At 35.3% G+C, this 69012-nt stretch overlaps 8 protein-coding genes and 1 non-coding gene across 14 annotated transcripts in view; 7 read left to right on the forward strand and 2 right to left on the reverse strand.

Moving 5' to 3' along the window:
- LOC9326929 (ABC transporter C family member 1) overlaps positions 1-4394 on the forward strand; it is a 10623-nt gene extending 6229 nt beyond the window's left edge. For both annotated transcript variants that reach the window (XM_021010763.1, XM_021010764.1), the window contains 10 exons: positions 8-106; positions 296-448; positions 642-1024; positions 1269-1449; positions 1654-1977; positions 2217-2973; positions 3079-3200; positions 3269-3514; positions 3620-4046; positions 4130-4394. In XM_021010763.1, the coding sequence (XP_020866422.1) occupies positions 8-106; positions 296-448; positions 642-1024; positions 1269-1449; positions 1654-1977; positions 2217-2973; positions 3079-3200; positions 3269-3514; positions 3620-4046; positions 4130-4227 (2790 nt within the window). In that variant the 3' untranslated portion in view covers positions 4228-4394. The remainder of the gene's footprint in view (positions 1-7; positions 107-295; positions 449-641; positions 1025-1268; positions 1450-1653; positions 1978-2216; positions 2974-3078; positions 3201-3268; positions 3515-3619; positions 4047-4129) is intronic.
- An 866-nt stretch (positions 4395-5260) lies between these two features.
- Positions 5261-14008, forward strand: LOC9326930 (ABC transporter C family member 12). 2 transcript variants are annotated; one of them, XM_002890822.2, is made up of 28 exons: positions 5261-5452; positions 5802-6165; positions 6296-6474; positions 6607-6646; positions 6787-6943; positions 7101-7215; positions 7318-7398; positions 7508-7532; positions 7691-7747; positions 8100-8165; positions 8300-8374; positions 8466-8573; positions 8652-8786; positions 8871-8977; positions 9081-9174; positions 9309-9476; positions 9581-9721; positions 9837-10037; positions 10163-10261; positions 10349-10501; positions 10656-11029; positions 11204-11384; positions 11464-11787; positions 11885-12641; positions 12723-12844; positions 12968-13213; positions 13326-13638; positions 13747-14008. In XM_002890822.2, exons 2-27 carry the CDS (start codon positions 5833-5835, stop codon positions 13473-13475), a joined length of 4488 nt encoding a protein of 1495 aa, XP_002890868.1. In that variant the 5' UTR covers positions 5261-5452; positions 5802-5832; the 3' UTR covers positions 13476-13638; positions 13747-14008. The 2 variants fall into 2 exon arrangements, with proteins under 2 accessions (XP_002890868.1, XP_020869834.1); XM_021014175.1 differs by lacking the exons at positions 5261-5452; positions 5802-6165; positions 6296-6474 and having other exon boundaries at positions 6787-6947.
- Positions 14009-19212: 5204 nt separating this feature from the next.
- On the forward strand, positions 19213-27477 carry LOC9329679 (ABC transporter C family member 11). Of its 3 annotated transcripts, XM_002890823.2 has the most exons (27): positions 19213-19373; positions 19685-20048; positions 20164-20342; positions 20492-20531; positions 20637-20793; positions 20884-20998; positions 21116-21196; positions 21304-21328; positions 21541-21597; positions 21800-21865; positions 22053-22127; positions 22215-22322; positions 22430-22564; positions 22670-22776; positions 22881-22974; positions 23140-23307; positions 23430-23570; positions 23686-23886; positions 24016-24114; positions 24201-24353; positions 24526-24884; positions 25037-25217; positions 25297-25620; positions 25743-26499; positions 26569-26690; positions 26784-27029; positions 27131-27477. In XM_002890823.2, exons 2-27 carry the CDS (start codon positions 19716-19718, stop codon positions 27278-27280), a joined length of 4473 nt encoding a protein of 1490 aa, XP_002890869.1. In that variant the 5' UTR covers positions 19213-19373; positions 19685-19715; the 3' UTR covers positions 27281-27477. The 3 variants fall into 3 exon arrangements, with proteins under 3 accessions (XP_002890869.1, XP_020869835.1, XP_020869836.1); XM_021014176.1 differs by lacking the exon at positions 21800-21865; XM_021014177.1 differs by lacking the exons at positions 19213-19373; positions 19685-20048; positions 20164-20342; positions 20492-20531 and having other exon boundaries at positions 20664-20793; positions 20897-20998.
- Positions 27478-27762: 285 nt separating this feature from the next.
- On the forward strand, positions 27763-27835 carry TRNAE-CUC. The gene has a single exon. It is a non-coding gene; the product is annotated as a tRNA-Glu (tRNA).
- Positions 27836-31248: 3413 nt separating this feature from the next.
- LOC9326932 (BTB/POZ domain-containing protein At1g30440) lies at positions 31249-34546 on the forward strand. Its single transcript, XM_002890824.2, has 4 exons — positions 31249-31759; positions 31938-32007; positions 32428-33669; positions 33759-34546. Exons 1-4 carry the CDS (start codon positions 31701-31703, stop codon positions 34380-34382), a joined length of 1995 nt encoding a protein of 664 aa, XP_002890870.1. The 5' UTR covers positions 31249-31700; the 3' UTR covers positions 34383-34546.
- Positions 34547-35196: 650 nt separating this feature from the next.
- Positions 35197-41958, forward strand: LOC9326933 (cation-chloride cotransporter 1). Of its 2 annotated transcripts, XR_002329178.1 has the most exons (14): positions 35197-35520; positions 36092-36229; positions 36576-36654; positions 37167-37258; positions 37337-37451; positions 37640-37740; positions 37900-37961; positions 38368-38595; positions 38693-38807; positions 38941-39135; positions 39478-39878; positions 40055-40216; positions 40397-41526; positions 41674-41957. XR_002329178.1 is itself a non-coding variant. In XM_021011251.1 (13 exons), exons 1-13 carry the CDS (start codon positions 35357-35359, stop codon positions 41473-41475), a joined length of 2931 nt encoding a protein of 976 aa, XP_020866910.1. In that variant the 5' UTR covers positions 35197-35356; the 3' UTR covers positions 41476-41958. The 2 variants fall into 2 exon arrangements, 1 of the variants encoding a protein (XP_020866910.1); XM_021011251.1 differs by having other exon boundaries at positions 40397-41958.
- A 1262-nt stretch (positions 41959-43220) lies between these two features.
- On the reverse strand, positions 43221-44385 carry LOC110224390 (F-box protein At1g30790-like). Its single transcript, XM_021010432.1, has 2 exons — positions 44065-44385; positions 43221-44000 (listed from the first exon to the last, which is right to left on the reverse strand). The coding sequence occupies exons 1-2, from the start codon at positions 44383-44385 to the stop codon at positions 43221-43223; spliced, it is 1101 nt and encodes a 366-aa protein (XP_020866091.1).
- A 680-nt stretch (positions 44386-45065) lies between these two features.
- LOC9326934 (30-kDa cleavage and polyadenylation specificity factor 30) lies at positions 45066-49285 on the reverse strand. Its single transcript, XM_002893572.2, has 7 exons — positions 48843-49285; positions 48337-48684; positions 47161-47323; positions 46875-46985; positions 46607-46675; positions 46216-46302; positions 45066-45999 (listed from the first exon to the last, which is right to left on the reverse strand). The coding sequence occupies exons 1-7, from the start codon at positions 49205-49207 to the stop codon at positions 45247-45249; spliced, it is 1896 nt and encodes a 631-aa protein (XP_002893618.1). The 5' UTR covers positions 49208-49285; the 3' UTR covers positions 45066-45246.
- A 2350-nt stretch (positions 49286-51635) lies between these two features.
- LOC110225378 lies at positions 51636-52825 on the forward strand. The gene is made up of 2 exons (XM_021014958.1): positions 51636-51811; positions 52223-52825. The coding sequence occupies exons 1-2, from the start codon at positions 51742-51744 to the stop codon at positions 52501-52503; spliced, it is 351 nt and encodes a 116-aa protein (XP_020870617.1). The 5' UTR covers positions 51636-51741; the 3' UTR covers positions 52504-52825.
- Positions 52826-69012: the final 16187 nt, after the last annotated feature.

The following is a 69012-nucleotide window of genomic DNA, read 5'->3' on the forward strand; positions in this document are numbered from 1 at the left end:
TGTGTAGGTACGTGACAATATATTGTTTGGGGCTCCTTTTGACCAAGAAAAATATGAAAGGGTGATTGATGTGACAGCACTGCAGCATGACCTTGAGTTACTGCCTGTAAGTTTTGTGGAGATTTCCTTTACCATGTACATTAAAATTTTCCTAAGGTGAAACGAACCTTGAAATTTGTTGGTGCGATGTAAATTGAAAAAACTGAATTACGTCAGTTCCGTTGATAGCATTGACTTCTGTTTTCTAGTTCCCAGGTATCTAAGCTTGTTTCCTCTTCTTTCTCTTGATCGATAGGGTGGTGACCTCACGGAGATTGGTGAAAGGGGTGTTAACATCAGTGGGGGACAAAAGCAGAGGGTTTCTATGGCTAGGGCCGTTTACTCAAATTCAGATGTGTTCATTTTAGATGACCCATTGAGTGCCCTTGATGCGCATGTTGGTCAGCAGGTAAACTAGCCATAGGCTCTTTTGGATAGAACAATACTTTGTTTTTTTTCAATTTTGCAAATCGTGAATTCTATAACGTTTTGTTTTTCAAACTGCATGGATATGTACTTCTTGTTTGCCACAGATCTCTCCCATATAACTGCTTTTAAGCAAACATTGTTATCTGATGTTCGAAACTGGCGGTTATATATAGGTTTTTGAAAAATGCATAAAAAGAGAAATAGGGCAGACAACGAGAGTACTTGTTACAAACCAGCTCCACTTCCTATCACAAGTGGATAAAATCCTACTTGTCCATGAGGGAACAGTAAAAGAGGAAGGAACATATGAAGAATTATGCCATAGTGGCCCATTGTTCCAGAGGTTAATGGAAAATGCAGGGAAGGTTGAAGATTATTCAGAAGAAAATGGAGAAGCTGAAGTCGATCAAACATCTGTAAAACCAGTTGAAAATGGGAACACTAATAATCTGCAGAAGGATGGAATCGAGACAAAGAAATCCAAAGAAGGAAACTCTGTGCTTGTCAAACGAGAAGAACGTGAAACTGGAGTTGTGAGTTGGAAAGTCCTGGAGAGGTATGTTGGCATTCGGATTTTTGCTCTTTCTTTTTGTGTTGTTGCAGTATGTCTTTCTATCCACAGTGGAAATATCCGTAAATAAGACGCATATTTTTTGGTCCAGCATTATGTCAATTTATCTGTGGTGTTTCTTTACTACAAAATGGATAAATATTGTTTGACTCGTTCTATTCATGTTTCCTTATTAAGCTTTGTATTGAAATGCCATTGTAATGACTAGTGAGATGTCACCATGTTCCAGGTACCAGAATGCACTTGGAGGTGCATGGGTAGTGATGATGCTCCTTATATGCTACGTCTTGACTCAAGTATTTCGGGTTTCAAGCAGCACTTGGTTGAGTGAGTGGACTGATGCAGGAACTCCAAAGACTCATGGACCCCTATTCTATAATATTGTCTATGCGCTTCTTTCGTTTGGACAGGTATGAGTTGCATTTGGTAAATGTTTGAGTCGGTATCTTCATGATCGCATAACAATATATAACTGAACAGTAAAGGCTGATCAGTTAAGAAAAAATGTACACCATGTTTCTTCTGCGCCAAAGTATCGAGAAAACAAAATGGAAAAGAAAAGGACACAAAGAGCAAAACGTTTGTGCTAAGACTTATTTCTTCTTGGTTTTCAGGTCTCTGTGACATTGATCAATTCATATTGGTTGATTATGTCCAGTCTATATGCAGCTAAAAAGATGCATGATGCTATGCTTGGTTCCATACTAAGGGCTCCAATGGTCTTCTTTCAAACCAATCCATTAGGACGGATAATTAATCGATTCGCAAAAGATATGGGCGACATTGATCGAACTGTGGCAGTCTTTGTAAACATGTTTATGGGTTCAATCGCACAGCTTCTTTCAACTGTTATCTTGATTGGCATTGTTAGCACGCTGTCCCTGTGGGCCATCATGCCCCTGTTGGTCGTGTTCTATGGAGCTTATCTGTATTACCAGGTAACCTACATACTATTTAAACGTAATGCTATCTAAATTCATAACTACAGATCGAGACATCGAAAACTGAGACCAAAAGGAACACTGATAGCCTAAGTCTTCTATTATACTCTGCATTTTTCACATTAGATTGTAAAAGTTTGCTTATCTTTGGTACTTCAGCTCTCAAATCTTAACTGTCAGCCAAAAAAGTCCCAATCATATCTGTTGTGTCATAACCTGTTTTTTCCTTATTGTAGAATACATCCCGTGAAATTAAACGTATGGATTCCACTTCAAGATCACCCGTTTATGCTCAATTTGGAGAGGCATTGAATGGACTATCTAGTATCCGTGCTTATAAAGCATATGACAGGATGGCTGAAATTAATGGAAGGTCAATGGATAATAACATCAGATTCACACTTGTAAACATGGCTGCAAATCGGTGGCTGGGAATCCGTTTGGAAGTTTTGGGAGGTCTCATGGTTTGGTTGACTGCGTCATTAGCCGTCATGCAGAATGGAAAGGCAGAGAACCAACAAGCATATGCATCTACGATGGGTTTACTTCTCAGTTATGCGTTAAGTATTACCAGCTCTTTAACAGCTGTACTGAGACTCGCGAGTCTAGCTGAGAATAGTTTAAACTCGGTTGAGCGCGTTGGAAATTATATCGAGATACCATCAGAGGCTCCACTAATCATTGAAAACAACCGTCCACCTCCTGGATGGCCATCATCTGGATCCATAAAATTTGAGGATGTTGTTCTTCGTTACCGCCCTGAGTTACCTCCTGTTCTTCATGGAGTTTCATTCTTGATTTCTCCAATGGATAAGGTGGGAATTGTCGGAAGGACAGGCGCTGGGAAGTCAAGCCTCTTAAATGCCTTATTCCGGATTGTGGAGCTGGAAAAAGGAAGGATTTTGATTGATGAATGCGACATTGGCAGATTTGGACTGATGGACTTACGTAAAGTGCTCGGAATTATACCACAAGCGCCAGTTCTTTTCTCAGGTATGTCTCGCATTTCTTCTGGTCCTTTTATTTATTCTTCTGCTTCTGGTATTTATCTTTCTTAAAGTCAAAATGATGTATAATATGCCAATAACTTATATGTAGGTACTGTGAGATTCAATCTTGACCCATTTAGTGAACACAACGATGCCGATCTTTGGGAATCTCTTGAGAGGGCACACTTGAAAGATACTATACGCAGAAATCCTCTTGGTCTTGATGCTGAGGTACTTAATTTACATTTCCTCTCTAGAAATTCCCTTGTGTTCAGTAATAACTCGGTCTTTTTGGTCAGGTAACTGAGGCAGGAGAGAATTTCAGTGTTGGACAGAGACAGTTGTTGAGTCTTGCACGTGCATTGTTGCGAAGATCTAAGATACTTGTTCTTGATGAAGCAACTGCTGCTGTTGACGTTAGAACTGATGTTCTCATCCAAAAGACCATCCGAGAAGAATTCAAGTCCTGCACGATGCTAATTATCGCTCATCGTCTCAATACTATCATTGACTGTGACAAAGTTCTTGTTCTTGATTCTGGAAAAGTACGCACACTTCATCTTCCAACACTATTTGCATCAATCCAACCCCACTTTTGAGATCTGCTTTATGACTTCAGCCAATATAAATTGAAATTTCCAACACCTCAGGTTCAGGAATTCAGTTCACCGGAGAATCTTCTTTCAAACGGAGAAAGTTCTTTCTCGAAGATGGTTCAAAGTACAGGAACTGCAAACGCGGAGTACTTACGTAGTATAACACTTGAGAACAAACGTACCAGAGATGCTAACGGTGATGATTCACAGCCTTTAGAAGGTCAGAGGAAATGGCAAGCTTCTTCTCGTTGGGCTGCAGCTGCTCAGTTTGCTTTGGCTGTGAGCCTCACTTCATCTCACAACGACCTTCAAAGCCTTGAAATCGAAGATGGTAACAGTATTTTGAAAAAAACAAAGGACGCCGTCGTCACTCTACGCAGTGTTCTTGAAGGGAAACACGATAAAGAGATTGAAGAGTCTCTTAACCAAAGTGACATCTCTAGAGAGCGTTGGTGGCCATCTCTTTACAAAATGGTCGAAGGTAACTTTATTCTTAAGATTCTGATACGATGTTAAAGAAATGTTGAAGTTTCTTGATCTGATAATTTGTGTATATACTCTCAGGCCTTGCGGTGATGAGCAGATTGGCGAGGAACCGAATGCAACACCCGGATTACAATTTAGAAGGGAAATCGTTTGACTGGGACAATGTCGAGATATAAACGTTACTAGACATTTTGTTGAACTTTTATTTTATTGATTGGGATACACGTAACAAAATGCCCATTTATTGTGGTGTTAATTATATAGGCTGTACTTCTTTTGGGAAAGAGTGTTTGGTTCCCAAAGGATGGGATGATACACAGAATTCGAATTAAATTTTCTAGGCCATCTTAAAATCAAAATTGAAAAGAAAAAAAATCTCAAATGAGTGTTTCAAGTCATGGAGAACCATTTGACAGAATTTCTCACAGGACCATGTTTTGTCAATTGTCATTGCCATTTTCCACAAAAATGTCGTATCAAACATTTTGTGATGAAAAAAAAAAAAAACTTAAAATATAAATTGCAATACAAAATTTCTTTTTGAAGAAGAAAGTATTATCCCCGCGCATGGGATACTTACCTAGTAACTACATGTACATAAAGCCAAAAGACCAATAGAAGTTGATTGGTTTTGTGTCACGTAAGCCATGACCGATGATACTTTGTTTTTATCATATGCCAAATAAAGCAGATAACTTAACAACAAATCCAAATTCATTAAGATTTTATATTCAAATGAAAAGAAAATGATAGTACTATCTTCGTTTAAAATTAAGTGTCATTTTAAAACTTAAATTTTGTTTTAAAATAGATGTTGGAGAGTATTAATTTATGTTTCGCAATCATTTCCAAAAAAAATAAAAAAGTAGGTTGTTAATTAGTTTTAATATTAAACCACAGTGTTTTTGTGGAAGTCTCTTTGGCCCATTGGTTGACCAATGGTTAAATAGTCCCAGATATTGCGATTTATTAATAAATTTGCAGATTATTGGAGGTAAGTGTGCAGGAGAGCTCCAGCGATGTATAATTATAGCCGTTCGTCAGCATGAAGAATGAGGTGAAGGAAGTGAGCATGAAGAAGGAGATATCGTCTGTCATGGATCTAATAAGGGTCGGAAGGAATTGTCCGTTGTAGAATCGTCAAACGTCAATCGTGAATACACATATGTGGAGATGCGATTCTCATCTACAAAGAGAATCTTTTTTAACTTTGGATTTGGTTTAGATAGAGAGATGGAGCCAGCAAGAGTGACTGGTTCGTCGTTACGCTGCTTGAGTGCTTCTCGAGTTGGCTTCTCCTACCCAAAAGTACTCCCTTATATATTTATTGTTCAGTGATTGAGTTTACTTTGGCAAAGCTCCAATTTTTGGGTCTTATTGGAACAATCACGAAGCAAAAGTGTAATCCTTTTCTTTCTTCTTCCCCCATAAATCATCTCTCTCCTCGTCTCTGTATTAGCGTTTCAGTTGCTTTGTGTCTTTTACGATCGCTAAAGCGTAATTGAACTTTAGTAAAGGTTTTAGCTTTTTTCAATGCTTTTGAAACCTACTGGTCAATTCTTACTTGTTATTTTGAGTGGGTGGATTATCAAAAAGAGGCCCCTTTGTTGTTCTACTGGTCAATTCTGACTTGTTATTCTGCTGATGATAGTTGCCTTAATTAAGGTTTTAAATTTGGGCATGAACATGTGTGTTGCATAGCCTTTTCACTAGTATTATTAAGCAAATGCTTCTTTGTTGCTTTTTTCAGTTTGGGAAATCAAGGTTTGAGTGAAAAAGAGATGGGTTTTGAAGCTTTAAATTGGTATTGCAAGCCAATTGCAGAAGGATTTTGGGAAAAATCAGTGGATGGTGCGTTTGGAGCCTATACGCCGTGTGCCATTGACTCACTAGTGATTCTTGTTTCTCACTTTGTGCTTCTGGCTTTGTGTTCCTACCGGATATGGATCATCTTCCACAATACCAAAGCTCAGATTTATGTTTTGAGGAAGAAGTATTATAACTGTGTGCTAGGGATATTGGCTTGTTACTGTGTTGTTGAGCCTGTTCTGAGATTGGTCATGGGGATTTCACTCTTTGACATGGATGAAGACACTGATCTTCCTCCCTTTGAGGTGATTTCGGAATAGTAACTCTGATTCTTAATCATATGGTCGTGTGGAGATTAAACTCACATGCCCTTCTCATTGAACTGAAAGCTCAAGATCAGAAATAAAGTGCGATTATGGTGTTATTCGTTGGCAGGTTTCATCTTTAATGGTTGAGGCATTCTCTTGGTTCTCCATGCTTGTTTTGATCGGACTCGAAACCAAACAATATGTCAAAGAGTTCAGATGGTATGTGAGATTTGGTGTTTTATATGTTTTGGTTGCTGATGCTGTGCTGCTGGATCTTGTGTTGCCTTTCAAGAACTCAATCAATAGGTGTGTTATTCGACATTAAATCTCAGGAGTCTGATTATATTTCCAACATATTTTGACAAGGGAAAAAGTTTTGGGCATTGGTAGCTTTTGCTGTGAAGTTAATACTTAGTTTTCCTCTATTTGCTATTGCAGAACTGCCCTATATCTCTTTATCAGTTCAAGATGTTCCCAGGTTTGTTAGAACAATGTCAAAAGCATGCAATTTATTGTTCTCTGTATAAGCTTGCAATTTATTGTTCTGAGAACTTGCATCCCAAAGCTTCAAACTTACAGGCCTCACTGCTTAAGTATTTCATTTGTTTTCTGTTGCAGGCTCTTTTTGGAATTCTTCTTCTTATTTACATTCCGGAACTGGACCCTTATCCGGGTTACCATATTGTAAACGATGAACCGTCAGAAAATGTTGAATATGATGCACTTCGAGGGGGAGAGCACATATGTCCCGAGCGACATGCCAGCATATTTTCCAGTAGGTATCCCCTGAATTGATAAACTAAATTTATTGAATGCTCAGTCTATTGGCAAACAATACTTGTTTGGCGATATATATAATAGCCATGAAGACTGAAGAGTATATTAGCTCCATGATTTCTTATTATTCCTCTGATTTGGATTTCTTGTCTTAGGAATATACTTTGGTTGGATCACGCCGCTTATGCAGTTAGGCTACAGAAAACCCATAACAGAGAAGGATGTTTGGCAATTAGACAAATGGGACCAGACAGAAACTCTATTCAAAAGGTACAGAAGTACTGTTACGTTGCTTTGCCTTCTTTTTTTGTGGTGAAGGTTTTGTTTAGAATCAAGAACATTCTCTTATTCAGTGGATAAGTTATTTGACAGATTCCAAAGATGTTGGACTGAAGAATCACGGAGACCTAAGCCGTGGCTTCTCCGAGCACTAAATAATAGCCTTGGTGGAAGGTAAAAGCTGATGTTTTTGACTACAATTGTCTTTTCCACTGTACTAGTTTTCTTTAAAGCCAGACAATATAGATAGTGGCATTAATTTTTCTCTTTTCTGTCTTTGTAGATTCTGGTTGGGTGGTATTTTCAAGGTAACTCGTGTTCCTCTCGGTTGGTTAAAATAGATCCCAAAAAGTCTCTTGATTGTTATTTTTCCATGCATTAGGTCTGACCTGCATTCACAGTAATGTTCAGTTCTGTATTTGAAAACTCTCAAGCAATTTATACATAATGTTTTAGCGTGTTGTAGATTGGAAATGATCTTTCTCAATTTGTTGGACCGGTTATACTGAGCCATCTATTGCGGGTAAGCTCTCTTTCTGCTCACTCCTTACCAAAAAATATATTGCATAAGTTGTTTTTGGCCTGTGACTTATGTTTCACACGTACTCAACGGTCATTACACATCATTTTTTGAGGTTTTATATATACATATAGCTTTTAAAATTGAGAAACAATGCAGTGACTTATATTTCTCATACAGGAGTGATTCTTATCTCACATTTTAAATGACTGTTAATTTATGAGCATTTTGTTGCATCTACTTTGGTTTTTTTGTTGCATCTACATTTTTATGGCCCATGATCTCTCTCACCTGAGCCCGTGCTACTCTGGTTTATTGAATCTAACTTAAACAAATCTTTGACCATGTTATGTAGTCAATGCAAGAAGGTGATCCAGCTTGGGTTGGCTATGTCTATGCTTTCATTATATTCGTTGGGGTGGTATGTATCACAAAATTCGTCTCTGCTCTAACTATCATAGTATCATGTATATTTTTCTCATCATTTTACTTCTCATATTGTTGATTTTCTTGTCAAAACCATTGAAAAGTTATTCTATTTCGATATTGCTACAGACACTTGGAGTGCTTTGCGAAGCCCAGTACTTTCAGAATGTTTGGCGGGTGGGATTTCGGTTGAGATCAACTCTGGTAAAATTTTGTGAAACTTGCATTTCTCTCCGACTTGTATAATCATTTAGTCATTTTTATTCTCCAACTAAGTATACTAATTTCCTTGTAGGTTGCAGCTATATTCCACAAATCGCTAAGACTAACTCATGAAGCTCGCAAGAATTTTGCTTCTGGGAAAGTAACAAACATGATAACTACAGATGCTAATGCACTTCAGGTATACTTAGGTTCAGTTAAACTACTTTTGCATAACTGTGGATTTGTAACTGTTAACATAGTCTCCTTATTTTTACAGCAAATATCACAACAGCTCCATGGCTTATGGTCAGCTCCCTTCCGCATCATTGTGTCTATGATTCTTCTCTATCAACAACTAGGAGTTGCTTCGCTTTTTGGTTCATTGATTCTGTTTCTACTGATTCCTCTCCAGGTATTTAGCTTTATTAGTTCTGTTGTTTTATCTATTTTAAAATTGTATAAGTTGTTGTAAATGCATATGTTTCTTGAAATTCAGACTCTGATTATAAGCAAAATGCGGAAATTGACTAAAGAAGGACTCCAGTGGACTGACAAAAGAGTCGGTATCACGAATGAGATATTGTCATCCATGGATACTGTAAAGTATGATTGATATTTTTTTAGTATTCATTTTTCAGCTTTTCTGAATGGCACATTCTTAAAGCAGTTATTCTATAACTTTTTTGGAATTTTCTAACGTTGTTAGATGCTACGCATGGGAGAAGAGCTTCGAGTCCCGGATTCAAGGAATTAGAAATGAAGAGCTCTCATGGTTTCGTAAAGCACAGTTACTATCAGCTGTATGACTCCTTATCTTTCAATTTGTATTGCCTGTCACATTGTTATATGCATTTAGTTTTGTATATGACTTAATTACTCTAGGTAAAGTCAGATTTACCTATCTTCCACTTTTAACAATTTATTCCTCTTGCAGTTTAATAGTTTTATACTGAATAGCATCCCGGTAGTTGTGACTGTGGTTTCTTTTGGCGTTTTCGTTCTACTCGGAGGAGATTTGACACCAGCAAGAGCATTCACATCTCTTTCTCTCTTTGCAGTACTAAGATTTCCTCTCAATATGCTACCAAATCTTCTAAGTCAGGTTATTCTTAACAGTCATCCTACTGGTCTGCATTTGATCCCTCATGTGCCAATGAATTTACTCTTCATATTATAGTTATCTTCTTTTGCTACTTCTCTACTTAGGTTGTCAATGCAAATGTTTCACTACAACGCATTGAGGAACTACTTCTAAGTGAAGAGAGAATTCTAGCACAAAACCCACCTCTTCAACCAGGAACTCCAGCCATTTCAATTAAGAATGGATATTTTTCATGGGATTCAAAGGTGAATCCTCAAAATATTCCCTCTTATTTAGATTATATTGGCATGTAATACTAGCTTCTGCAATGCTCAGTATACATGACATTCTGATCACGGTGTTTGCTGGAATAATTCCCAGACAACCAAGCCCACATTATCCGATATCAATTTGGAGATACCGGTGGGCAGCTTAGTTGCCATTGTAGGTGGAACTGGAGAAGGTAAGACTTCACTTATTTCAGCAATTCTGGGGGAGTTATCTCATGCTGAAACCTCGACCGTTGTTATTAGAGGCTCTGTAGCTTATGTTCCTCAAGTTTCGTGGATCTTTAATGCCACTGTGAGTCACTTTTACTTCTTGCTGGATCTGTAAATAAAAACTATCTTATATATCAGTAGCTGTAGTTTCATTTGGTCAGTTAGTTTGGCTAGAAGTGTCTCAATAAAAGGTTATATGTATTGCAGGTGCGTGAAAACATATTATTTGGGTCAGATTTTGAGTCTGAAAGATATTGGAGGGCTATTGATGCGACTGCCTTACAACACGATCTTGATTTGCTTCCAGTTAAGTGGAATGAAAGGTTTACACAACCCAGTAACATATACTTGATATGACATTTCTTAGTAACTTCCTGAACTTTGCTTATTCAGGGTCGTGATCTTACTGAGATTGGAGAACGTGGGGTGAATATTAGTGGAGGGCAGAAGCAGAGAGTTTCAATGGCTAGGGCAGTCTACTCAAATTCAGATGTTTACATATTCGATGATCCTTTGAGTGCATTAGATGCTCATGTTGCTCACCAGGTATTCTCGTAGCTGATGTTAATGTCTGTTCAGCCATTTCATTTACGAGGAATTCAGAGAAGTCTGTCGTTAGATGTACTGTGTTAGAATTTTATTTCTCAGTAATTTTTTAAGGTACATCTAACGACAGACTTCTCTGAATTACAAGTAACAGGTCTTTGATAGCTGCATGAAGGATGAGCTAAGGGGGAAAACAAGGGTTCTTGTCACAAATCAGCTACATTTTCTTCCTTTGATGGATAGAATAATTTTAGTCTCCGAAGGAATGATAAAAGAGGAGGGAACCTTTACAGAGCTGTCAAAAAGTGGGAGTTTGTTCAAGAAACTAATGGAGAATGCTGGAAAAATGGACGCAACCCAAGAGGTCAATACAAATGACAAGGACATTTTGAAACCGGGTCCTACTGTCACGATTGATGTGAGTGAAAGAAATCTTGGCAGTACCAAGCAAGGGAAACGGAGAAGATCCGTGCTTGTAAAGCAAGAAGAACGAGAAACTGGCATCATTAGTTGGAATGTTCTGATGAGGTACTTTACCTCAACATATTTCTATGGCTAGAAAAAGATAAACTTTAATCGTTCAAACTAAACGAAAAATAGTTGTGCTAAACATAGTTTAACAAAAGAACATTACTTTATATTTATGCAAAAAAAAACAAAAGAATCAGATGAACATTGCTTAATGCAGTTTCCAATTTTCAGGTATAAAGAAGCAGTAGGCGGCTTATGGGTAGTTATGATTCTATTAGCATGCTATTTAACAACTGAAGTTCTCCGAGTTTCAAGTAGCACATGGTTAAGTATTTGGACTGATCAAAGCACGTCAAAGAGTTATAGCCCCGGTTTTTACATTGTTGTATATGCTCTTCTCGGATTTGGTCAGGTTTGTTCCTGTTAAAGACTGAGATATGTAATTTTTGAAAATTGCACGAAGTTAACGATTTTGGTGGTCATTGTTTTAGGTGGCTGTCACGTTCACAAACTCCTTTTGGCTGATCACATCAAGTTTAAATGCCGCCAAAAGACTCCATGACGGGATGCTGAGTTCTATTCTTCGAGCACCTATGCTCTTCTTCCACACAAACCCAACTGGACGTGTAATAAACAGATTTTCAAAGGATATTGGTGATATAGATAGAAACGTTGCCAACCTAATGAATATGTTCATGAACCAGCTATGGCAACTCCTCTCGACATTTGCTCTTATAGGTACTGTCAGTACAATTTCATTGTGGGCAATAATGCCACTCCTAATACTGTTTTATGCAGCATATCTCTACTATCAGGTAATTTTCTACTTCATGTCAATGTCCAATACATGCACAATTGATGTTAAACTATATGATCCACTTGGACTTAATACAGCACTTTTGTGATTTGTAGAGCACATCCCGTGAAGTTAGACGTTTGGATTCCGTTACAAGATCACCTATTTATGCTCAGTTTGGAGAAGCTTTGAATGGTTTGTCAAGCATCCGAGCCTATAAAGCCTATGACCGGATGGCCAAGATTAATGGAAAATCCATGGACAACAACATAAGGTTCACTCTTGCAAATACTAGCTCAAATCGTTGGCTTACTATAAGATTGGAGACTCTTGGGGGTGTCATGATTTGGTTAACTGCAACTTTTGCGGTTCTGCAAAATGGGAATGCAGAGAACCAAGCTGCTTTTGCATCAACGATGGGTCTCCTTCTTAGTTACACTCTGAATATCACTAGTCTATTAAGTGGTGTTCTAAGGCAAGCTAGCAGAGCGGAGAACAGCTTAAATTCTGTTGAGCGTGTTGGTAACTACATTGATCTTCCTTCTGAAGCTACAGATATAATTGAGAACAATCGTCCAGTAGCTGGCTGGCCTTCAAGAGGATCAATTAAGTTCGAAGACGTCCACCTGCGTTATCGACCCGGGCTTCCTCCAGTATTGCATGGGCTGACCTTTTTTGTTTCTCCCAGTGAGAAAGTAGGAGTTGTGGGAAGAACTGGGGCAGGAAAATCTTCCATGCTGAATGCATTATTTCGGATCGTGGAACTGGAAAAGGGAAGAATTATGATTGATGATTGTGATGTGGCTAAGTTCGGACTAACAGATTTACGCAGGGTTCTAAGTATCATACCACAATCTCCTGTTCTTTTCTCAGGTTCGTGTGTATTTAAGACAACAATGCAAGTGTGTTCTTGCATTCTGTTGCTCATTATGAGAATCAATTTGTTCTTTTTAGGGACGGTGAGATTCAATATTGATCCATTTAGTGAACATAATGATGCTGACCTCTGGGAAGCTCTACAAAGGGCGCATATAAAAGATGTCATCAGCAGGAATCCTTTTGGCCTAGATGCAGAGGTATTAGTTTATCTTAAAAGACATAGTTTAATCAGATTTATTATTAGATGCATAAAGCATTCTTTGTTTTTTTTTATGATTGAGATTATTGATCAAACTCTCACTCACTTTGAGTCTGTGAAGGTCTCTGAGGGAGGTGAGAATTTCAGCGTGGGGCAAAGGCAACTGCTGAGTCTTGCGCGTGCGTTGCTAAGAAGATCTAAGATCCTTGTTCTCGATGAAGCAACAGCATCTGTTGATGTCAGAACAGATTCTCTGATACAGAGGACCATTCGCGAGGAATTCAAGTCTTGCACAATGCTTGTTATTGCTCACAGGTTGAATACCATCATCGACTGTGACAAGATTCTTGTGCTTAGTTCTGGTCAGGTAATACCAGGATTACTTATTCATGGAACTGACTTATATCTTCTCTTCAGAAATAAATAAAGGGATTCTTGTGTGGCTTACATAAAACTATTGGAAATGCCAATTTTGTTAGGTTTTGGAGTATGATAGTCCTCAAGAATTGCTATCAAGAGATACAAGCGCCTTCTTTAGGATGGTTCATAGCACCGGACCAGCAAATGCTCAGTACCTTTCCAATTTGGTCTTTGAAAGGCGAGAGAATGGTATGAGTTTGGGTGGATAATGGTCACTAGTCTTCCAAAATGAGTCTAATTTGTTTGTGACGAACAAGAACTATAATGGAAGTTGCAATTTACACTTTGCATGATGATGGAATATTCATCACTACCATTTACCAAAGTCCCAATGTTACAAGGTGATAGTCTTATGCTGAACAATAATTGAAGGTAAACCTAAAATTTGCAGCCATGAACATTACGCATTATAGCACTCTTGTTTACATATGATCTTTTGAGGCAGATGCTGATTCTTTCAAATGTTCTTTTGTTCTTTAGAAGAGGCCGAGGATTGGGACATTGGAGAAATCTTTTAGAAGCTTAGACCATCATTAACAATGGAGTCCAAAAGTAGAGATCCAAACAAGTTTTATAATTTATATAATGGAAAATCTATAGTTTAGACACTTGAAAGAGATTTATTGTTAAACATTGTCCAATGATGGGATCCAAACATGGAAGGTCTAAAAGTTTAAATGTTTGAAAAATGTGTCAAAAAGTTTTACAAAACTTGAGACACAAACTATGCTTGACAAGGTGATATTTGCATCTCACATCTTCATGCTAGCCAAGCAACCTGAAAAGTCAAAGACCTGCACATTATACACACACAAAAAAAAAAAACAACAAGAAAACCGACGATACAAAAAATCAACAGTCTCATTGTCTCATTCTCTATGGCCATGCTCCTCAACAGTCTAATCTTTGAAGATTTAAAAGCAAGCATTTGAAGTTCGGTCTTCTCATCCAGTCCTGTCATGGTACTATACTTTTCCTGAAACAGTTTGATGATTAGGAAAATAAAATCTGAAGCTTTATTATATAAGCAGTCTATAACAGAGATTAGAACAGGTAGGTTTTCTGCCTTGAAGCAAGACCCAATTGAAAATCCAAACTCCATTGATAAAACCATTACAACAACAGAGTTGCAAGAAGACAAGCAAAACCCTTAGAAAAATAAAGTCCCTTTTTCCGATTTGTAGCATAGCAATACAAGAGCTTCTAATGAAGGATCGGTCCATGTGTTAATATGTATAACTAATGATCTGCAAAAAAATAAAGTTGTGTTCTTGATTAATATATTTTCATGGTATAATTTCTCCTCAAAACCCTCCATGAAATTACAAATTAACTAATTATAGTTTTTATATATCTATGTATTTTTCTATAATATGTAAGGGATACAATACAATGTCTTTTAATATAAGATTGAATGAACACATAATGAATCTTGTAGTCAATAGAAATTTTTTAAAAGACAAAAGTATAAAATTTTTTAGAATCAACGCTACTATCTATTAACCATTTCAACTCACACAGCTAGATTTATTAATTAATTCACACACTAATTTTTAAATTACAATTTTAATTTTTTTAGTTTGTAAATAATCAAATATGCCAGGGGTTTTAGTCATTTATAACTCCCACAGGCAAGCTTAATCATTGAAGATGGAGGATGCCAAATGACAATAAATTAACAAACAAAAAAATCTGAAAATATTACATTAGATCAAATTTTTGTAATCTAATATTTAATTAATAAATATGTGTAGTCATAAATTTCATACACATTTAAAAGAAAAATAAATCAATTTTTAAGAACTAAATATATTAATCAATACAATAATAACAATAAAAATCTCTCCAGACCTGACACATCAGCATTTTGAGCGGTTCTCATGTTGACACATCATTAAAATCACCATCCAATGAAAACATTTCAATTAATACACTCAGATTTCTCAGCCAATAATAATTCATTCTTGTTCCAAGTCATTTTTTTTTCCTCTTGAAAACAGTCACCTTTTTATTCCAAAAAAAAAAAATCATCTCGGACGAGTTAGCTCGCTGCGTCTAATCCCAAACCCACTTAGATCGGCGATTGAATTGGCGATTATGGAGAAGAATTCATTCGAGAGATTGTATTCTCTGCTTGTATTAAACAATAATTGAAAAGGAACATGAACTGACTGAAGAACAAGAGGAAATGATTGAGAAAAAATTATTGACCCGCAGTCGGATCTGGGGAGTAAATGATCCGGTTTGTTTTCCCAATTCCAAGTCGGATTTAAAAAAAAACTTTTAGAATAAAAGAATTTTTTTTGTTATTTTTAAGTAAAATAAAATTAGAGTAAAAAAAGAAATAAAATGAAAATACACACATGAAGGAAGGTTCATATTTCTCATATTATTTTAGTGATTACCTCATAACATTGGAATACAAAAAGTATGACAATAATAACTATAAAATCTGAGCAAAAGCAAAATATTAATTCTAAAAGATTTTTTAATTTCTATATATTTTAAATTAGACAAAATATTTGTGTTATTCTAATAAACCAAAATTAATTTTAAAAAAATATCCTTCATCATAACGCGGGTTTCGTATCTAGTCTGTTTAATAACCAAAGACTAAAATCAATAACTTCTAAACTTACGAGTGCGGTCGCAAAATTTTGGTGGAGCTCAAACGGTGAATCGAGGGGAATGCATTGGATGGCTTGGGATAAACTTTGTAGTAGTAAATCGGAAGGTGTGGTAGGATTTCGGAACGTGGATGATTTTAATTTAGCGTTACTGGCTAAACAATTATGGCGTTTGATTATGGCTCCTGAGTCACTATTTGCAAGAGTATTTAAAGGACGGTATTTCCGGAAATCCAATCCATTGGATAATATAAAATCGTACTCTCTTTCTTATGGTTGGAGAAGTATAATGTCAGCTAGATCTCTGGTTCTTAAAGGACTTATTAAAAGAGTTGGTTCTGGGGCGTCCATCTCAGTATGGGAGGACTCATGGATACCAGCTCAATTTCCGAGACCAGCAAAAAGTAATGGTTCAATTACTGACCCATCTTTAAAAGTTAATCAACTTATTGACAGCCGGTCAAACTTTTAGAATATGAATCTCTTGGCGGAGCTTTTTGATCCAGAGGATGTCGCGCTGATTAGTGCTTTGACTTTGGGTGTCTCAACTAAGGAGGATACCCTTGGTTGGCATTTCACAAAATCAAGAAATTATACGGTTAAATCAGGTTACCATACCGCACGGATAGAGACTTTTGATGCCAACCTTAAATTTTTTGGCCCAGATATCAAATCTCTGAAAGCTTATGCATGGAAGGTGAAGTGTCCACCAAAGCTATGACATTTTTTGTGGCAAATATTATCAGGTTGCGTACCTGTTACGGAGAATCTGAGAAAGAGAGGTATAAATTGTGACACTGGATGTGTTAGATGTGGCACTGTGGAGGAAATAATTAATCACACACTTTTTGAATGTCATCCTGCAAGACAAATCTGGGCTCTTTCTCCAATCCCTTCGGTTACAGGGATTTTTCCCTCGGCTTCTATTTACGCGAACTTGGATCATCTTTTCTGGAGAATTCCATCAGAGATTGATTCATCTTCATTTCCATGGATAATTTGGTATATTTGGAAAGCGAGAAACGAGAAGTTTTTTGATAATGTGGATAAAGACCCATTAGAGGTTCTACATTTAGCGGAGAAAGAGGCACAAGCTTGGCAGGTTGCTCAATCTGAGCTACATATTGACAACCAAGGTTCTTTAGATACTATAACTCGAACTCGCGTGAGAGAGATTTCATTGGATTCCAGTTACTCCGGACATCGGTGTTTCGTGGATGGATCATGGAAAAGGATTGATATTTTTTCAAAAACAGGGTGGTACTGTACATCGGCAAATGGAGAGATGCCAACCATGGGAGCTGCAAACATCCGGCGAAGTCTATCCCCCTTACATACAGAAGTCGAAGCTCTAATCTGGGCGATAAAGTGTATGATTGGTGCTGACAACCAAGATGTAGCTTTCTTTACAGACTGTTCAGATTTGGTGAAGATGGTGTCTTCCCAACCGAATGGCCGGCCTTCTCAGTGTATTTGGAAGACTTGAAGAGTGATAAGGAAGAATTCTCTAAATTTTTTTATCTTTAATTCCGCGTAGCGCAAATGTAAAAGCGGATAATTTGGCACGAAAAATTCGTACCGAACCGCATCATATCACTTATGTAAACAACACTAGATTTTAACCCGCGGTACACCGCGGGGCTATATTTTCTTAAAAAAATCAAAATGTAATTTGTTTGATAGATTATTTTGATTGTTAATTTTAGGATTTCACCCGTGGTATACGATCTTTTATAAATATCAACCCAAACCCGTCCCATCATATTACCCGTCCCGTGAAATTAAACATTATTTAGTTATTTTTTCTTTTTAATAATACTTTTATTTAAAAGCTATATAATTCAAGTCAATTTAAAAATTTCTTTTAAATGGTTCCCATAAGATATATATACATATATATTAAATTTTTATAGAGTTGAAATAATATTAATATTACAAATTTTTTATATAATTTAAATATTATAAATATTTTTAAAAATATGTAATATATATTTTTTGTTATTGAATAAGAGGATATTATGTGTAAGAAATGTAGAAAATAAGAGTTTAATATTTTTATTATGGAGTCGCAAAAAAAATCTTTTATTTCTATACATGTTATTCATTAATTAATAATAAAAGAAAACAAATCCTTTAAATTAGATATTAACTAAAATAAACGCACCATAATTACTTATTAAGTAACAACCAATAAATTTCACCAAAAAATAGGTAACAACCAATAAATTCTTAACGCAGTAATTAAAGAATAAGATATTAAAAAAAAAAATATCAAATAAGATATAAGAATCTTAAAATAATTGAACATCTAAATAATTTATTTGTTAGTGTCGATTTTAATGCCTTCATTAATGTGAATTTTTTTTTTTTACAGAGAAATATTTCCTAAAGATTATCACATTAATGACTCAGAAAATTAAGGAAGATATGAATTTATGATTCTCGAAATCGTATTGGTAATATCTTTAAGTAATATTTTTCAAATTTAAATAATTAATGCCAATGGTATTCATCCGTAAATAAGGTCCAACTCCAGGATTTATTTGCTAAAAGTCATTCAAAAATGTATATATAGATTCCCCAGGAATGGATCTTTTGAACATCTATTTTATTTAAGCTGTTGACAAAAAAAAAATAATAATAATAACCAAAGACTCATGGAGAGACTGATGGTGGGTATAAACTTCAATAATTATGGTAAACAAATGATATTATTATAAAATAAATTAGCTTACAAAAGATTATTATTTTTTTTTTTTTTTTGTGGAAGCCCCTTGGCCTATTGGTTGACCAATGGTTCATTAATGTTTCTACACCTAGAGGTCTGGGGTTCGAGTCGTAGATAGTGTGATTTATTAATAAATTTGCAGATTATTCGAGATAAGTGTGCAAGAGATCTCCAAAGATGTACAATTATAGCCGTTCGCCAGGATTCTACACAGAGAAGGAAGTGTCCATCAAGAGCATGAAGAAGGAGATGAACGAGGTGAGCATGAAGGAGGTGGAGGAGGTGGAGGAGGTGGAGGAGGTGTCGTCTGTCGTGGATCTAATAGGGGTGGTGTCGTTTATCGTGGATCTAATAGGGGTCGGAAGGAATTGTCTGTTGTAACAGATAATAGGGGTCGGAAGGAATTGTCTGTTGTAGAATTGTCTATGTAACAGTTCTCAGAATCTTAAATAAATAATAAATCCAGATGACAAAAAAAAATATATATTTTTTCTTTTTTCCTTTTTAATAAATGATTATTTTCCACTAAAAATAAAAAAAAAATGTATTAATTTTAAGGGTAATAAACAATATTGACAAACAATTATAGGAACCCACGAAGAAATTACAAAGTTTGAAAATAACGAAAATGGAGTCTCTCTCTGAGTCACATAAGAAGATGTATGAAGTCGCAATATGCATTATAGAGGATGAGAGATCATTGACAAAGCTTCGATTTTGTGTATTTTTAGGAATAATCGCCAACCAAAAGGGTAAAGCTTTTCTTCTTCCCCTAAAGCCTGTCTCTCCTTTTCTCTGTAAAAGTTCTTTTTTTTTGGTTGGTCAACGATTTGGCTCTTTTAGGATCACTTAACCAAATTGTTGCTTATGGACTTTAGTAAAGGTTTTAGCTTTTTTGGAAATGAGTTCAATGGTTTTGGAACCTTAAAAATCTCTCAGACTACGTTGAGTGGATTATCAAGAAAATGCTCCATTGTTATTCTAATATGTGCAAATTTTGCTTGTGAAAGTTATGAATTACTGCGTTTTGAAAGTATTAAGCAAATGCCTTTTGCTTTTCCAGTTTGAGTATTCAAGGTTCGATTGAAAAAAAGATGGGTTTTGAGGCCTTGAATTGGTACTGCAAGCCAATTGCAGAAGGATTTTGGGAAAAAACACCGGATGGTGCGTTTGGTGCCTACACGCCTTGTGCGATTGACTCACTGGTGATGATTGTTTCTAACTCTCTGCTTCTGAGTTTGTGTTTCTACCGGATATGGATCACCTTGGACAATGCCAAAGCTCAGATTTATGTTTTGAGAAAGAAGTATTATAACTGTGTGCTGTGGATATTGGCTTCTTACTGTGTTGTTGAGCCTGTACTGAGATTGTTCATGGGGATTTCGCTTTTTGACCAGGGTGAAGAGACTGATCTTCCTCCCTTTGAGGTGAATTCGAAAGAGTAACTCTGATTCTTAAGCATATGGTCATATGGAGATTTAATTTGTGTGCCCTTCTTGTTTAAATTCTGATATCTATGATTCTGGTGTTATTCAATGGCAGGTTGCTTCCTTAACAGTTGAGGCATTCGCTTGGCTCTCCATGCTTGTTTTGATTGGACTCGAAACCAAACAATATGTCAAAGAGTTCCGATGGTACGTGCGATTTGGTGTTGTGTATGTTTTGGTTGCTGATGCTGTGCTGCTGGACCTTGTGTTGCCTCTCAAGAACTCAATCAATAGGTTAGTTATTTTATTTGAGTGATTTGACATTTAAACTTTCAAGAGTTAATTTATATTTCTTACAATCTTTTGAAAGTGGAAAAAAGTTTTCGGCATTGGTAGCTGTAGCCTTAAATTTCATATTAATTTTCCTTTATTTGCCCTAGCAGAACTGCCCTATATCTCTGTATCAGTTCAAGATGTTGCCAGGTTTGTCAAAACATGGATATTACGTATAAGCTTGCAATTCATTGTTCTGGGAACAAAAGCTTCAGACCTTATAACGATTATGTTTTCATTTGTTTTCTGTCGCAGGCTCTTTTTGGAATCCTTCTTCTTGTTTACATTCCTGCACTGGATCCTTATCCAGGTTACCATATTCTAAACAATGAATCGTTAGACAGTGTTGAATATGATGCACTTCGTGGGGGAGAGAACATATGTCCCGAGCGATATGCCAGCATATTTTCTGGTAGGTAGCCACTGAATTGATAAACGAAATTTATTGATTCTTTTTGTTCCACTGATTTGGATTTCTTGTTTGCTTATTGACAAATGTAAGGAATATACTTTAGTTGGATGACGCCGCTTATGCAGTTAGGCTATAGAAAGCCTATTACTGAGAAGGATGTTTGGCGATTAGACCAGTGGGACCAAACAGAAACTCTGATAAAAAGGTATAGAAGTAGTGCTGCTTTGCTTCTGCCTTCTGCAGTATTACTTCTTTTATATCTATGTTAAAGGTTTCTTAGAATCAAATGACATTCTTATTCATTGGATAAGTTATTTGACAGATTCCAAAGTTGCTGGACTGAAGAATCACGGAGGCCTAAGCCATGGCTACTCCGAGCACTAAATAATAGCCTTGGTCAAAGGTAAAAGCTGATGATGTTTCTAAAAAACCGTCTATTCCACTGTAGTTTTTCTGTAAAGCCACACACTATAGATACTGGCATTAATTTTTTCTTTCATGTCTTTGTAGGTTCTGGTTGGGTGGTATTTTCAAGGTAAGGATACTGTGGTTGTGCTTTTTGAATCGCGTGCTTTTAAATCGTGGTTCCTTGAACTCGTGTTTTGTCTCTCAATTGGTTAAGATAGTTCCTAAAAACGCTCTTGATTGTTATTTTCTTGTGCATCAGGTCTGACCTGCATTCAAAGTAATGTTTCTGTGTTTGACAACTCTCAAGCAATTTATACGTCATGTTTTAGCGTGTTGCAGGTTGGACATGATCTATCACAATTTGTTGGACCAGTTATACTGAGCCAAATCCTGCTGGTAAGCTTTCTTTTTGGCCCATGATTTATGTTTCCCACGCACTCAATGGTCATTATATTTTGGCTCTGCAGATTATCTCACATTTTAAATGACTGATAATTTATGAGCATTTTGTTGACTCTATATCAGGGATCTCGCTGACCTTATACGCAGGCAGTATATATTGATCTAACGTAAATAAGTCTTTGATCATTTAATGTAGTCAATGCTAGAAGGTGATCCAGCTTGGGTTGGCTATGTCTATGCTTTCTTAATTTTCTTTGGGGTGGTATGTATCACAAAATTCGTCTCTGATCTCTAAATTACTACTGGGTCACTTACTTTTTTTCTCCAAACTGTCGTGTTTCATTTTCTACTCTTCCTCAGTGAATACACAAAAAAACTTCAGAATTTAGTTCTCACATTGTTGTTTTTCTTGTTCAAGCCTCTGAAAAGCTATTCTGATTTTGTTTCAGACATTTGGAGTGCTTTGTCAATCTCAGTACTTTCAACATGTTGGGCGAGTGGGATTTCGGTTGAGGTCAACTTTGGTAAAATTTGTGAAACTTCCATGTCTGACTTGTATAATCTCTTTAGTCATGTTTATTCTCCATCTAATTATGCTAATTACCTCATAGGTTGCAGCTATATTCCACAAATCTTTAAGACTAACCAATGAAGCTCGCAAGAATTTTGCATCTGGGAAAGTCACAAACATGATAACTACTGATGCTAATGCGCTTCAGGTATACTTAAGTTCGGTGAAATTCCATCTTCTTTCTCAGTTTGGTCCATATTCTATTTTCACAACTATGGATTTGTAACTGCTAACATAGTCTCCGGAGTTTTTCAGCTTATAGCAGAACAGCTCCATGGTTTATGGTCAGCTCCCTTTCGCATCATTGTGTCTATGGTTCTTCTCTATCAACAACTAGGAGTTGCTTCAATTTTCGGTTCACTGATTCTATTTCTCCTAATTCCTCTCCAGGTATTCAGCTTTGTTATGTTTTTTTGACTATTTTTCAATCGTACAAGTCGTGGTAATCGCATCTGTTTACATAAAAGCCCGCCTATTCTGTTTCTTATAAATTAGACTCTGATTGTAAGAAAAATGCGGAAACTTACTAAAGAAGGACTCCAGTGGACTGACAAAAGAGTCGGTATCATATATGAGATTTTGGCATCCATGGATATTGTAAAGTATGATTGATATTCCTAATTGTTTCCTTTTCAGCTTTTATGAATGGTACATTCTTAAACCAATTATTCTACTATTTTCTCTTGGAATTCTCAAAATTTGTTAGATGCTATGCATGGGAGAAGAGCTTCGAGTCCCGGATTCAAGGAATTAGAAACGAAGAGCTCTCATGGTTTCGTAAAGCGCAGTTACTATCAGCTGTATGAATCCTTCTTTGATTTTTAATTGAATAACATTTCGAGAGAAACCACTGACAGGTTTCACCTATCTTGTTTTCCCTTAGTTCCACATGTGTCTTGAATTAAGTTATATTAATTTTAGCTTAAATGCAGTTTTAGGTTCCCTAACGTCTTTTCCTCTTGCAGTTCAATAGTTTTATACTGAACAGCACCCCAGTTGTTGTGACCTTGGTTTCATTTGGGGTTTTTGTTCTGCTTGGAGGAGATTTGACACCAGCAAGGGCATTCACATCTCTTTCTCTATTTGCAGTTCTAAGATCTCCTCTCAGCACGCTACCAAATCTTATAAGTCAGGTTATTTTAACAATCATCCCCTTTCAGTTATTTCATATACCTCAGTTATATTTGATCACTCATGTGTCAATAGATTCACTCTTCATATTTAGTTAACTTCTCTTTGCTATTTCTCAACTTAGGCTGTCAACGCAAATGTTTCTCTGCAACGCATTGAGGAACTACTTTTAAGTGAAGAGAGAGTTCTAGCACAAAACCTACCTCTCCAACCAGGAGCTCCAGCCATTTCCATCAAGAATGGATATTTTTCATGGGATTCAAAGGTGAATCCTCAAAATATTCCCTCTTGTCTAGATCATGTTGAGATGCAATACTAGTTTATGCAATGCACTGTATACATGACATTGTGATCATGGTGTTTGCTCTAATATTTCCCAGACATCCAAACCCACATTATCTAGGATCAATTTGGAGATACCGGTAGGCAGCTTGGTTGCCATTGTAGGTGGAACTGGAGAAGGTAAGACGTCACTTGTTTCGGCAATGCTAGGAGAGTTATCTCATGCTGAAACATCAAGCGTTGTTATTAGAGGATCCGTAGCTTATGTTCCTCAAGTTTCATGGATCTTCAATGCCACTGTGAGTCCCCTTTACTTCTTGCTGGCTCTGAAAACCTTTAGCTATATCATAACTTTGGGGAAGCTTTATTTTCATTTGGTCAATTAGTTATGCAGAAAGCGTCCTAATACAAGTGTCTATGTATTGCAGCTGCGTGAAAACATCTTATTTGGGTCAGATTTTGAGTCTGAAAGATATTGGAGGGTTATTGATGTGACTGCCTTACAACACGATCTTGATTTGCTTCCAGTTAAGTAGAATGACAGGCATACACAACCCGGTTACATGTGCTTTATATGACATTCCTTACTAACTTCCCGAATTTGCTTATTCAGGGCCGTGATCTTACTGAGATTGGAGAACGTGGGGTGAATATTAGTGGAGGGCAGAAGCAAAGAGTTTCAATGGCTAGGGCAGCCTACTCAAATTCAGATATTTACATATTTGATGATCCTTTCAGTGCATTAGATGCTCATGTTGCTCACCAGGTATTCTTATGGTTGATCCATTACATAACTGATAATTTTCATAAGGCTGACATAAATTGTATCGATAACTAATGAGTGTTTAGGAATTTGCATGATTTAATAGTTGCAGTATTTCATTTCTCAGTATTTCTTAGAGTTACATCTAACGACAGCCTTCTCTGAATCAAGTTAGGTCTTTGATAGCTGCATGAAGGATGAGCTGAAGGGGAAAACAAGGGTTCTTGTCACAAATCAGCTACATTTTCTTCCTTTGATGGATAGAATCATTTTAGTCTCCGAAGGAATGATTAAAGAGGAAGGAACCTTTGCAGAGCTGTCAAAAAGTGGGAGTTTGTTCCAGAAACTAATGGAGAATGCAGGTAAAATGGATTCAACCCAAGAGGTGAATAAAAATGAAGAGAAAAGCTTGAAGTTGGATCCTACTATCACGATTGATCTAGACAGTACCACGCAAGGGAAACGGGGAAGATCCGTGCTTGTAAAGCAAGAAGAGCGGGAAACTGGCATCATTAGTTGGGATATTGTGATGAGGTACTTAAAACATATGGATTAATACAAAAAACGCAAAAGAGGAGGCATTTTCTTTATATCTTTTGAACGAAATCTGACTTCCAATTGCTTAGATAAATATTGCTTTATGTTTTAATACAAACAGATGGCTAAGGTACTATCCAAATTTTCAGGTATAATAAAGCAGTAGGCGGCTTATGGGTAGTCATGATTCTCTTAGTATGCTATTTAACAACTGAAATTCTCCGAGTTTTAAGTAGCACATGGCTAAGTATTTGGACTGATCAAAGCACACCAAAGAGTTATAGTCCCGGTTTCTACATTGTCCTATATGCTCTTCTCGGATTTGGTCAGGTTAGTTTCTGTAAAAGTTTTAGATCTGTGTTTCTGACATACTAAACGCAGTTGACAATTTTTATGGTCATTGTTTCAGGTGGCTGTCACGTTTACCAACTCTTTTTGGTTGATCTCGTTAAGTTTACATGCCGCTAAAAAACTCCATGACGCAATGCTGAATTCTATCCTACGTGCTCCTATGCTCTTCTTCGAAACAAACCCAACTGGACGTGTAATAAACAGGTTTTCTAAGGATATTGGTGATATAGACAGAAACGTGGCCAACCTAATGAATATGTTCATGAACCAGCTATGGCAACTCCTCTCGACATTTGCACTTATAGGTATTGTCAGTACAATTTCATTGTGGGCAATAATGCCACTCCTAATACTGTTTTATGCAACATATATCTACTATCAGGTAATTTTCTATTTCATGTCATTGTGCGCTTCTCTTTGATTGTTCTATGCATCAAATATATGCAGATTTGTTATTAAAATATATGATCCACTTGGAATTAATATCACTTTTGTAATTTGTAGAGCACATCCCGTGAAGTTAGACGTTTGGATTCCGTTACAAGATCACCTATATATGCTCAATTTGGAGAAGCATTGAATGGTTTGTCAAGCATCCGAGCCTATAAAGCTTATGACCGGATGGCAAAGATTAATGGAAAATCCATGGACAACAACATAAGGTTCACTCTCGCTAATACTAGCTCAAATCGTTGGCTCACTATAAGATCTGAGAGTCTTGGGGGTGTCATGATTTGGTTAACTGCAACCTTTGCCGTTCTGCGATATGGGAATGCAGAGAACCAAGCTCTTTTTGCATCTACAATGGGTCTCCTTCTTAGTTACACTCTGAGTATCACTACTTTGTTAAGTGGTGTTCTAAGGCAAGCTAGCAAAGCAGAGAACAGCTTAAATTCTGTTGAGCGTGTTGGCAACTACATAGATCTTCCTTCTGAGGCGACATATATAATCGAGAACAATCGTCCAGTATCTGGCTGGCCTTCAAGAGGCTCAATTAAGTTTGAAGACGTTCACCTGCGTTATAGACCCGGGCTTCCTCCAGTATTGCATGGACTGTCCTTTTTTGTTTATCCGAGTGAGAAAGTAGGAGTGGTGGGAAGAACTGGGGCAGGAAAGTCTTCCATGCTGAATGCATTATACCGGATTGTGGAATTGGAAAAGGGAAGAATCATGATTGATGATTATGATGTGGCTAAGTTTGGACTGACAGATTTGCGCAGTGCCCTAAGTATCATACCCCAGTCACCAGTTCTTTTTTCAGGTTTGTGTGTAATTTAAGACGATGTTGTAAGTATGATCCTGAATTCTGAGAAACAGGTGTTTTTGTTAGGGACGGTGAGATTCAATATCGATCCATTTAGTGAACACAATGATGCTGACCTCTGGGAGGCTCTACAAAGGGCGCATATAAAAGATGTCATCGACAGGAGTCCTTTTGGCCTAGATGCGGAGGTATAGTTTATCTTTAGTGACATATTTGAGTTAGAAGAATTATTTTATTTCTTATGAAGATTGCTGACCAAACTGTTACTTTAATCTGTAAAGGTCTCGGAGGGAGGTGAAAACTTCAGTGTGGGGCAAAGGCAACTGCTGAGTCTAGCGCGTGCGTTGCTAAGAAGATCTAAGATCCTTGTTCTCGATGAAGCAACTGCATCTGTTGATGTCAGAACAGATTCTCTAATACAGAGGACCATCCGTGAGGAATTCAAGTCTTGTACAATGCTTGTTATCGCTCACAGATTGAATACCATCATCGACTGCGACAAGATCCTTGTGCTTAGTTCTGGTCAGGTAAGGCCAGGATTATTGTTCATAGACCTCGTTTTAGAGGATTCTGGTACATAGTAGTAACGTCTTGTGTGCCTTACATAAAACTATGTCAATTTTGTTAGGTTTTGGAGTATGATAGTCCACAAGAATTGCTATCAAGAGATACAAGTGCCTTCTTTAGGATGGTTCATAGCACTGGACCAGAAAATGCTCAGTACCTTACCAACTTGGTATTTGAAAGGAGAGGGAATGGAATGAGTCTGGGTGGATAAAAATGGACACCAGCCTTCGAAGAATGAGTTTATAAGTTTGCTTGATGAAGAAATTTGCATTATTACCATTTTTTCTTCTGATTTGTAGAATAGCGTGATAACAATACAAGAGCTTCTAATAAAGTATCACTTAATCTGTTCATATGTACAAAGACTTCATTAAACTATCTGCAAAATAAAAAAAGCTGTGTTTTCTCTTTTTTTTTTTGCCGTCTAATAAACTTTATTGAAATCAAAATGATATTTCAAAAAACCAAAGACAACAGAGCATGTAAACACAAACCAAAACAGAGCCTCACAAAAACAGAGTATTATAATTATGAAAGATGCTCTAATAAAACTTCATCTTCTCTTTTCCTCTTCGATACGAGAATGGAGCCACATCAGTCCACCTCGAGCTAAATATGATCGTGTGTGACCCTCCCTTGAGACACTCATGATATAATCCTATAAAAATATTGTTAAGGAAATACTAACAACAATCCGTTGTAGTCTAGCTGGTCAGGATACTCGGCTCTCACCCGAGAGACCCGGGTTCGAGTCCCGGCAACGGAGTTCATTTTTTTCCTCTTCGTCCTGAATTATTTTCCACGTGGCAGGAGTAAGTTGTTACTCCATTATTTTACCTTTTTTTTTTTGGATCCTCGCTAGCTTAAAATTAAAAGCTTGACGTAAAAAGCGTGACGCTTGCGAAAGCCGAGGCGTGTGGTGAGTTTGTTTCCCATGTGGCCTCAAGGCCCTCTCACGCCTTTGTCTAAAAGGCAAGCAAATTATGCGACATCTATTCATCATTTTGTTCGGACTTGTTGTTAATTATTTCTCTTTTTACCTTTTTACTTTTGTTTGTAAAAGTGGAATGTGAGGTAAACATATCATGTAATTTACTTTTACATACACAATAGAACATGTAATAATACCTTTGCATTTAGACATTTAGACACCCTCAAAATGAGATCTCGATTTCAATCCTCCGTTTAAGATAAGTTAAACTTCTTAAAAAAAATGCCTTGTTTTTAGTACATGTAAAGATATCTATACAAAGTAGTGGTATACCGTATATCTCTTTTTTTTTTTTACAAAGAATTTGGAACAAAAAAAATTGGGGTTGACTTGCGGGTGTGGGGGTTAGTGTAGGGCGACAAAGGCAGAACATAAAACGCGTGTAAAAGCAAAGGAGCTTTTCTGTGTGGACAAAGGAGCATAAAAATGTAAAATATGAGTATTTAAAAGAAGAGCATTTAAAATTCAAGACTTCAAGAATCCTAAGAAATAAGAACAAGACACACACTTCGCTGTTCAGGTCCGAATCATTAGTCACCACTGCATGCGTATTTTTTTCCTTTAATTATTTTTGTACATAGACAATTAGACATGTACACTCATTATTATCCATGTAATATATAAGTGCATAGTTAGAAACCGCATTAAAAACTTCAAAATTTAAACAATTTAGTTTAAATCGCTAGAGTACAAATTAAAGGTTGAAATTATCCTTGAAGTATAGTTTATTGAAGTCGTTGGTTCAGTTTTTTTTGTGGGAAGTTAAGAAGTACAAAAAAGTTAACCAAAGAGAAGTCAAAGTTCACGTGGCCTAGCTAGCTGGTTATAGCTACTACGTCAGCCGTTGAACTAAAAAACAACTTCGTCGGACAACGAAGCTTCAACCACATGCTTAGATAAGTATAGTACGGCCAAAATTAAATCACATTCCATCACTAATAATAATTGAGGAATATTTTGCTATAAAATGTCTTTCTTGACTTCGTCAAGTTCGTTCGCATTATGGTTTGGAAATTCAGACATATACATCTTTCTCTCTGTATACATATAATATATTTTTTTTGTTCTTTTTGTAAACTATATAGACTATCGTATGTATGTAGAGCGTCATGACTAAATTTAGTGGTTAAAAAGTGGCAGAATGAAAATCCATAGATAATACAGTATATAATTTGATTCCGAATTTTGATTAGCGAGAGGACTCCTCAACTTCATACTGTTATCACTTATCAGATCACTTAGACATGAATGCGCAAAACTATTTAAAGCCACCCATGATTTTACACCTACTATACGCACTCCTTCGTGACTATGACAAGTCGGCGAGGTTATTCATGGAATATTGAAGTGACCATGTTCTGAAAGTTGTGTGTAACAAACGTAAGTGATTTAGTTTTTATCTGAATTGACCACTATATGTTTATGATCTACTAGTTATAAGTTTTGACAACAGAACATAAATCCATGTATAACTCGATTACTTCGAATTTTTTAACTTGAGTTTTTTTTTTTTTTGTGGTAATCATTTTTTAACTTGAGTTTGTGTTTAATAATAGAAAACATTACATATTTTCCGAACGCTAAATACAAACATTTTTTTTTTCTATTAGCATTTACATAAAAATGAATTTAGTTAAAACATTCAAAATATTGTTTGATTTAAAAGAAAACACGCATTTATAACATGTAAATGTAAAATATAAATGCAAAAATGAATGGGTTGGATACACGAATCTCAGTTTAGAAAGATTGATTCTGGAAAAATAAGATTTGTAATCTTATTGAAATATTTTAAGAGTAAAATATTCCAACTATTTTATGCTAAATGTCGGTTTTTCATTAAGTAATGTTGTTTAACAAGTCAATGCTTTATTAAAAATCCCATTTAAATTTTCTTTTACAAATAAATGAGTCTTAATTGTAAAATTTAGATATGTAAACTTTATATCATTTTTATATATGTGTAAAATTTCATATTATATCAAATTCACCATTGATTAAAATTATCATTCATATGATATATATCTTGGAGGGGTTAAATCTTTCATCATCTTTTGATATCATAGTAAAATATACTCCCTCTGTTTTAGACTACTTTTTTAGACTACTTTTTTTGTTTTACAATATATGATGTTTTGAAGAAACAATTCAAGTTCTTATGCAAAACATTAAATTAAACAGTTTTCTGACTATTTATATTCTGCAGTAAATTATATCATTGGTCAAATTATTTTTAATAGATATTAATTTGTATTTTTAATATAAAAAACTCAAAATTAATTACTTTTTTTAACTTTGTGCTTTTATCTAAAACATCTAATATTATAAAACAGAGGGAGTATATATGTATATATTGTTCGGGTGATTTCCCATTCATCAATCATATCATAATACATGGATAAAACATCGATTTGCTATCTCCTAAGAGATCGATGGTCTACACACATCTTAACACGAAAACTCTGCTAAGAACCACGGTATCGAATCGCCTCTTTAAACAACTCCAACAAATATGTAACATATTTTTCTCGCGATGCTGAGTAAAGATAAATATAACATAAAGATAAATATCATCTTTAGTTAAAATAAAACAAAATTTAAGTATAAATAAGTAGAATAAGTTTCAACATTAGAATTTGATTTGGTAGAACACCGAAACCAAAATCTAATTATAAATAAAAATATATTTTTTATAATATTTTTATTTAATTATCAAAATTTTGAGACAGGGAGTGAAACTGTTTCACTGAAACACTTAAGTATACACTCTACCAAAAAAAAAAAAAACACTTAAGTATACATATATAACCGCATTCGCACGCCAAAAATTAGTGGGAAAGATTGGATTCTTTGAGTAAAGATTAGGACAAAATTAAACCCCACATTTAAGAAATTGAATTGAAAAACAAAAGTTTGATGATTTCAAGAATCAACACAATGAGTATGTTTGAAGATACAAATGACCCCACATGCGTGCATGTGTTCATCTAAAAAAAACCTTTAAACCCATCTCATTAATCTCTTAATCTCGAGATTTTCAAATCTCCATCATCTCTTTCCTTTTCTATTTCACTATCGATTTAAAGAAAATATTCTAAAGCAAACCAATAAAGAAATTATCCAATTAACTCACAAATTTGCCTTTATTTTAATTATAATGGTTTGTTGTGGTATATGGTCCCCCTTCTTACATGTTGTATATTCTCGTATAAAGGAGCTGGTAACTTCTGCTTAGCTGTGTTCTTTGTCTAGCTGGGTTTTTGGGGTTGGGCTCTTTTCTTTTTATCATTATTTTTGTTGAGAAATAGTTTGAATTTGGTGTTGCTGATAAGATTATTTGAGATTCTGGGTTTTTAGTGGTTTTGTTCAAGGGATCTGTTGTTGGGTTTAGGTTAAATTTCTGGAGTTAGTTCTGTTACTGAATGCGGAGAAAGGAAGCAGCTTTAAGTGTTTGAGTGAGATTGATCTGTTTCAATTGTTATCTCGATCTTGGTATCAACGGATGAATCCAAAGTTTCTTTCTTTCTGAGAAACTCTGTACATTAGGGTTTTGATTTTAGTTGGAGGGACTTTTTTTTTAGGGTTTTGAAGGCTCAAACTAATTGCCTAGTATCTTTGTTGAATTTTGGTGAGAGAAAGCATGGCTTGCATGAAGCTGGGATCCAAATCTGATGCTTTCCAGAGACAAGGCCAGGCTTGGTATATTCACTTGATCTCTCTCTAATTGTATTTATGTTCCAAGTTTGTGCTTCTATTTGAGTAGACTTGGTCGGGATTTGAGACCATGGTCTTTCTTTAAGGCAATATCAGCATTACTGAGTCAAACAAAGCTCATTCCTTTGTCTGACTTTGTCTAGTTGTGTTTTGGTAATTGCAGGTTTTGCACAACTGGACTTCCAAGTGATATTGTCGTTGAAGTTGGGGAGATGTCTTTTCATCTTCACAAGGTACAATTTGTTTAACTTGAGCAAGACAACAATCTCTTCTTGAAACACTGTCTTATATTATTGCATTTATCTGGAATAATTATTGGTCTTCTAGAATGTTATGTCCTTCTCCGGCATTGTGTTTTATTAGTCTTGTGGATAAAAAAATCGATACTGCTGTTCTTCAGACTTTGCTTTTTAGCTCTTTATCTTCTTTTAATGACTAATCACCAATGCGAATGGTTATTTTTCTCTGCGGTGTCTTTCTTTGGTTCCTACAAAACTCAATTCAGTATCTGTAGTTTTAGCAATGCCTTGTTTCTATATTATGAGAACTCGTGACACTTATTGTAGAAATCAGTCTCTACCAAGCCTTCTATTTGAGAAAGAATGTTGTTGCTTGCAATTTCTTATACTTTTATTTTAAATGGCTATCTGCAGTTTCCCTTGCTCTCTAGAAGTGGAGTCATGGAAAGAAGAATTGCAGAGGCGTCAAAAGAAGGGGATGACAAATGTCTCATTGAAATTTCTGATCTTCCTGGCGGAGACAAAACGTTTGAACTAGTCGCCAAGTTCTGCTATGGTGTGAAGCTTGAACTCACTGCTTCGAACGTTGTATATCTCAGATGCGCTGCTGAGCATCTCGAAATGACTGAAGAGTATGGGGAAGGAAATCTTATTTCTCAAACTGAAACATTTTTCAATCAAGTGGTCCTCAAAAGCTGGAAAGACTCAATAAAAGCACTTCAAAGCTGCGATGAGGTCCTCGAGTATGCTGATCAATTGAACATTACCAAGAAATGCATTGAGTCACTAGCCATGAGAGCATCTACTGACCCAAACTTGTTTGGATGGCCAGTTGTGGAGCATGGTGGGCCCATGCAAAGTCCTGGTGGCAGTGTTTTATGGAATGGGATAAGCACCGGGGCTAGACCTAAACATACTAGTTCAGATTGGTGGTACGAGGATGCGTCGATGCTTAGTTTTCCTCTTTTTAAGAGACTCATCACGGTCATGGACTCCCGAGGCATAAGAGAAGACATCATTGCTGGTTCCCTAACCTATTACACAAGAAAACACTTGCCTGGCTTAAAAAGACGACGTGGTGGACCTGAATCTAGTGGTCGTTTCAGCACTCCTTTGGGCTCAGGGAATGTACTGTCCGAGGAAGAGCAGAAGAACTTGCTTGAAGAGATCCAGGAGCTTCTCCGTATGCAAAAAGGTTTAGTTCCAACCAAGTTTTTCGTCGACATGCTTCGAATCGCCAAGATTTTGAAAGCAAGTCTGGATTGCATAGCGAATTTAGAGAAGAGGATAGGAATGCAGCTTGACCAGGCTGCGTTGGAAGATCTTGTAATGCCTAGCTTTTCTCATACTATGGAGACCCTGTACGATGTTGACTCTGTGCAAAGGATCTTGGACCATTTTCTTGGGACAGATCAGATTATGCCTGGTGGGGTTGGCTCTCCTTGTTCTTCAGTAGATGAAGGGAATTTAATCGGATCCCCGCAGTCAATAACACCAATGACAGCGGTTGCAAAGCTGATCGATGGCTATCTTGCTGAAGTTGCTCCTGATGTCAATCTTAAGCTTCCAAAGTTCCAAGCTTTAGCTGCTTCTGTTCCTGAATATGCCAGACTCTTAGATGACGGACTCTATCGCGCAATAGACATTTACCTAAAGGTAAGACTAGAAAAAAACCATCAATCTTCTGAAATATCGAGTTTCTTTCTATGAGCCATTAAGTTTTGTCTTCTTTTTATGATTTGCAGCATCATCCATGGTTGGCGGAAACAGAAAGAGAGAATCTTTGCAGGTTGTTAGATTGCCAGAAACTCTCTTTAGAAGCTTGCACACACGCGGCCCAGAACGAGAGATTACCGTTAAGAATAATCGTGCAAGTGCTCTTCTTTGAGCAACTACAGCTCAGAACCTCTGTAGCTGGATGCTTCCTGGTTTCAGACAACCTCGATGGCGGATCAAGACAGTTAAGAAGCGGAGGATTTGTAGGAGGATCAACCGAAGGAGGAGGAGGAGGAGGATGGGCAACCGCAGTAAGAGAGAATCAAGTCCTGAAAGTTGGAATGGACAGTATGAGAATGCGAGTTTGTGAGTTAGAGAAAGAATGTTCCAACATGAGACAAGAGATTGAGAAGCTCGGTAAGACGACAAAAGGTGGTGGTTCTGCAAGCAATGGAGGCGGTAACAAAACATGGGAAAACGTTTCTAAGAAACTTGGGTTCGGTTTTAAGCTGAAGTCACATCAAATGTGCAGTGCTCAAGAAGGTTCTGTATCTAAGTCTAACAACGAGAATGTGAAGATAGAGAAGCTAAAGGATGTTAAAGAACGTCGTGGGAAGCATAAGAAAGCTTCGAGCATTAGTTCTGAGAGGTGATTATGGTAAATTTCCACGGTTCAAATGTCCAGTTTCAGCGTTTTGGACATTGTGTGCATTGTAGGCTTGTAATCATCATGTTTTCTTTTTTCAATTGATTATGTAACTTTGACGACCATCTATATTTTGTCATTTTTATATTTTTATTTGAACCTCTAAGAAAATTCGAAAGGGTCAAATATTGCTGATAACGAATATATTAATTAACTTTAAAGAAATCAATTTTCCATGATCACAAGGATTATTAAGATAAGGTTTTTGGCTGTGTTATAAGTTATAACAAGAGTTAATTTTTCATCATAATTACGTTCTACTTCAGGTTTCATTTTGTTTTCACTAATCATAAAAAATGGAAGCAAAACAAACTTTTCAACTTTGTTTTTTTTTTAACATACTTATTCCTCTAGAATTTATTTTTCTAATTGTCTAAAAACGTGGTTTTCTCATTCATGAATATCATGACTATACTATATATTTTCTTTTCTTGCATCTTTTTGGGGAGTTTCAGATTTATTTATATTCATGATAAGGGATCAAGCCTTTTAATTAATGAGATGCAATTTTTTTCTTTAATTTTCCCTTATTAATAAATATAATTTTGAATGGGTAATCAGTAGCTTAAATTAGTTTATTTAGAGTTAAGAAAAATGGTTAAGTAATTAAAAATAAAAATCTCGAAGACTTGAACTGACCAAAGAAGTTTCAGCCGCCAGCTTGACCCAATTAAAAAGCCCATATTAACATTTTAATTTTTCTTCCCTTTGTTTTTTAATTTTCCTCTTATTTTAATTTTTCCTCAGTTTATAATACTTTATTCTCTGAAATCTGAAAAATCATCTCTTTTATGTTTTTCCGTTAATTCGTGGAGTCTCTCGATCTCCGTTCTCATCAGATTTCAAAACTCTCCGATCTCTGATTCCGACGAGATATCAGTCTCATTGTTGAAAGAGATCTGTTCAGATACGGCGTGAGAAATGGATAGCGGCGACATTGAAGAAGCCGGCGGTAATGGCGAAGAGGAATTCCGGTCAGGACCACGTCTCGGCGGAAGCAAATACAGGCCGGTGGTTGCGCACGATAGAGCGGTTGTTGAGATGTCCTCCATCGATCCTGGATCTTCTTCCTCTTCCACCCTCAAGTAATTTCTTCTTTTTGTAAAAATTCGCCACTAATTTTGGGAACTTCATTTTCGTGTGATGTTAGCATAATCTTGTCTGTGTACTGATTACGCTTCTAAATTGTTTTGAGGATGTTGACATTTTCGTTGATGATGATTGTGTGTTTACTGATCAGTAGAAATGGGATGCAATTTGGTTCGTTTCTATGATTTTAGGCTGCTAGGTTGTTTACATTTTTCATTTCGTAGTTCCCTTGTGAACGGATAGTTCTGCTGTAGGATTATCCAAAAATTTGATGCTGAAAGTGACGTTAGCTTAATAAGATTTGCATTACAATTTTGTATCATTTAAATTTGCTTCAATCACCAGTTGTGGCTGAAGTTGGTCACATTCGTAAATGGATTGCATAAGTCAACAAGATCATTTTTTTTTTGGTTGCTTTCTTACTGCTCCTAAGAGAATCAACTTCTAGTTTAAAGAATCATATGGGCGCAGGAATATTCTACACTTTACCTTGGCAAAAATTGAAATGTTTCAGTCTTTTGTACCTTTTTTCATCATGAGTGTCTCACATTTGTAGGTTTTTGACAGGAACATAAAAGTAGTTGCACCAGGAGACATGGGCGCTGGTGTAAGGGGACCAGAAGATGGAGTCAATGGCCATCAGAAGGAATCCAAGCTGGAATTATTTGGTTTCGACTCTCTTGTGAATATTCTTGGCTTGAAGAGGTACATGCGATCTTATTTGTTTTTTACATTAGAAAAATGAGCTTACTGTAAATGATCTCTTGCTTTTGTTAATCACCCTGTTTTATTTCCCTCTGAATTGAGTCAAATGGATAAGATACTCAATAGAAGTTTCCTGCTTGTTGAAACCTTGTGTATTATTTCCCTGGCTATGTATACTCAATACGCGTGTCTTTTTATATATAAAATAGGAAGGAACTTTCTTTTTTCCTTCTAACGTGGAAATGTCATCTTTTACCTAAACTAAGCTTTACACTTAATCAATTCAGCAGTTCAGCTTTGCCATGAAAGTTCATGTTTTCCCATGTTCAACGAATTTCTCTTTCAGTATGACAGGGGAGCAAATTCCGGCACCATCTAGCCCTAGAGATGGGGAGGATATCTCCATCACGCAAGGGCACCCAAAGGTACCTTTATATTCCCATTAGTTTCTCACTGCTTTGTAAATCATACAATTGATGATTCCTGCCAGGCTGTTCTGATCTAGCGCTTCTCTCTGTTTTCTCTAAAGAAAAAGACTTTCAAGTCATCTCAGGCTTAGTCAAGAGAGGTATAGGAGAAATTTTAGGGAACACTCGAAAACAACTTAAAAGTTAATACCTTTCTACCCTGGCGATGCAGGGGCACGTCAGGTCTTCAAGTGTCATGCACTAGAATTTCCCCTTTTCTTCCTCCAGTTTTCGCTCCTTTTTTGTTTGGAAACGTTTATAAATCATTCTAAATTTTAAGATGCGCAAACATTTTCTGTATGGAAGTATGATCTGTTGCATTGGTGCATGTAAAAGTGAAGTTTTCTTAGGTATTCTAGTCTGTCAGAGTTTTTTTCCTAGTTTCCTGTAAGGATCTTTTTGACATGCGCATCATCTATTACTGAATTTATGGTTTTCTACAATGTTACTTTATCTGTAACTTTTTGCAGCCTCCTGCTCTCAAGATGGGTACAATGATGGGAGTTTTCGTTCCCTGCTTGCAAAACATATTAGGAATTATATATTATATCCGTTTCACATGGTAAGACTGCAACGTCCTTGATGTTTGACAAAAGACTGCAAAATCATCATGGCCTGCCTTAATCTGTTCAATATTCAGGATTGTTGGCATGGCTGGTATCGGACAAGGCCTAGTATTGGTATTGCTTTGTGGCTTATGTACATTCTTGACGACAATATCTTTGAGTGCTATTGCAACAAATGGTGCAATGAAGGTAATTCTTTTTTCTGTTATATCACCTAAATTTTCTTTGAATAAAACTGTGAAACCGTAATTAAAGATATTCTTCCCTCTCTTGGGTCTCTCGTCCATAGTTGGCACCCCTTATTACTTTTCGATTTCTTTTGTGATTGAACGGTAGTTAGGACATCAAGTTTATTAATAACTTTTGCGTTATCTCAGGGTGGAGGACCATATTACCTCATTGGTCGCGCTCTTGGTCCGGAAGTTGGGATTAGCATAGGTTTATGCTTTTTTCTTGGCAATGCAGTTGCTGGAGCTCTGTAAGTGTAAATCCCGGATCCTTTCAAGGAATCTACCTTGGAAATAGTCTTAAGCTTGACACACATATTGCTTTATGTTGCTGGTGCTCTGTTCAGTTTCACATGGTTGCCAAGTGCTTCTATTTACTACTTTTTCTGCTTTCCTCCTTATCGTTGTAGGTATGTTTTGGGTGCTGTGGAGACTTTTCTAAAAGCATTCCCTGCTGCTGGGATTTTTAGAGGTATTAGTTAGTGTGGAACTTGTAAGAATTGAAACCCCATTGAACTAAAGCAAAGGGCTACTAGGACTTCTGAAAACTCTAAGTACTGTGACTGTTTTTTATTTACTCTATTATTCTTATCTAAGCCACCACTTTATCGTGCTAGTGTTGACACCTGAGATTTGTTTCATTAGTTTGTTGGAAGTGGCAAAACGTTTGTGCAACCTGAGATTTTATCATGCTAGTTTTGACACCTGAGAATTTTTTTCATCAGTTTGTAGGATAAAAACCAAACAAAAGACTATATTATTAATTACCAACTTCTTAGTTTTATTTGACAAAAAGTTCACTTGTTTTCCCTGAGGAAATAACCTATAGCCCACAAGTCGCATTAAGTCATTTAGCTGTGTTTCATTTTTAATTGCAGAAACTATCACAAAGGTTAATGGAACAGCAGTTTCCGAATCAATACAAAGCCCGAACTCACATGACTTGCAAGTTTATGGAATTGTTGTGACGATCCTTCTTTGCTTCATTGTGTTTGGTGGCGTGAAGATGATCAATCGGGTTGCACCTGCTTTCCTTGTACCCGTTTTGCTCTCTATCTTCTGCATATTCATCGGGATATTTTTGGCAAAGACAGATGATCCTGACAGTAAGTTGTTTCTTTATATTGTTGGAAACAGGCGTGGCGTTTATTTTTCGTTGAGTCGTTAACCTTCCTTTTGTTCCCTTTGTTATGATTTGAACAGATGGAATTACGGGCTTGCGGTTAAAAAGTTTTAAAGATAATTGGGGTTCTGCTTATCAAATGACAAATGATGCGGGAATTCCTGATCCAACTGGAGGGACGTACTGGAGTTTCAAGTGAGTAACTTCCAGAAATCTATTTATGTTAATGATAGAAAAACTCTAGTTATGGTTTTAAGTTAATGAAATAATTTTATCTGTTCAGTTTTTACTCTGAAATCTATTTACCGTTCTCTTTGGTTGTTTTCAGTGAGCTGGTGGGTCTATTTTTCCCTGCTGTAACAGGAATTATGGCTGGTTCAAATCGATCAGCTTCACTTAAAGACACTCAAAAATCAATTCCTGTTGGTACATTGGCTGCCACTCTGACCACAACCTCACTATATTTGATTTCTGTGTTGTTTTTTGGAGCTGTTGCGACCCGTGACAAACTTTTGACTGATAGGTAACAACTCCTTCTGTGGTTAATTTTTTTGTTTCGTAGCTGATCTGTTGTGTTTTCTTAGGCAGAAGTGTCCTGGAGAAAATGCAAAAACCCACTTATCACTTTCACTTTCATGTCTTTAGCATGGTTAAACTTGAAAGAAACTAAAAATGGCTTCATGTTCTGAATATACTACATAAAACTACTAGGGGTCTACAAAAGCTGTACTTTTCTTAGTTTATATGTCAGAATAGATTTATCATGTCTGGCCGCAGAGACCTGTTCTTTTAAGCATTTCAACACCTAGCTTACACCATGAACTTTCTTTAAATTAATGCAATGAATAATTTTCCTCTATTGCAGGCTACTTACTGCTACAATTGCTTGGCCTTTCCCTGCCATTGTTCACGTTGGAATCATACTTTCAACCTTAGGGGCTGCTCTCCAGAGTTTGACAGGGGCACCACGGTTACTTGCAGCTATAGCAAATGATGATATTCTCCCCATCCTGAATTATTTTAAAGTTGCAGATACTAGTGAACCTCACATAGCGACACTCTTCACAGCATTTATCTGCATCGGATGTGTTGTTATCGGAAATCTGGATCTTATCACACCGACTGTGACCATGTTTTATCTTTTGTGCTATTCGGGAGTAAACTTGTCTTGTTTCCTACTCGATCTTCTTGATGCTCCAAGTTGGCGTCCACGGTGGAAATATCATCATTGGAGCCTTTCCTTTGTTGGAGCCGCACTTTGCATAGGTATGAATTTTCAAATACTCACGGAGAAAGTGTCTTTCGCAATCTTTCTATGTAGTCCATTCCTATAAAGATTCTGATTGAGTCTACCACGTGGCTTCTTATCTCACCTGAATCCTGAGATGTGTTATTACAAAGCCTTGTTGAGTTTTTCATTTTTTTTTTTTCTATTGTTGCAGTGATCATGTTCTTGATTTCTTGGTCATTCACTGTGATTGCCATTGCACTTGCAAGTCTTATATACAAATACGTTGGCCTAAAAGGAAAGGCTGGGGACTGGGGGGATGGTTTCAAGAGTGCATATTTTCAGTTGGCCCTTCGTAGTCTCAGGTCACTCGGAGGTACAAACCTGCCATATCTAATTTTGGTTATTTTTTTTCTTGTAACTAGTTGTTTATATAATACAAAATCTCTAAGTTCCATTATGCAGAACCTGCCATATCTAATTGGTTCATTATTGAAGTTGAATGGTCCATTTATTTAAAGCTAATCTCATGTACTGTCATTTCTTCTAATTGCAGCGAACCAAGTGCACCCAAAGAACTGGTACCCAATTCCCCTTGTTTTCTGCAGACCGTGGGGACAGCTTCCGGAAAATGTTCCGTGTCACCCTAAGCTGGCTGATTTTGCTAACTGTATGAAGAAAAAAGGTCGTGGAATGTCGATCTTTGTCTCAATATTAGATGGTGACTACTATGAATGTGCTGAAGAAGCAAAGGAAGCTTGCAAACAATTGGCCACCTACATTGAGTACAAGCGTTGTGAAGGTGTAGCTGAAATCGTTGTAGCCCCAAACATGACCGAAGGGTTCCGTGGGATCATCCAGACGATGGGACTCGGAAACCTCAAACCCAACATCGTGGTAATGCGGTACCCTGAGATCTGGCGCCGAGAAAATCTAACAGAGATTCCATCCACATTTGTTGGAATAATCAATGACTGCATAACAGCAAACAAAGCAGTTGTCATCATCAAAGGGTTAGACGAGTGGCCAAACGAGTACCAAAGACAGTATGGAACAATCGACTTGTACTGGATTGTGAGAGATGGTGGTCTCATGCTTCTTCTCTCACAGCTTCTTCTGACAAAAGAAAGCTTCGAAAGCTGCAAAATCCAACTCTTCTGCATAGCTGAAGAGGATTCAGACGCGGAAGCACTCAAAGCCGACGTAAAGAAGTTCCTCTACGATCTCAGAATGCAAGCAGAAGTAATCGTGGTCACGATGAAATCATGGGACATAAGATCCGAAGGAAACAGCCAAGAAGATTCATTGGAAGCTTTTGATGCAGCACAAAGACGAATCTCAGATTACTTGGGAGAGATCAAGAGACAGGGTTCGAATCCGTTATTGGCAAATGGGAAACCGATGGTGGTGAATGAGCAACAAGTGGAGAAGTTTCTATACACAATGCTGAAATTGAACTCGACCATACTCAGTTACTCGAGGATGGCCGCGGTGGTTCTGGTTAGTCTCCCGCCACCTCCGTTGAACCACCCCGCATATTTTTACATGGAATATATGGATTTGCTGGTGGAGAATGTGCCAAGGATGTTGATCGTAAGAGGGTATCACAGAGACGTTGTTACTTTGTTTACATAGTTCAATCTCATTTTATACCCACCAAGAACATCAAAAAGCCTGCCCTTCAAGGTCAGTTCTTTTTTTTTTTTTTTTTTACAGTTTCTAATATTTTTCTTGTAGTACAGTGAATTCCATTTTGTTGAAAAGAATTGAATTGAATATTCCTGCGAGCTATATAGTTGTTTTTTTCTTTTTCTTTCCATATTGTTTTTGCAGATAGAACATTTCTGAGGTTGTATTCTGAAACAAGTCAATACATTTCCCTCTCATGGATATGGATATCTCCTGACTTTTGGAAGATTTTGAGATAATTAGCTTCATCTAAACACCTATGTTACACCCATAATTTTCCATTATATATGGTCACCACCGCTCACTTATTTTTCATGTTTTTAAAAAAGATCTTCAAAATTACATGGATTATTCACCAGAGGTGAAACGAAAGAAGGATTTGTTAACAACATTAAAGATTAAAAGAAAGGCAACTATAATTGCAGTTTAGACTCTATTTGGTCGTTCTCTTTTCAATGTCTCTTAAACCGTAAATCATAAACTAGATAGTAAATATGGTTGTTGAGTTTTGTATCAACAACTGTTGTCTGAAAACAGTAATGATTTTAAAGAACAAAACTGTGCCGCTAATGTTGAATCCAATAGACCAAGCAAAGCAAACTTTGGAAAAAAAACCGTAGCTTGTTGTAAGTCTCTCTCTCACCGACGCTTCTTTACTTCTCCATGCCTTGATTGCCTTTGTGGCTTATGTACATTATTTTTCAATTTTCAACTTCTGTACGTATCCCTTTCAAGTACTCACTGAACTCTTCCTTATATACACTTGAAAGTCTTATATACAAATATGTTGGCCGAAAAGGAAAGGCCGGGGACTGATGGCCGAGAAAACCTAATAGAGATTCTACGAAAATATGCCGCAAATGTAACAAAATTTGTATCAATTGTATGTGATTTCATAAGATATGGGGAATCAACTCTTGTGACCAATAAGAAAAGAGCTTATAATCCTCACTTAAAAAAAGCAGCCAGAGCATCATCAATCTTCCCATATCTCTCTCTCTTGTGCACTAGGAAAGGAAAATAACAAAAAAATGAAACAACAATGGAAGATATGAACCTCAAGTAATCACTAGATTGGCATAATGTGATGTGCAAGACCACCTTCACCTAATCGTTCTCTTTCATTGTCTTTTAGAATTAGACCTATTGTTTGTTAAGATAATGATAGTTGATAATTGGTTTTCCAAAAGCACAAATAATCAATAGCATTGCTTGCCAAAATCTTCCACAATCACCAAAAAAAGACTAGTTAACAGAAACAAAACACTTAAAATACAAGCAAAGTGTCAAATATTATAGAATAGAATATATTATTGAGTTGTGTTTTATATGAGAACACAAGATACATACATATAGTGTCAACATTAACATAATGTTAACACCCACATAATGTAAACTTTCCTAAACACATAAGGAAATAACTTGTACAAGAAGTAATATAGAGATCTAGAATATTCTTCGGGTTGGGCTTCACGGGCTTCACTTCATAATGGACTTTAATGGTCCATATTACTTGGTCCGCAAGATACACATCTTGCTTATCTCCAATACAAAGCTAAACATCAACAAACCAGTTTGCTTTGTGTTGAAAAGCCAACCGCTTAAATAATGAAAAAAAAAAAAAAAAAACCCAGAATTTGTCAAGCTATTAAATTAAGATCCTTGAAGAAAGGGATACATGCATAAACAAATCATAGAGTAGCAATACTTTCGATGTGTTCCGGTGAGATCCAAACGTAACATTCCCCTGCGATTCCGTAACGATGCCTAAACTCTTCATCGTCAGCAATTCCTAGGAGCCTAACTCTTCTTATGTCTTTTCTTTCTACATTGTAGTAGAAAATGTAGTAGGGTTGAACATCATTATAAGACAGGAGTTTAGGGGCAAAAATGATTTCACCAGCCTTGTTGGTGCCCGGGGAAGTGATATTCTTACCCATCCCCAAAGAGAAAGGAAGCTGAAATGTTTGCTTGGACCAATCATGTGTCTTGACATCCTCTAGTATCCATAAATCAAAAGATTGGAAATCAGCATAAGGGTGTCTTGTAATGGAAGCTAACTTCCCTTTGTATTCCATCAGAATTGATTCACCTCCCCACCAAACAACAGGCCTAGGCGCTTCGATAAAACTTAGCGTCTCAAATCTAACATCAAAACACACAATCACGGGATTTGCAGATCGGGTTGGGGTCCAAGCACCATAATAAACAAAACCATTGATGCATATTGATTTGGTAACAGTGTGATGAGGAGGGCTGATTAACTTATTGCGTGTCCATGAAGATTCTCCTCCTCCAAGTGTTAAAACCTCGTGCATCAGGTGATCAGGAGGCCGATGAGGATAAGACACCATGGTCAATGATTTGAATTGATCTCCAACAGGATCGTATGCCCAGGATGTGCGTGCACCAGTGAATGGTAGGATGTTGAATATGTTGGTGCTGGGGTTAAAGACAATGAACGAACCACTCTTAATACACCCGATTAAGCCATGGACGGAAGCACAGTAGGCGCCGCGCGCGACACATGCTCACAGAAGGTATAGTCATATCGAGATTGGTTGCCAAAGAAGAAGATTTCTCACATTCGTAGGAAGACGAGAAGACGAACAAACGCCTGTCTTCAAACTTGGCTTGTGCACCGCAACCGAAAGTGACTATAAACCGCGATCGCGTCGTGGAGGACAAAGCGTAGTAAGAATCAACGAAGCTTTGGCTTCGTATGATAGAAGACCACATCTTTGACACGCATAGGAACTTGAAAAGAGATTTTGCTGGCAATCTAGTGAGTATAGCCAACTCTAGGTCAAGAGGGATGGGATCTACCTCAATAAGTTGTCTCTCCTCGCGTTTCATGGCGCCTCCCAAACAAACTATAGATTCTTTTCCAAACTTGAACAAAGGAGCAGAGGAGAGGAGGAGTTTCTTTTCCTTTCTTTACTTTTACTTAAGATGCACAAACTAGGTTTTAAACCTTGTATAGTTTCTTATGTTGTTTATTAATACAATTTTGAGGTTTCAATTCCTTTTTTTTTACGTTGTTGTTATCTTTTACTATATTATAAATTAATGGGGTTTCATATAAACCTATGGTTACACCCATAATTTTTCATGTTCATAAAAAATCTTCAAAATTACATGGATTATTCTCACCAGATGTGAAACGAGAAAAAGATTATGTTAACATGATGCTAGTCAAACATAATTTCATTTGTGCTGTCGAACCTACTCATCTCTTCCTTGGCGGTTTAAATTTCATTTGACCTTGGTTTATTGTCTAATTCGGATAGTAGAATTTATTATCCTTTCGGGTTTTGTGACTATTCGGTTCGGATTCGGAACCAGATTTTTCAGATCGGTTTTCGGATTTCGGATTTTATGCTCCGGCCTAGGTCTAACGTTGTTGTTTATGTTTTCACTTTTCATTAAGAAAACGAGATGACAAATAAAATTATAGTTAATGTGACTTGTTATGTACAGTTAAAGACTATTTTTGGTCTTATTAGTGTTCTTTTCAAAGTCTAATGCCATAAACCTTATTAGAGTAAAATACGTACTAAAGAAAGAAGAGTTGTATTAACAACTGTTGTCTCATAATACAAAAGATTTTAAATTACCAACAATCTGCACTCTAACGTTATAATATGTTTGAATCAAAAATAGAGGGGAGAGAAGCAAACTTTGAAAAGAAATCGTAGATTGTTGTGTGAGTCTCTCTCACCGACGCTTCTTTCCTTCTCCATGTCTTGATCGTCTTGGAGCTTCGTCTTCGTCTTCACTTTCACTCTCTTCGTTTCTTAAACTGTTTCCAACCTCAAACTGCTCCATGTCATGTGATGTATCCTGATTTTGTTGATCCGCCCCCACTCCTCTCTCATCGCTTCTCTCAGGTGTTTTCCGGTTGGTGGGGCCAGGACGTGCTGATGATGTTGCTGGTGGATAATACATCGGCCTGCCTCCTCGAGGAGCGTTTCCCATTCCTCCCATATGCGGGCCACGTCCGCCTCCCATCATACCATAACCGCCATGTGGAAACTGTTGCGGAGGTCTACCCGGAAACATCATCCCGGGTACTGGTCCTCTGAAATCACCACCGAACCTCGGTCCATACGGTCCAAAGGGTCTTGGACCCATGCCAAATGGATCTGGCATACCGTTATATCCACCAGGCCCATAGGGAAATGCATCGCCAGGGCCCATTACCCCAAGCGGGAAACCTCCCATTCCAGGCATTGGTCTGATTCCGCGTCCTAGAGGCATTTGAGGCGGCCACATCATTCCTCTTCCCCTTCCTCTGCCTTGAGGACCGCCCGCCATGCTCTCTTCTTCCTCCTCACTTTCATCTTCTTCCTCTTCCTCTTCTTCGTTGTCTTCAAACGGCACAATGTCTGGGTTCTCAGCTCTGCTCTCTGGATTCACACCCTTCGCTTTTTCTTCTTCTCGTTTCGCTTCTGCAGCTATGGAGATTGCCTTGGATTCATGGAAAAACGAATATTAACAATCCATGATGAAGAAACAGAATGAAAATCCATGATGAAGTAATATAATGAAAATCCTAGAAGAAACCAAAGTCACCAATAAAAGAGCATATGGAGCTCAGTTCTTCACTGTTGATAAATTATACGCTTAAGAGCCATGAAAGAACAAAGTAAACAACAAAGAGAGAGAGTGGGAGAGAGTATATACCATAAGATCGCTATCTGGTTCAAGATAAAGCAAAGAAGCAAGCTGTTCACCGACGGAGGGCTCTAACTCCTGACAGTCTCTGCTTATCTACGGTTATTGAACCAAAAGAGTAAAATGAAGGTGTCTAGGTTACATGCAAATACTAAAAAAGCATAAACATTACACAACGACCATTAGCTAATAGTAATCATTGTATCAGTGGTAACTTGTAATGTCTAGCAAAATATTTGTGTAACCGTGCGAGTTAACATGGGACAATTTAGACCTTTGCGGAGTGTATTGATATAAACATCCTTATTTATCATGCACTGTATCTAACAAACGATACTATTCCCAGATAGGAGAACAACTAGAGCAGCGTAAGAAAAACATGGTGAGAAGTTCCGCGTACCTTCACAGGTAAGTTTTCGTTGTAGGGATTCCTCAAATTCCGAGTTTTGTGGAAGGATAGTTCGCACAACTACAATGGCAAGAATTACAATCAATCATAGAAGTCATGTTACTGCATGATTTATGAAAGCATCCCCTTTACTCTCAGTAGCATGTGCCAGAGAAGGACTAAATGTAATAGACTCAATCGCATAGAGAAGGACTAAATAAACCCAGAACTCAGAGAAATGACTATTAATTAGAAGGGAAAGCTTAGTCACAGGGTATACCTTTAACCATTTAACTGAAAAGTTCCGGCCATACTGTGCAGTTCCGTGTTCATGTTTCCAGTTTCCTCCACCAATGTAACTACCAATTCTTGATGTCATCTTAGCACAGCCCTATAGCATCACGTGAAACAAAGTTATTTAGAATCATAACGCTGCCTAGCAAATACTCTATGGAGAAGAAAACTACAGAAAGGCAACCATCGCTGCACATGAACAGGGAATTTGATCTTTCAAAGTGTTCATTATTATAGGCTTACAGTAACTAATGTTTAATCCAATAAACTACCTGGAAATGCCGGGTCCTGTTGACAGAAAATATCAAGATCACATTTTCCACAGAGTCGAAAGCTTCATTAAGTTTAGATTCATTGCTCCTTTGCGTAGCCCATACTCCTTGTTGCACAGATAATTCAAAATTTTCTCGATTGCAACTCTTAACTACAAAATACCTGACAAACCAAGATCCTAAACTACGTAAGGGATTACCAATGAAGAGTAAGAATATACCATAAGGTATATATACAGTTAACGAATCCATACAATCAAACAAATAACAATTAAATCAAACTTAATATCGAGCAGTCAAGATGAGCATCTTCGAAAGCCGAAATCCTAGACAACGTTTGAAGAATTCCATTCTTCTTCACACAATGATTTCAGATCAATTGTATGGGATTTCAAAAGATATAGCTATATGAATTACACAGTCTCTTACTAATATCTGAATAAGATTACGTTATAGCCAAAAAGCAACACTAGAGCACAAAATAGGCAATCAACTCTAGGGGACCAATCAGAAATGAAGTTGTAATCATCTGAAATAAAGAAAGCATGACTCTTAGGGTCGCAGGAGTCCTGCTGAAAACCACTGGCAATTAGGCAATTGAGTAGAGCACTAAATAAATGAAAAAATGGTGCTATATGTATAGTAGCTTTACTGAAACAGTAGAGAATAATCGGTATGCTTCTGTTTGACATAAATCTTTAAAAACTATGATCATCTATCAAATAAAATATTAACAAAAACCAGTATATGTATACCACCATTTGTAAAGCCTATCTCCCACATTTTAGCTGAAGGAAGAAGGGTACCTGATGGAAAAAGGAGAGTAATAATACTCAAAAGCAAAATAAGAGAGCAAAGCCAGCCCAGAAGCAAGTCGATTTATTGTTTTATAACAGTTGATGTCAAATATAATCTCAGAATTTTACCTAGCTATCAAAGAAAAATATCCTAATATCAGGTAGATAATATACCATGAAGTTAAAAATATATACCTGTGTATATAAAGTTTTAAAGATTCTGAACTTGCAAATAACTAGTTACATTCTAAATTGATCAAAGCTGTTATAAGAAACCAATGTTTTGATAATGGACCAATAACAACTTCTTGATAAATAATAGGTATACATAAACATAATTTACATAACCCAATTAAAAACCTTAGGACTCTGAACACACCTATTTACCCCTTGAGGCAAAGGATGAGATGTTCTGTTTGTTTGATCAGCAGGATTTGGTATCTGAGTCTGGCTGACCTGGTGTTGTGACTGCTGAGGTTGTTGTTGTTGTTGCTGCTGCAAGTTACCTGCTTCTTGTGGCTGGCCTTGCGTCAGAACTTGCCCCTGAGGTTTATCTTGTAGCTGTGGAGCAACATTCCGTGGTTGATAGAACCTATTTGGCCCATAATTGTATGATGTCAATTGTTGTATCTTCTGAAGAACTTCCTCAACAGGTGGTGGAGGTCCAGGAAGCTTTGCATGCCTGTACCGACAATCAGGACCATTGGGACAAAATCCCAGCTTGTACCTACAAAATATAATCACAAGACATCATCTGTCAGAAAAAAGCTAACCAAAACTAAGAATCAACACAATCTCAATCATCATCTACTGCAAAATTGAATCATCAACCCTCTTAGCATCAAGTTCAATCTTATACTGAGAAAACGGAATTTATGAACATACATATTGCATTCTTTGATATCTTCATTGGTATGTTTATACACACAATCCTGCTCTCGACATTCACCGTATAACCGGAAAAATCGGCAGATTGGCATACGAGCTTTGTCATACTGGTGGAGAAACCCACAGGCGTCACCTTTCATACACAGACCTCGAAGCCAGTGTCTGCAAACAGTCTGCCGGAAACTTCTTCCCCTGCCAGCTCCAGCCACCGTCGCGGAGGAGTGATCGTAGGTCGGTGCTACGTTAACAGCGGCGGAGGAAGAGTTATCAGGCGGAGCAACCGGGACTGAAGCGGAGGGCTGAGCAGGTCCGGAATCGAGACCGCCTTCGAAATCGAAGCTGAGTCCATCAGCGTCCTCCATTCAAGTTTTCTAGGGTTTGGAAGAAACGAACAGAGAGATCAATCGGAGGATTCGAGCTTCTGATGTTAGAAATAACAAGGTTTTACGCTTTTACGACTCAGGCTCGGTTCATCGGTTATAGCAGATTGAACCGGTAATTTGGACAGTTTATTGAACCGGTAATTTATTTATTTGTCGGTCTAGTATTTGTGATTAACTAAAGTCATCTCGTCTCGTATACACAAGTAGTTCGTTGGAGAGATTAATTTTTTTTTGTGTTGATAAAATTATTTTACAAATTACAAGTCACATGACCAAACACTTATCACATAAAAAAAAAATTAATATAAAATTGTTCTCTAAACTACTAACATTCTCGAGTCATATAATTTACACCTCCTCGTACAATAATATGAACTTCGTAAGACATTTGAACAAAGTAAAAAAAAACTTCGTAAGACCAATATAAATAAATTCTTTGCATAAACAAGTTATTGATCAACTTACTTAAAAGGTTGAAACCGTTTAATTTCTTTCGTAGTCTTCACTTGTCCAGCAAAACTAATACTTTGATTTTTTTTATGTAAAAACTATTAATCATCTTCTTGACTTTATAAGTTAGATTATCTCAAATGCCCAATTCTATATTTTCTCTATTTTAGAGGAGATTTTGCTCCAATGTGTGTCTCTAAAATAGAGTTTCCTCTAAAATAGAGAAGAGAGACAATAAATGCATTTATATATAGAGTAATCTAATGTCTCTCTCTCCTCTATTTTAGAGGCATACATTGTAGCAAAATCTCCTCTAAAATAAAGGAAATTATAGAGATAGGCATTGGAGATGCCCTTATAGAATGTTCGCAACGATCTTTACATCAAAATTCTATTCTGATTCTTCATTTATCGCCTATAGCAATCTTTTGGATTTATACCAAAATTATGATGCCAATTGGTAAATATGGTTTTAAAGAAGGATTTTTTTTTTAATGTAGATAGTTGAAATTTTTATTTTCGTGAAAAAAATGATTGGTTTGTTTGTAGGCATCCAAAAAACGGTATGTACATGTAAAAAAGAATGATATGTGCTCTAATTTTCCAAATAAAATGATACTAGTAGATATCATTATAAATAAATATTAGAATAAATACCTAAATGAATATATATATATATATATATATATATATATATATATAATTAGAGAGTCTTCTCTCCATCTAAAATGTCCACATAAGCATCCATGTCATCATATTTTATATCTTTTAAAATTCAAATGATTATATTTATGCTTAAAAATTCGCATTGATAAAAGTTTTAAATTAAAATTTCGCGTAACGCGCAGATACATAATCTAGTGTTATAAATAAAGAAGGCATGCCAACTCAAAAGATAATTAAACTCTCTCCCATATATTGGCTCTTATTAGTAACAGTGCATAGTGCATACACAATCTATTTTCTGCTCCAGTTTCTATGCTAAAGTTATAACTAATTACCTTCATATTCTTCTGCATAGGAGACCACATAAGCATTTGGTGAACCAAGACCGAGCATCCCTGGCAACAACTCTCTTTGCCACTATATTTTGACATACCTCTGGTGCCACAATCTCACGTAAGAAGACCAATATAAATAAACCATTTGCATAAACAAGTTATTGATCAACTTACTTGAAAGTAGAAACCGTTTAATTTTTTTCTTAGTCTTCACTTGTCCAACAAAACAAATACTTTTTTATTTTTTATGTAAAAGATACGAATTATTTTCTTGACTTTACGAATTATGGAATCTTCGCAAATAGCAACGGTCTTTACATTCAAAATTTTATATATTATGATTCTTCATTTATTGCCTATAGCAATCCTTTGGATTCATTACTAATAAAATTTTAGATTATGAAGCTAATTGGTAAATATGGTTTTAAAGACTTTAAAAAAATGTTTTTAATTTCTCATGAAATATAAAATAAATGATTGGTTTAATATTGCAAGCATCCAAAAAAACGGATGTACATTGTACATGTAAAAAGGAATTTTATGTGATGAAATTTTTGGAATAAGATTGTAAATAAAATGATAGTAGTAGATATCATTGTAAATAAAATTCTATTGTTCTTTGATCTTCATTGTTTTCATCTTGTCTACCTATATCATCATGTTCATCAAAATAAATATATGGAATTTGAATGAAATTGTGTAGCCATACTACCTTGAACCTTTACTTTGTACTTTCTTATTTTATCTAGGCCTCTAGGGTTATTTTTGTTCCAAAATTCGTTGTTCCCATTGTGTCCTGTTATATATGTTCTCAATCGAAAAGAAAACTCTTATCTTATATGAGAATGCATTCCCATCTAGAATGGTAATTTGGAAATGAATATGGATCGATAAAAGATGAACGAAACAAGACGCAAATGATGCTCATCTTACGATTGCATGTGATTTGAATCTCAATATATAATGCAATATTGCCATGTTAGTACTTAGTAGGTCAAAGAAATAGACCTACTCTCTATACAAAGAAGGGAACCATGGGTGTTCAATAATTGGTTTGTTGCGATGCAAAGGTGGGAGGACATCCCAACCATTGACTTTCTCACAACAATAAACTTATGGGTTCAGTTTAGAGGTATCCCTTTACCCTATGTCTCAAATAGGACTGTTAGACTTATAGCAGAAATACTTGGTGAGTTTGTTGAAACAGAGTTTAATGAAACTATCTCGACTCAGATTTCCTTCATTCGTGTAAGGATTAGGTTTGAAATCACTGACAGCCTTAGGTTCTTTAGTCGACTTAGTTTTAGATCAGGAGAAACTGCAACAATCAGATTTCAATATGAAAGACTTAGAAGACTTTGCAGTAACTGTTTTAGAATGACTCATCATAGAGAGTTTTGCCCTTTTCTTCCAAGAATTCCAGTGAACAGGGTTAATGCTCCTGAATCAGAAAGAATTGGACATTTCAGAGATGGTTTAAATGATGAGATTTATAGATCTGCTATGAACTCTCAATCTCAAATATTTGATATATCTTTCCCAGCTCCGATGACTCAATATCCAAGAGCTGTTACACCACCTCCAAGAGTTAATAGGCCATCACTGAATACTGAAGAATTAGAAGATGCGTGTCCATACTTTCAATCATCAAGATTTCACTTTGACAGGCCAATTCCACAATATCCTTCAAGGCGTCAATCTTCAGATGGATCTAGCAGCTCTTCACATTCTGTGAATGAAGCTATCACACCAGTCTCCAAGCAATTTGAAGTTGGAGAAAGTTCCAAGAAAGGAGGGAATCAGATGCCTCCAAAGAAGCGTTAAAGCACTCTGCAAATTCTGTCAAACTTTTTGGTATGTTGTAGGTTCAAGCAAAGGAAACTTTTGGCTCTTGCAGTATCCTTGTGCAAGAAGAAAACTGCTACTTTTGATGGTTGTTCTAAGCTTCTGCTTATGAATTAGCTTAATGTCTAAGTTTGTACCTTTAAATTCTCGTAGTTCTTTAGGGATTGTCAATATTCGTTTGATAATCCAAAGTTTGTTATGTTTCTGCAAAAACTCTTAAGTTATGTGGTGGATGTCTCCACTTTTGTACCTTTTTGAATGCTTATGATGATATAAAATGAGACTTAGAGAAAAAAAAAAAGTACTTAGTAGGTCCGAGTAGAAAAAACGAGTCAAGTTTATAATTCGACGAGTTGAACAAATTAATAAAACGTATTAAATTGCAGTCCATGAACCCCGACTTATTTAAATTCTAAAGGACTAAATACCAACTATACTACCAACTAGGTGATTGCCCGCGCGCATGCGCGGGAAGAATGCTGTATAAATGGTAAAATCATGTGAAATAAGGGATTGTTTAGGTGTTACTTGGTAGTGTAAGAAAAATATGGTAAATTGTTTAGGATTTAGTGTGATAAAATTATGGAAAATGATGAAATTTAAAAAATTCAATAATATTATAAATGCTAAAAAATAATAATAAATCATCTTTTAAAATCATTCACCAACAAAATAAGAAATCAACGAACATCATCACTCCATGGCATTCTCCTTCCGTGTGATGATCGGTACTTGGTCATTTTCAGGATTCCTGACATCCGATTAAGAACACCATAAACAGTGAATGTCCAGTCGCCAACTTTAGAGTTTTGATTGTAAACGGAAAAAAAAAATACTTACCAACAAAGCATCTCGTCGGTAATACTGAGATCCGGATTCAACATAATCCTCGTACTTCCGGTAACATTGGTACATCTCCACCTATGTTCCTGTGATAGCTCTAATTTCACAAACTTGATAATACATATCACTGTGTTACGTGAACGTTGCTTCCATAAGTCATAGAACTCGACTGCAAGGTCACCCGTTAAACGACACTCTAGATGGATACACCTAATTTTAAGATTTGAAGAAGTCATAAGACATTATATTCTGGTTTAAATCTTTAAAAGAATAGTGACTTACTCAGTATCACGTAAACCAAAGTACAGCTCAAAATATCCTCCTTGAGAATGTTCCACGGAAGGAACAAAAACCAACTCTCTCACGTTGACAATTTTGCCAACAACATCTATGAAACACACACATGAATAATACAGTCAGAACATGAACCGCAAATAAACTCCAAATGCACAAATAAATTTATAAATTAGGCTTACCAACGCAAATATTCGGATTAACAATACCACTCAATATACTCACAAACTCAGTTAGATTGAAATAGGTTCTACTGGAGCACATATTAATACTTTGCACTAAAGTGTCCGAACGAAACACAATCTTGAATCTATGCGGTACTGGTCTCAATATGCTGTTAACCCGTGATACATCAAATTTTTTAATGCTCACCCACTCATCGATTATCAATCTTGAAAGATAATTATCAATTAATTCATCACGAACAACGGCTTGGATTTGTGTGAACTGCAAATAAAACGTTAAAGACAAAACCAATTCAATTTAATATCGAAAACATGTATAGCAGGTAAGTTATCAAAAAACTAACATGCTCGTCACCCAAAATCATATTGAGCTCTCTACCCGTGCCACGCGAAACAGACCAACAATTCAAAATCTTCACCGAGACAGACCACTCACCCATGTTAGGGTTAAGAGACGCAATACGAAAATAACCACCATCACATGAATCAGATGTAAAAGGTATCATTGTAGAACCCATAACAAAGGATTACGCGGCTAAATATTCCAATGAGGTATAAATGCGGGATACATATATGTAGACCTAACGATTATTTGGAAAGAACATAAAAATGGAAAATATATATTAAAAACTAAATCAGAAAATTAACAAAAACGAATATTGATTAAACGATATAGAATTTATCCATAAGATTAATAAATTAAGTTTTAAAAAAAGAAACTAAATCTCAACAGTTAAACTGAAATATATACTAACGAAACTTAAGGGTAAAAAATATCACTCTATTATCAACACCATAATAATAATATATACAAATGGTGTAAGTTATTAGGGACGCAAATAAAGTTCCATTTTACCTAACGACGGAAACCAAAACCACACGATGCATTTTGAGAAACAACTTTTTTGAATGAGTAATACAAAAAAACTATAACTAATGACAAGCTATGTATCATGTATGTCACCTCAACAGAGTTTCTAACTAATATCATATAACATCTTTCAGACTAAATTACAAAAACTCACTAAAGCGAAATATATATAGAACTATAACGCATATCCAGAAACTATACTATATAAATAAAATTGTAACTATTAAAAATGTCAATTTAGTATTTATCACAATCGATGCATATCATAACAGTATCCCGAATTGTAGAGATTTTGTTTATTATTACACGCGATTTTCCATAATAATCGCGATAAAATAATATTTTTTTCTTTCTTTTCGGTCGTGTTGATGTAGTAGCTGTTTTTTTTTTTTTTTTTTTTTTTGTTCTTTTTCTTTGGTTTGCTTATATATAATAACGTGAATAATAATAATAAAACAGAGGAGAGAGTATATATTAAAATGAAACGGAATATCTAAAAGCAAGTAGATATATCGAACTATAAAATACGGTACAGACGACGTCAAATCGTAACTGGTTATTTTCTAATTATTACTACAAAACAGTACAGTTAATCCCATTCAATTTTTACCGCATACGAACATAATAAAAAAAATTACAGAAGAGATAAGCGATGATAACCTACACGCATCGTCTATGTGTCGAGAAACATGATAACAGTCGTCGGAAGTTCTAAGTCTTTGTAATAATGATAGCAAACACAGACGCATTATTGTTCAACTATCAAAGAAAATTACGCATAAACAGAAATATTCTAGAAAAAGTTATAAATGAATATCTTAGAAAAAGTGATACAGCAACAAATACATGTAGTTAAAAATTATGGATTACGCGGTACTTCGTATATAATTCGCATTACGAACATGATATAGTCGATAATCACATTAAATACACAAGAAAGAACAAACTCAATTAAAATAACAAATTTATAAATAATAAATCATAAAGGTTAATAATTCCCAAAACGATAAAATGATAAAATAAATAACACCAAGACACTATTATATTGATAGTATTAGGTGGAATAGTAAACCAATACCGAAACTATAACACCGATAAAACAAAACCAAGACAACGATAACAAATCTAGGCCAATATCACATTGACATGTCATCACATTTGTAAGTTAAGAGTCGGCGAACTATACCAAGACGCACACCTTCAAAACCGGCATGATGGAATCCAAGATCACCCATCACCTTACGCATAACACGAAAACCATACCACTCTAATTGCACATCGGATAACTCCAACCCTAGTGTAATAAAAAGCAACACCTTTTTGAGACACAACTATCAAGTCAAACAACATCTATAAGTATTTAGTATTGATGATAGATTAATACCAGGATTATTACGCACGATTTTTTGTTCAGCCAACACATCACCACTCAAAACTCGATAGCAAGCGTCCCATACCGTGTGGACATTAATGCTTTTATAGAGTATCAACGATTCAACAAAACGAAGGCGTAGATACGCCGGGCATAAACGCCAACTACTGATGACAATATCATTAATACACTCAAGAGTATCTTCATTGGTGTTCATTAAAATCTCATCACACTCAAGACCGTCAGACGGGTATGGCTTCATACCAGCAGCAACAAAACGCTTCAAGATAATAATAGACAGCACATTAGTATCTTATTACATGAATACAAACTGACTATATATATAATATATGTACATCAACTATTAGTAAGATAGATATAAATTATCTCACCCCATCACCAAAATACTTCATGCGCAAGTCAGCATAATTCTGGAAGATATACAAAATAAAGTATAAGCAATATAATTTATATTACCAACATTTATCAAACACGTAAATCGGAACGAATGTTACCAAACAATAAATCGAACTACACACTATATAGAGTTACCAATTAACCTTTTTAGTCTGCATCAGAGGGTCCAATGATTTTGCCTCCTATACAAATCAACGAAGATATAAGTTTTTTTTTCTTTTTATTTTTCTGTTTAAGCTTCGAAACATACATATCGAATATAAAAATTGACAACATATACCAAGCTGTAGATATCTGGACAAAAGATATCTCAAGTATAGAGACTTCAACTGTGTCCGAGATTCCTATTTTATATTTGTCAATATTTATGGATTATAATTTGTCAATATATATAGAGTATAAATAGGAATAAAATGCGTAATATTATAAGTAAGAACCCAATAATAATATACCAGGTAAAGTACAGCCAAAACGTAGTCTTTATCGGCCGACAATGCACCTAGATCCGAAAGCACATCCTTGAACTTATTATTTACAAACAGTATAGCGTTAGATAAAGATAAAGTAGTTGAATCATACATTATATATTAATAATATACAACTACATAGTAACCAAGTAATTCAATAATTACCTCATCTAACGATAGAACTGCAGCACTGGCCTCGACATGCTAGGAATTCAAATAAATATAAAATTCAACATTGTGTTGTTAACATCAATATATAGAGACGATAAAAACGTTACTAATTAACGACCGTGTCAGATATTTACCAGGACAGAAGAAAGATCAACTGCAGCAGACACATCATCGAGATACTACATAAGAAAGAAACAATGTATTATAACTATTTGTATGAGAATACGAATTCGCTATCAACATGGAGACGAAACAAACATGTTTGTAGCCTACCTCTTTGAAGTTTTCCTGTGTATAAACGTCAAATATAAAAGTTAGATTTAAAAGATTAAAAGTTAATAAACAAAAAGAAAAAACTAACACACATGATCAAAGGAATATATACCTCGACGTCAGGGAGACACGAAGAATCGGATGTAACATCCTTGTAAATAAGATAATAATACAATTATCAATTAATGTTAGATAAGAAATAATAATTAGTATATAAACTCATATGAAACAGTTAGTTTTAAACAATCAATATGTACCAGAAATTGAGAAAGGACCCCATCACCGCATCCGGATCCCTATTCCAGTAATTAAATTAACCATATTAGATACCAATCATACGAACAATAAAAACCAAATCACACAGAAACAATACTACACAGTAAACAGAGCATAAATTATAACCGTATATTTCATTGTAGAACTTTTACAACAACTATAAACGAATGTCTACAATTTTCGACCAGGACACAATCAGTATTTATAGAAGAAGAGCATGTTGTACAGTTTGTTAGGGTTTAAGAAAAATATAGAGATCTGCCATTATCTAGACAATTACAAATCAAGATTGTTTGGAATATTTCTGTATTTATCGCATAATATAAGTTAAATATACCTAAATGGATACGTCTAACAACGATATTATACGATATCATCGCTAATACAAAAATGAAATAACACTATATATATACATTTGTAAGAAGAAAATTTACGATTTTATATTATGGATCTACATACTATTTTATATAAACTAGGTGATTGCCCGCGCACATGCGCGGGAAGAATGTTGTATGAATGGTAAAATCATGTGAAATAAGGGATTGTTTATGTGTTACTTGGTAGTGTAAGAAAAATATGGTAAATTGTTTAGGATTTAGTGTGGTAAAATTATGGAAAATGATAAAATTTAAAAAATTCAATAATATTATAAATGCTAAAAAAATAATAATAAATCATCTTTTAAAATCATTCACCAACAAAATAAGAAATCAACGAACATCATCACTCCATGGCATTCTCCTTCCGTGTGATGATCGGTACTTGGTCATTTTCAGGATTCCTGACATCCGATTTAGAACACCATAAACAGTGAATGTCCAGTCGCCAACTTTAGAGTTTTGATTGTAAACGGAAAAAAAAATACTTACCAACAAAGCATCTCGTCTGTAATACTGAGATCCGGATTCAACATAATCCTCGTACTTCCGGTAACATTGATACATCTCCACCTATGTTCCTGTGATAGCTCTAATTTCACAAACTTGATAATACATATCACTGTGTTACGTGAACGATGCTTCCATAAGTCATAGAACTCGACTGCAAGGTCACCCGTTAAACGACACTCTAGATGGATACACCTAATTTTAAGATTTGAAGAAGTCATAAGACTTTATATTCTGGTTTAAATCTTTAAAAGAATAGTGACTTACTCAGTATCACGTAAATCAAAGTACAGCTCAAAATATCCTCCTTGAGAATGTTCCACGGAAGGAACAAAAACCAACTCTCTCACGTTGACAATTTTGCCAACAACATCTATGAAACACACACATGAATAATACAGTCAGAACATGAACCGCAAATAAACTCCAAAAGCACAAATAAATTTACAAATTAGGCTTACCAACGCAAATATTCGGATTAACAATACCACTCAATATACTCACAAACTCAGTTAGATTGAAATAGGTTCTACTGGAGCACATATTAATACTTTGCACTAAAGTGTCCGAACGAAACACAATCTTGAATCTATGCGGTACTGGTCTCAATATGCTGTTAACCCGTGATACATCAAAATTTTTAATGCTCACCCACTCATCGATTATCAATCTTGAAAGATAATTATCAATTAATTCATCACGAACAACGGCTTGGATTTGGGTGAACTGCAAATAAAACGTTAAAGACAAAACCAATTCAATTTAATATCGAAAACATGTATAGAAGGTAAGTTATCAAAAAACTAACATGCTCGTCACCCAAAATCATATTGAGCTCTCTACCCGTGCCACGCGAAACAGACCAACAATTCAAAATCTTCACCGAGACAGACCACTCACCCATGTTAGGGTTAAGAGACGCAATACGAAAATAACCACCATCACATGGATCAGAGGTAAAAGGTATCATTGTAGAACGCATATAAAAAGATTTCTACGTTTGTCAATAGTTTTTTCGTGAGCTTGTAGATAACCGTCAATTTTGTTCCTTTTTCGTTATCATTGTTATAGCCAAGCTCATCAATCATCAAACGATTTCTAGGTTTATAAAGATCTCTTTCATTAGACTGTAGAAAGCCGTCAATTTTGGTTCTCTTGTTTTGTTTTTATGATTATAGCCAAACACATCAATGAGCAAATAATTTCTACGTTTATCAAGTTCTTTTTCATGAGCTTGCAGAAAACCGTCAATTTTGTTCATTATTTTTCGTTATTATAGTTATAGTCAAGCTAATCAATCTGCAAATGATTTCTATGTTTATCAATTTCTCTTTCATCGGATTGCAGAAAGCGGTCAATCTTGTTTTGTTATCATGGTTATAGCCACCATCATCAATGAGCAAATAATTTTTACGTTTATCAAGGGCTCTTTCATTAAGTTGCAGAAACCCATCAACTTTTTATTTTTTAATCATGGTTATAGCCAAACTCATCAATCAGCAAATGATATTTATGGTTATCAAGGGTATTTTTACAAAGTTGCAGAAAACTGTCAATTTTACCTATTTTCCGTTATAATGGTTATAGCAAAACTTTTCAATTAGCAAATAATTTATACATTTATCAAGAGCTCTTTCATCAAATAGGAGAAAACCCTCAATTTTGCTCTTTTTTTTTTCTGTTATCCAGGTTATAGCCAAACTCACCATCAACAAATGATTTCTACGTTTATCAAGAGCTTTTTCATGAGGCTGCTTAAAACCTTCATTTTTGCTCCTTGTTTTTTTATCATGGTTATAAACTCATAAATCAGAAAATAATTTCTACGTTTATCAAAAGGTGCTTCATTAGGCTGTAAAAAAACCGTTAGTTTCACTCTTTTTTTTGTTATCATGGTGATAGCCTATCTCATCAAGCAGCAAATGATTTCTACGTTTATCAAGAGCTCTTTCATCATTCTGTAAAAACTTATCAATTTTGCTCATTTTCCGTTATAATGGTTATAGCAAAACTTTTCAATCAGTAAATAATTTCTACGTTTATCAAGAGCTCTTTCATGAGACTACATAAAACCATCAAATCTTCTCCTCTCTTTTTGTTATCATGGTTATAGCCAAACTCATCATCAGTAAATGATTTCTACGTTTGTCAATAGTTTTTTCCTGAGCCTGCAGAAAACCGTCAATTTTGCTCCTTTTTCGTTATCATTGTTATAGCCAAACTCATTAATCAACAAACGATTTATAGGTTTATCAAGATCTCTTTCATTAGACTATAGAAAGCAGTCAATTCTGGTTCTCTTGTTTTGTTATCATGGTTATAGTCAAACACATCAATGAGCAAATAATTTCTACGTTTATCAAGTTCTTTTTCATGAGCTTGTAGAAAACCGTCAATTTTGTTCATTATTTTTCGTTATTATAATTATAGTCAAACTCATCAATCTGCAAATGATTTCTATGTTTATCAAGTTCTCTTTCATCGGATTGCAGAAAGCCATCAATTTTGTCTCTTTTGTTTTGTTATCATGGTTATAGCAGCACTCATCAATGAACAAATAATTTTTACGTTTATCAAGGGTTCTTTCATTACGTTGAAGAAACCCATCAACCCTTTTTTTGTTATCATGGTTATAGCCAAACTCATCATCAGTAAATGATTTCTACGATTGTCAATAGTTTTTTCGTGAGCCTGTAGAAAACCGTCAATTTTGCTCCTTTTTCGTTATCATTGTAATAGCCTAAATCATCAATCATCAAACGATTTCTAGATTTATAAAGGTCTTTTTCATTAGACTATAGAAAGCCGTCAATTCTGGTTCTCTTGTTTTGTTATCATGGTTATAGCCAAACACATCAATGAGCAAATAATTTCTACGTTTATCAAGTTCTTTTTTTGAACTTGCAGAAAACCGTCAAATTTGTTCATTATTTTCGTTATTATATTTATAGTCAAACTCATCAAACTGCAAATGATTTCTATTATAGTCAAGTTCTCTTTCATCAGATTGAAGAAAGCCGTCAATTTTGTCTCTCTTGTTTTGTTATCATGGTTATAGCCACACTCATCAATGAGCAAAAATTTTTAAGTTTATCAAGGGGTCTTTCATTACGTTGCAGAAACCCATCACCCTTTTTTTTTTTTTTTAATCATGGTTATAGCCAAACTCATCAATCAGCAAATGATATTTATGGTTATCAAGGGCATTATTATAAAGTTGAAGAAAACTGTCAATTTAACCCATTTTCGTTATAATGGTTATTGTAAAACTCTTCAATTAGCAAATAATTTATACATTTTTCAAGAGCTCTTTCATCAAATAGGAGAAAACCATCAATTTTGCTTTCTTGTTTTTTGTTATCCTGGTTATAGCCAAACTCACCATCAACAAATGTTTTCTACGTTTATCAAGAGCTTTTTCATGAGGCCACATAAAATTTTCATTTTTGCTCTTCTTGTTTTTTTTATCATGGTTATAAACTCATAAATCAAAAAATAATTTCTACGTTTATCAATAGGTGTTTCATTAGGCTATAAAAAAACCGTTAGTTTCGCTCATTTTTTTGTTATCATAGTTATAGCCTATCTCATCACAGAGCAAATAATTTCTACGTTTATCAAGAGCTCTTACATCATCCTGTAAAAAGTTATCAATTTTGCTTATTTCCTGTTATAATGGTTATAGCAAAACTTTTCAATCAGCAAACGATTTCTACGTTTATCAAGAGCTATTTCATGAGACTACAGAAAACCGTCAAATCTTCTCCTCTTTTTTTGTTATCATGGTTATAGCCAAACTCATCATCAGTAAATGATTTCTACGTTGTCAATAGTTTTTTCGTGAACCTGCAGAAAACCGTCAATTTTTCTCCTTTTTCGTTATCATTGTTATAGCCAAACTCATCAATCAGCAAACGATTTTTAGGTTTATCAGGATATCTTTCATTAGACAATAGAAAGCCGTCGATTCTGGTTATCTTGTTTTGTTATCATGGTTATAGCCAAACACATCAATGAGAAAATAATTTCTACGTTTATCAAGTTCTTTTTTATGAACTTGCACAAAACCGTCAATTTTCTTCATTGTTTTCGTTATTATAGTTATAGTCAAACTCATCAATCTGCAAATGATTTATATGTTTATCAATTTCACTTTCATCGGATTGCAGAAAGCCGTCAATTTTGTCTCTCTTGTTTTGTTATCATGGTTATAGCCACACTCATCAATGAGCAAATAATATTTACGTTTATCAAGGGCTCTTTCATTACAGTGCAGAAACCCATCAACTTTTTTTTTTTAATCATGGTTATAGCCAAACTCATCAATCAGCAAATGATATTTATGGTTATCAAGGGCATTTTTATAAAGTTGCAGGAAACTGTCAATTTTACCCATTTTCCGTTATAATTGTTATAGCAAAACTCTTCAAGTAGCAAATGATTTATACATTTATCAAGAGCTCTTTCATCAAATAGGAGAAAACCGTCAATTTTGCTCTCTTTTTTTTGGTATCGTGGTTATAGCCAAACTCATCATCAACAAACAATTTCTACGTTTATCAAGAGCTTTTTCATGAGGCTGCATAAAACCATCATTTTTGCTCTTCTTGTTTTTTTTATCATGGTTATAAACTCATAAATCAGAAAATAATTTATACGTTTAACAATAGGTATTTCATTATATTGTAAAAAAACAGTTAGTTTCGCTCATTTTTTTGTTATCATGGTTATAGCCAAACTCATCATCAGTAAATGATTTATACGTTTGTCAATAGTTTTTTCGTGATCCTGCAGAAAACCGTCAATTTTGCTCCTTTTTCGTTATAGTTGTTATAGCCAAACTCATCAATCAGCAAACGATTTCTAGGTTTATCAAGATCTCTTTCATTAGACTATAGAAAGCCGTCAATTCTGGTTCTCTTGTTTTGTTATCATGGTTATAGCCAAACACATCAAGTTCTTTTTCATGAGCTTGCAGAAAACCGTCAATTTTGGTCATTGTTTTTCGTTATTATAGTTGTAGTAAAACTCATCAATCTGCAAATGATTTCTATGTTTATCAAGTTCTCTTTCATCGGATTACAGAAAGCCGTCAATTTTGCCTCTCTTGTTTTGTTATCATAGTTATAGCCACATTCATCAATGAGCAAATAATATTTACGTTTATCAAGGGCTCTTTCATTACGTTAAAGAAACCCATAAACTTTTTTTTTTATCATGGTTATAGCCAAACTCATCAATCAGCAAATGATATTTACGGTTATCAAGGGCATTTTTATAAAGTTGCAGAAAACTGTCAATTTTACCCATTTTCCGTTATAATGGTTATAGCAAAAGTCTTCAATTAGCAAAAAATTTATACATTTATAAAGAGCTCTTTCATCAAATAGGAGAAAACCGTCAATTTTGCTCTCTTGTTTTTTGTTATCCAGGTTATAGCCAAACTCACCATCAACAAATGATATCTACGTTTATCAAGAGCTTTTTCATGAGGCTGCATAAAACCTTCATTATCGCTCTTCTTATTTTTTTTATTATGGTTATGAACTCATAAATCAGAAAATAATTTCTACGTTTATCAATAGGTGCTTCATTAGGCTGTAAAAAAACCGTTAGTTTCGCTCATTTTTTTGTTATCATGGTTATAGCCTATCTCATCAAGCAGCAAATGATTTCTATGTTTATCAAGAGCTCTTTCATCATTCTGTAAAAACTTATTAATTTTGCTCATTTTCCGTTATAATGGTTATAGCAAAACTTTTCAATCAGCAAACGATTTCTACGTTTATAAAGAGCTCTTTCATGAGACTACATAAAACCGTCAAATCTTCTCCTCTTTTTTTGTTATCATGGTTATAGCCAAACTCATCATCAGTAAATGATTTCTACGTTTGTCAATAGTTTTTTCGTTAGCCTGTAGAAAACCGTCTATTTTGCTCCTTTTTCGTTATCATTGTTATAGCCAAACTCATCAATCATCGAACGATTTCTAGGTTTATAAAGATCACTTTCATTAGACTATAGAAAGCCGTCAATTCTGATTCTCTTGTTTTGTTATCATGGTTATATCCAAACACATCAATGAGCAAATAATTTATACGTTTATCAAGTTCTTTTCATGAGCTTGCAGAAAACCATCAATTTTATTCAATATTTTTAGTTCTTATAGTTATAGTCAAACTCATCAATCTTCAAATGATTTCTATGTTTATCAAGTTCTCTTTCATCGGATTGCAGAAACCCATCAACTTTTTTTTTTAATCATGGTTATAGCCAAACTCATCAATCAGCAAATGATATTTATGGTTATCAAGGGCATTTTTATAAAGTTGCAGGAAACTGTCAATTTTACCCATTTTCCGTTATAATTGTTATAGCAAAACTCTTCAAGTAGCAAATGATTTATACATTTATCAAGAGCTCTTTCATCAAATAGGAGAAAACCGTCAATTTTGCTCTCTTTTTTTTGGTATCGTGGTTATAGCCAAACTCATCATCAACAAACAATTTCTACGTTTATCAAGAGCTTTTTCATGAGGCTGCATAAAACCATCATTTTTGCTCTTCTTGTTTTTTTTATCATGGTTATAAACTCATAAATCAGAAAATAATTTATACGTTTAACAATAGGTATTTCATTATATTGTAAAAAAACAGTTAGTTTCGCTCATTTTTTTGTTATCATGGTTATAGCCAAACTCATCATCAGTAAATGATTTATACGTTTGTCAATAGTTTTTTCGTGATCCTGCAGAAAACCGTCAATTTTGCTCCTTTTTCGTTATAGTTGTTATAGCCAAACTCATCAATCAGCAAACGATTTCTATGTTTATCAAGATCTCTTTCATTAGACTATAGAAAGCCGTCAATTCTGGTTCTCTTGTTTTGTTATCATGGTTATAGCCAAACACATCAAGTTCTTTTTCATGAGCTTGCAGAAAACCGTCAATTTTGGTCATTGTTTTTCGTTATTATAGTTGTAGTAAAACTCATCAATCTGCAAATGATTTCTATGTTTATCAAGTTCTCTTTCATCGGATTACAGAAAGCCGTCAATTTTGCCTCTCTTGTTTTGTTATCATAGTTATAGCCACATTCATCAATGAGCAAATAATATTTACGTTCACATTCATCAATGAGCAAATTAAAGAAACCCATAAACTTTTTTTTTATCATGGTTATAGCCAAACTCATCAATCAGCAAATGATATTTACGTTATAGCCAAACTCATCAATCAGCAAATGATATTTACGGTTATCAAGGGCATTTTTATAAAGTTGCAGAAAACTGTCAATTTTACCCATTTTCCGTTATAATGGTTATAGCAAAAGTCTTCAATTAGCAAAAAATTTATACATTTATCAAGAGCTCTTTCATCAAATAGGAGAAAACCGTCAATTTTGCTCTCTTGTTTTTTGTTATCCAGGTTATAGCCAAACTCACCATCAACAAATGATATCTACGTTTATCAAGAGCTTTTTCATGAGGCTGCATAAAACCTTCATTATTGCTCTTCTTATTTTTTTTATTATGGTTATGAACTCATAAATCAGAAAATAATTTCTACGTTTATCAATAGGTGCTTCATTAGGCTGTAAAAAAACCGTTAGTTTCGCTCATTTTTTTGTTATCATGGTTATAGCCTATCTCATCAAGCAGCAAATGATTTCTATGTTTATCAAGAGCTCTTTCATCATTCTGTAAAAACTTATTAATTTTGCTCATTTTCCGTTATAATGGTTATAGCAAAACTTTTCAATCAGCAAACGATTTCTACGTTTATAAAGAGCTCTTTCATGAGACTACATAAAACCGTCAAATCTTCTCCTCTTTTTTTGTTATCATGGTTATAGCCAAACTCATCATCAGTAAATGATTTCTACGTTTGTCAATAGTTTTTTCGTGAGCCTGTAGAAAACCGTCTATTTTGCTCCTTTTTCGTTATCATTGTTATAGCCAAACTCATCAATCATCGAACGATTTCTAGGTTTATAAAGATCACTTTCATTAGACTATAGAAAGCCGTCAATTCTGATTCTCTTGTTTTGTTATCGTGGTTATATCCAAACACATCAATGAGCAAATAATTTCTACGTTTATCAAGTTCTTTTCATGAGCTTGCAGAAAACCATCAATTTTATTCAATATTTTTAATTATTATAGTTATAGTCAAACTCATCAATCTTCAAATGATTTCTATGTTTATCAAGTTCTCTTTCATCGGATTACAGAAAGCCGTCAATTTTGTCTCTCTTCTTTTGTTATCATTGTTATAGCCACACTCATCAATGAGCAAATAATTTTTACGTTTATCAAGGGCTCTTTCATTACGTTGCAGAAACCCATCAACTTTTTTTTTAATCATGGTTATAGCCAAACTCATCAATCAGCAAATGATATTTATGGTTATCAAGGACATTTTTATGAAGTTGAAGAAAACTGTCAATTCTACAAAATTTTCGTTATAATTGTTATAGCAAAATTCTTCAATTAGCAAATGATTTATACATTTATCAAGAGCTCTCATCAATAGGAGAAAACCGTGAATTTTTCTTTCTTGTTTTTTGTTATCCTAGTTATAGCCAAACTCACCATCAACAAATATTTTCTACCTTTATCAAGAGCTTTTTCATGAGGCTGCATAAAACCTTTATCTTTGTTCTTCTTATTTTTTTATCATGGATATAAACTCACAAATCAGAAAATAATTTCTACGTTTATCAATAGGTGTTCATTAGGCTGTAAAAAAACCGTTTGTTTCGCTCATTTTTTTGTTATCATGGTTATAGCCTATCTCATCAAGCAGCTAATGATTTCTACGTTTATCAAGAGCTCTTACATCATTCTGTAAAAACTTATCAATTTTGCTCATTTCCCGTTATAATGGTTATAGCAAAACTTTTCAATCAGCAAACGATTTCTAAGTTTATCAAGAGCTCTTGCATGAGACTACAGAAAACCGTCAAATCTTCTCCTCTTTTTTTGTTATCATGGTTATAGCTAAACTCATCATCAGTAAATGATTTCTACATTTGTCAATAGTTTTTTCGTGAGCCTGCAGAAAACTGTCAATTTTGCTCCTTTTTCGTTATCATTGATATAGCCAAACTGCTCAATCAGCAAACGATTTCTAGGTTTATCCAGATCTCTTTCATTAGACAATAGAAAGCCGTCAATTCTGGTTCTCTTGTTTTGTTATCATGTTTATAGTCAAACACATCAATGAGCAAATAATTTCTACGTTTATCAAGTTCTTTTTTATGAACTTGCAGAAAATCGTCAATTTTGTTCATTGTTTTCGTTATTATAGTTATAGTCAAACTCATCAATCTGCAAATGATTTCTAAGTTTATCAAATTCTCTTTCATCGGATTGCAGAAAGCCGTCAGTTTTTTCTCTCTTGTTTTGTTATCATGGTTATAGCCACACTCATCAATGAGCAAATAATTTTTACGTTTATCAAGGGCTCCTTCATTACGTTAAAGAAACCCATCAACATATTTATTTTTATCATGGTTATAACCAAACTCATCAATCAGCAAATGATATTTACGGTTATCATTGTTTATAACCAACTCATCAATCAGCAAATGATTTCTACGTTTCTCAAAACCTCTTTCATCAGGCTGTAGAAAATTGTCTATTTTGCTCTCTTTTTTTTTTTATCAATGTTTTTACCAAACTCATCAATCAGCAAATGATTTATTCGTTTATCAAGAGCTATTTTATTACACAGCATAAAACTGTCAATTTTACTCTTCTTTTTTTGTTATCATGGCTATTGCCAAACTCATCAATCATCAAATGATTTCTATATTAATAAAGAGCTCTTTCATTAGGCTACAAAAAATCTTCAATTTTGCTCTTTTTCCGTTATAAAGGTTATAACAAAAATCTTCAATCAATAAATGATTGTTACGTTTATCGAAAGCTCTTTCATCAGACTGTAAAAAACCGTCAATTTTGTTCGTTTTTTTTGTTATCATGGTATTACATCATCTGCAAAAAATTTCTACTTTTATCAGAAGATTTTTCATGAACCTCTAGAAAACTTCGGATTTTGCTCTTTTTTTTTTATCATTGTTATAGCTAAACTCATCAATCAGCAAATGATATCTACATTTATCAAGGTCTCTTTCATCGAATTACAGAAAGCCATCAATTTTGTCTCTCTTGTTGTCTTACCATGGTTATAGCCAAACTCATCAATCAGCGAATGATTTCTACATTTATCAAGAGTTTTTTTCATGAAGTTGCAGAAAACAGTCAACTTTGCTCCTCTTGTTTTTTTTTTATCATGGTTATAGCCAAACGCATAAATCAGAAAATAATTTCTACGTTTATCAATATTTCTTTCTCGAGGCTAAAAGAAACCGTCAATTTTGCTCCTTTTTTTGTAATCAAGGTTATAGCCAACTCATCAATCGGCAA

This window comes from Arabidopsis lyrata, assembly GCF_000004255.2.
Source record: "Arabidopsis lyrata subsp. lyrata unplaced genomic scaffold ARALYscaffold_1, whole genome shotgun sequence".
NCBI classification, from domain to species: domain Eukaryota; kingdom Viridiplantae; phylum Streptophyta; class Magnoliopsida; order Brassicales; family Brassicaceae; genus Arabidopsis; species Arabidopsis lyrata.

Excerpts from the sequence above, each read along its gene's own strand:
- LOC110224390 (XM_021010432.1), bottom strand. The coding sequence starts at position 44,385 with ATGAAACGCGAGGAGAGACAACTTATTGAGGTAGATCCCATCCCTCTT. Across the intron at positions 44,001-44,064 it reads TCGATATGACTATACCTTCT|AGTGGTTCGTTCATTGTCTT; the intron begins GTGAGCATGTGT and ends GGGTGTATTAAG.
- LOC9326934 (XM_002893572.2), bottom strand. The coding sequence starts at position 49,207 with ATGGAGGACGCTGATGGACTCAGCTTCGATTTCGAAGGCGGTCTCGAT. Across the intron at positions 48,685-48,842 it reads GATATCAAAGAATGCAATAT|GTACAAGCTGGGATTTTGTC; the intron begins GTATGTTCATAA and ends TATATTTTGTAG. Across the intron at positions 46,000-46,215 it reads AACCAGATAGCGATCTTATG|GCAATCTCCATAGCTGCAGA; the intron begins GTATATACTCTC and ends CATGAATCCAAG.
- LOC9329679 (XM_002890823.2), top strand. The coding sequence starts at position 19,716 with ATGGGTTTTGAGGCCTTGAATTGGTACTGCAAGCCAATTGCAGAAGGA. Across the intron at positions 21,598-21,799 it reads TACTGAGCCAAATCCTGCTG|TCAATGCTAGAAGGTGATCC; the intron begins GTAAGCTTTCTT and ends CATTTAATGTAG. Across the intron at positions 23,571-23,685 it reads ATTTTTCATGGGATTCAAAG|ACATCCAAACCCACATTATC; the intron begins GTGAATCCTCAA and ends AATATTTCCCAG.
- LOC9326930 (XM_002890822.2), top strand. The coding sequence starts at position 5,833 with ATGGGTTTTGAAGCTTTAAATTGGTATTGCAAGCCAATTGCAGAAGGA. Across the intron at positions 8,166-8,299 it reads TCATTATATTCGTTGGGGTG|ACACTTGGAGTGCTTTGCGA; the intron begins GTATGTATCACA and ends ATATTGCTACAG. Across the intron at positions 11,788-11,884 it reads CAGCATATCTCTACTATCAG|AGCACATCCCGTGAAGTTAG; the intron begins GTAATTTTCTAC and ends TGTGATTTGTAG.
- LOC9326933 (XM_021011251.1), top strand. The coding sequence starts at position 35,357 with ATGGATAGCGGCGACATTGAAGAAGCCGGCGGTAATGGCGAAGAGGAA. Across the intron at positions 37,741-37,899 it reads AATGCAGTTGCTGGAGCTCT|GTATGTTTTGGGTGCTGTGG; the intron begins GTAAGTGTAAAT and ends TTATCGTTGTAG. Across the intron at positions 40,217-40,396 it reads TAGTCTCAGGTCACTCGGAG|CGAACCAAGTGCACCCAAAG; the intron begins GTACAAACCTGC and ends TTCTAATTGCAG.
- LOC110225378 (XM_021014958.1), top strand. The coding sequence starts at position 51,742 with ATGCAAAGGTGGGAGGACATCCCAACCATTGACTTTCTCACAACAATA. Across the intron at positions 51,812-52,222 it reads CTTATGGGTTCAGTTTAGAG|CTCCGATGACTCAATATCCA; the intron begins GTATCCCTTTAC and ends TATCTTTCCCAG.
- LOC9326932 (XM_002890824.2), top strand. The coding sequence starts at position 31,701 with ATGGCTTGCATGAAGCTGGGATCCAAATCTGATGCTTTCCAGAGACAA. Across the intron at positions 31,760-31,937 it reads CAGAGACAAGGCCAGGCTTG|GTTTTGCACAACTGGACTTC; the intron begins GTATATTCACTT and ends TGGTAATTGCAG. Across the intron at positions 33,670-33,758 it reads CAATAGACATTTACCTAAAG|CATCATCCATGGTTGGCGGA; the intron begins GTAAGACTAGAA and ends TATGATTTGCAG.